Source organism: Arachis hypogaea, chromosome 17, assembly GCF_003086295.3.
Source record: "Arachis hypogaea cultivar Tifrunner chromosome 17, arahy.Tifrunner.gnm2.J5K5, whole genome shotgun sequence".
In the NCBI taxonomy this organism is placed as follows: domain Eukaryota; kingdom Viridiplantae; phylum Streptophyta; class Magnoliopsida; order Fabales; family Fabaceae; genus Arachis; species Arachis hypogaea.
In genome coordinates this window covers 126,290,988-126,362,191 of record NC_092052.1, presented here as the reverse complement: position 1 = coordinate 126,362,191, position 71,204 = coordinate 126,290,988, and the positions used below count along the sequence as shown (strand labels likewise).

Sequence of the window (71,204 nt, the reverse complement as noted above, 5' to 3'; positions counted from 1 at the left end):
GTTGGTGAAGGATCCAATTGGTGTTAGGATGAAAGGGACAGGACGTAGCAACGACCCAGTGGGCATGCGGGGGGTAAAGCGGCGGCGATGCAGCACGTGTGGCTGTGTAGGCTATAGGCGAACTCGATGCCCAAATCGGGACCTCCAACAGTGCCAGGTAACCTGGAGGCGTCAACTCAGCAAAAGCAAGCTTCACCTGCACAGGTAAGTAGGTTTGTTATTGTGGTTTATTTTAACTTCAAAATTCATGCTAGGACCATTCTGTATTATTTTTCGCACTTTGATTGTATGGTGTGTCAATTTCATTTTGTGTTCCTTTCGGTCCTCAACAAGTGATAATAGTTGATGCTATTTAATTTTATGGCGTATATGTTTGTTGATACATAAATGTGGTTATCAATTTGATGTGGTTTGTTAATTATAAACAGGATCAGGGAGGTGGTCCAATCGAATTTAATACCACCAAGACAGTTGACTTCCCACCCATGTTCGAAAGTATCATATGATGGCTGAGTCAAAGGAGCAAGGTTGTATACGGGAACCGTTCGTTGGAGACGTTGTTGTTGAAGTTGCTTGTGGTGTATATTGTTAGAAGTGGTTTGTTAGGGTCCAGTATACACTGTCTATATTGTTGCTGAATTTGCTTGTAGTAGGGTGTGGTTGTTGATTTTTAGAGTTACCTAGTTGTTGTGTATGATAGTTATTGATGAATTGTCACACATTATTCTATAATAATTAACGACTTATTATTTAATCTGGTACAACACACTGGGCTTCAAGAAATAGCTACTTATTAGTATACACCAAAATAAAGTACTGTATCTTATTAGCTTAGTTGAATTGTTATTTTGGTCGCGAAACCTGTCGCTAGTCAAGAACAAAAAAGCATGGACGCATGAATAAAAGTTATAATCGTAGTTTTGGGAAACGATGAGATACCTGGCAGAGAGAAGCTGCTAGAAACTTTGCAAGGAAGTGCTTCTGTTGATGAGAGTGCTTTCTTGGCTGCAGCTGAAGTTGTCAAAAGAGCAATGCGCAACCTATTGATTAAAAAGCAATACCCTGCAGATAATAGATAACCTAGGAAGAAAACTAGAAATGATAGAAAAATGAAAATGTGGCAGTATTTTTCCTTTTTCATTATTTGTTGTTTCTATTAATATAAATGTTGATTTCCTTGATTTGATTTTATCGCTACTTCTATTATTGGTTCCTTGTGACCCATTTCATCTATTTTCTCATCAGTGAGTCTGAAGATCTCAAACCAAACTGCCATCAATTTTCTATCTGCTCTTTTACTAGTAATTGTCGCAAGCATGTTAACTATATTAACTGTGGTATGATTAGACCTGATCCAGTTTAATTAATGTGATGAGTTACACATCAGTGATGCATTTTGGACCGTCATCATCATGGCAAATTGGTAATTAGAGTTGATAGACTATCACGTCAAGATAGAACTTCTTGTAATTTGATTTAAAAATAAGTTTACTTGAATCATAATCTGATGAGAAACTTGAATTTATTTTGCCAGATTAACCATGAAATGTAGACTGAATCGAAATAGAAACACGAGGAAATCTCATTCATTTGGTGTATGTACACCATGTGTAATTTTTCATTTATTAATTAGTAGTATATAAAGCTTATCCTGAATTTAACGTAACCATCACATTGACAATAACCATTATAGTCGTACACACATTGTGAGTTTCCACTAAATTCAACTTAGTGACTCACTCTAGCAAAAATTACCACTGTTTCAATCCGAGAAGGTCAGTAACCATGTTAGGGACAATAAAGTTAGTAATGCAGATGCCATTAGAGCAGCAGCCTCAAATATTTGAGTAAATATATATTTTGTAATATAAACACATCAACCGTCCATGTTGATGGATGATATACATTGTACCTGAAATGAAACAAGGCATATTACAAAAGTATTCCACCTAATTTACACAGATGACACATGCCAAAAGAAATTTGTGATGCTACACGCTAATAACCCCTGGAACCAAAATGTGACTTTACTACTACGTTGCTATCATATACCATTCAGACCCAGCCTTATATCAACTAGTCAAAAGGCATGCCATGATGGTCACCTAAATGACATCAGATAATCCACATGCACTAACAAATATTTCATAGCAGCAAATGGAGTATCTGAATGTAGTTCCATTACAGAATCCACATGTGTAGACAAATATTTCACAAAAGGACATGGATTTCCACACAAAAACTACAACGGTCAAAAAAAGTGGGAGGGTTCAAAAGGTTGGCAAGACATTTCTGATTTTGAAGGCACGAAACTTCTCGCCAGCAATGCCATGGCCGTCAGGGTACTGAGGTAGCAGGGCCAACCAATGAGCTCCAAAGACTTTCGGCCATGACGTCAATGTATCCCCCTACCTCATTCATCTCAAACCGTACTATGTTTGTAGCAATCTTCATCCTCACGGAGTCACTGTCTACCTGAAAGAAACAAGACGACATCAAAGTGAGACGAGTAAAACCCATGATGCGTAACTAACAATTTATGACTCTCAAGAAAGTCTACAGAGGTGGCGCCTACCATGGGTGAGTTTATCTTGCCCGATATAGTGCCTTCTTACTACAACCAATGTAACATCCAGACTCCGCTCTGGTGGCTGTAGAAAACAAATTAGGAGGTGTCGACACGAAATATACTTATCTGCAGATGCGACCTGCTGCTGCAGGTAATGCGAGTAAATGACAATAAATTTGAAAATGCATGAACACACCTGCTCAAGGAAGTTGGTATGGTATCAGGATAGATGAAGCTCCCCCATATTGTAGGATCTGGGTCTGCATGCATGAAGCTCATGACGTTCCTGTCCATCACAAAGAGCTTGCCCAGAAGGTGGCACTATATATTCATTCGGAATAAAGTATTATCAGATTGTGCATGCTTTAGAGGTAATGCAACGATTACAATAATCATAGAAAGGTAGTGGGGTTTATGCACTTACAATGCAGCGCATGTTGGCCTCCCTGCGCTCCATACTCTGAGGCTTTCTGTCAACATCTAAGGCATACAGTTTTGTGTCTTTGACGTCCAAGAACATCAAGTACCATGCATAGGGGGGTTCGTATACGGGAACGAATACCTGCAAAGTCACGGCACAAAAACAATGACTTACATGACACCAGCATACAAAATAAAAAACCACAACCACAATAAACCTTACATGCTCTAATCGATTGGTCTCATGCATCCAGTTGCGCTCATACTTCCTTCTGATTTCTGCTATAGGTTTATCCTGCAGTACATCTGCAGCAAAAAAGGACGGCAAGAACCATGCTCCTGGTGACATGCTCTTCACAGATTGCCAAGACCCCAAGAGACACATCGTGTTGACAACCTGCATGAAAAAGTATAGGTTGAATCAGATACTGAACAAACGACTCACAACCTAGACTACAAACCACTAAATGCACCGAATGAGGTTGTTGAGTTGTTGTACCGATGCCAAGCCTCATCAAAACTTACATCAATGTGTGGGGTGTACTTTGGACATAGGGAAATGAAGATTCCCCTTGGCATGTTGAATTTTGTAAACTGAAAAAGAACTTCCCTAAAAGGTGTTCACACTATCAGTTATTCCAAGCACACATGATAAATTAAAATTCACACAGAAGAGAGGCTACAAGGATAGAAGAAAGTACTCGTATTCTTCAGCTTTCTTGGGCTTCTTGAATATGTAAGTTGCTAGCTTACACTACTGCAGCGAAAGGCCCATCCCAGGTGTTGGTTTGAACAGTGTCTCGAACCACTGTAGTATATGGGAATATGAACGAAGATAGTTGAGGATTGTATATTCTATAAATGTGTTAACAGAACAATGCAGGAAAAGAAACGTACCTTAGGGATCTGGGCAGCAGCCGAAATCACCTTGTTGTTGTGTCGGCTTCCTCTTCCGCGAGTGGTTTGTCGGATGATGGGTCTCCTATATGGTGGCCTGTTGGTGACCTCCGGCATTAGCTCCTTCATTTTTTTCCACATGAATTCTAGTGTCCTATCCCCGGTCATCACGAAACTCCCAGGTTTTGGGTCTAATTCTGGCACTGTCACCGGTGTAGAGTTGAACAACCCACAAAGTTGTGTTGTAGATTCGAACTGGCTCCACGACTCTAGATTAACAAGGTCCTGTGCATGCAACATGAAGGAAGCTGTTGTCTCTAGGAAGGTTTCAACGATTGGAATTAAAAAGGCAGGGAAAACTTGTTAAGAAATCTTTACGTACCTTGTCCTCAGAGATCACTGATGGCATGTTAGTATAGGCCCTTGCCATATTTGACCCAGTGCTTGTTTTCTTGGCTATACCCGAAGGCCACTGTAGAGTATTACCTTCGGCAGACCTCTCCATACTCGACCCACCGGTGATCCTTGAGTTGATCTCGCCTCATCAATGAATAGATCGATATCATCAGTAGGTGAGTTTGGTGCCACCAAATTGAATGTCTTTACAAAATCAATATCACCTTGTCAGCCGAAAGCCATAATACCACCATTAATTACTCCTCTAAGGAGACACAATCCTATGTCCTCTTTAATGAGTGAGCGGCAACAACCTTACTGCTGTCCCCATGATCCTAAAGCAATGCCATTTCATACTTCAACAACTCCCTCCTAATCCTTACTACGACATTCTCAATTAATCATGCTGTAATTCAAAATCAGACCACGTCATAAACAACTTAACCCTTCCTCGTTCATGTGCAAGGCCCTCAAAAATTGAGTTTTAGGAAGTATTGTTTTAATTTAAAATAAATATAAAAATTAAAAATATAAATTTAAAATTTAAAAATTTAAATAAAAATATTTCTTCTAAAAAAATTATTAATTAAATTTTCAGTTCTCTAATCTCAATTCTAATCTCTAAACCCTAAACCCTAAACCTTCCAACCAATACTTCCTAAAACTCAATGCCCTTTAGTCTAATCATTCAACTGTTCCAACATGGCGATAGGGGAATCGGATTCCCCTGCAAAGCTGTACATGCCAGACTCAGTGTTGCACCCGTTTTAGTCCCCTATCAACTTTGGCACTTTGACCAACTCATTCATCCACTCCAAACGCATATATAAACCACATCACATTTGCCACTCCACACCACCCAAACCACCACAAGCTACTCAAACATGGAGGATAGAATTTCACCATATTATTACTGTGTCTACTAGGGATGGGTGCCTGGGATATACACCTCCCATGAAGACTTCCTTGAACAAATACATGAGTACCAGTACTGCAGCTGGCAGAGGCACGACACTCTAGAAGAGGCTTTGGACGCATGGCTAGTCTACTTCGGAGGAGGGAACATGGTTATTGAGAAAAAGCGCATTGCCAACGGCGAGGCGCCGGACCTCGTACAACCAGATGATCGGCATGAAAAAGAAAAGAACGCCTTGAGAGCCCTACAGGCTAGGTACAATCAAGAGGAGATGGTCAACCCACAACCTACGGAACATAAGTAGTGCATTGCTATTTTATCATCAACATACTCAAATCCAGACACATGTTATTTCTTGTTTTTCTCGTTAACGTATAACCTAGCGCCTCCTCCTCTACACATGTCATGCAGTTGTTCCGGACAAGCTGCTTAAGGATCCTCTAATACACACCGGGATCAGATCCTGGCTCGACAAAGCTTGCGAGAAACTTGACATACCGAACCCCATTTACAGGTGCCTAATGCAGACATACCATGATGGACGTAGATGCTACTGTCACATCGTCTCTATCGTTCCCCCACCATCCTATGAGCCGTTCGTCGTGGCTAGCCGGATCGCTTTTGATCCGACTATAAGTTGGGAGGATGCTGCCCGGCTTTGCATCAGACAACTCTGTTATATGTTGTATACCTACGTTCACGATTATAACTATGACATTGTCGACGAATGGAGGGCCAAATACATACACGTTGCAAGCCAAATTACCACTTTGGAAGCTAGGGTCAAGCATCTCACCGACTGCAATGACGCCCTTGAAGAGAGGTTTTACTCGCAAGGGCAGGGAAGCCGAGGTAGGGGTTCCCGTGCCGGATCGACTAGTCGACGTGGCCGCCAGCTGGTAACTTTGCATCCATCATCCATCACGTTCCAGCTTTCTTCTCACTACCATTTTAACCATACTCTCTCTTATTACTTATGCCTTCTTCATCAGTCTTTACTTTCATTTTCGACTAAACCATTGTACGAAAACATATGTGATCTGTAACCAAGTAAGCCCTAAAGGGCCCTAAACTATCCACTACTTCCCATCTTCCTGCTTGCTGGTAGAATCCAAAAGAAGAGTCAACGATTCGCTTACTCGTAAACTAATAAACAAAAAATCATTAGCATGGTGTCTAACTTATAAAATGAAACTTACTAAACCCGTATCATATCAATGTTACCTAAATTTTATCTTTCCTTTCTTAGCGAATAAAAGATCGAAACAAATTATAGTACATTATACCCCAAAACCATTACACATTATATTTTTTCAGGTGAAAACTCTCTTTTCACTATACTTTTTTCTTAAAAAAACTTAAACTTATGTCCTGAAATTTAATACTTTTAATCTTTTTTTTGTTCAGTACTCATTTTTTAGTACTTTACTTTTTATTTAATTTGGTATTTTTGAAGGATTCAATAATTCATATCATAAAAATTTAAGAACGATAAACAAATTAAAGTACACTTTAATTCAAGAACTCAAAATAAAATTTATACAAAATCCAATAAAAAATTATACATAATCAAATAAAAAATAACAGAAAAAAGTTTTCATAAAAAAATTTGTATTAGTAAAAATGATTGAAAATTTAATATAATATACGACTACTAAAAAGTCCATAACAAAAAGACAATATTATACATTGGCCATGGATTCCTTACTCCCACTTTTATGTGGGAGTATGATTAACCTACAGTAAAATAATTACAAAATGTACCCCGTTTTTTTTTTTTTTTTTTTTGAAAAATTTACTAATTAGATTTTGACCCCTCAAATTATTGGTTTTTAATTTTGACCCCTTTCCCTTCTTTGGTACGAGAAACTGAGAGATTACTGATTTTTGGAGAGCATCAACCAGGTTGAAGCCTTTCTCTCCTTCCCTAACTCTGCCCTCACTCTCCACCCTCCTTAGAGTTCTTGAAAAACCCTAATTTTGCCATCCCCGTTCTTTTTCTTATTTCAGATTCAGGGGTATTTCAGAGAAGAGAAGCAGTTAGGGTTTTCAGACAACTGCAATCCCTGCCATTCTCATACCCTTCCTCTGCTGCAAATTTCCACCACCTACTTCCGCCGCCGCGCCACGCCTCCGCCGCCGCCGCACCCTGCCTCCGCCTCCCCCCGCTTCCACCTCGCCCTGCTTCCGCCGCCGCGCCACGCCTCCCACGCTCAATAAGACAAGAGGTTTCTGCGGCCCTAAATCGCTCATCTGGTTCATCAGGTATACATTTTGATTTCATATTCCGAATCTTAAATGTGTTGTATATTAGGTATGTTTTCAACAATTTGTTAATATAAGAGATTTATTTTACTGTTTATAGACGGTTCAATACCCGGTGGAACATGCTGAGAAGTTTGAGAAATTTGGCATGTCGCCTTCCAAAGGTGTTCTTTTCTTTGGCCCTCCGGGCTGCGGCAAAACCTTGTTTACAAAAGAAATTACAAATGAATTCCAGGCCAACTTCATAAGCGTCAGGGACCTGCATTGCTTCTATAGTTGGCCTGGCATTCCAAAATCCACACGGTCCAAAATTCATAAATGGACCGAGTCATTTGTTGTCCTGGGAAAAAAGAAGTCTCAGCTAAAAAGGTTGAAGGATCTTAGAAATGGTGTTGCTTTGTTAATTAATGGTTGGAGATCATAGAAATGATATGAAAAAACCAACAAAAAATTTCAAACAGTCCAAAATTGAAGCATGGACTAAGTTTTTTGTTGAAAGGGAAAAAGAAAGATCATAGCCAGTCAATTGGATGGGAGATCATACATTGCTTTTTTAGTAAAATGAGTTGGATGGTCATACAAATTAGAAATTGTGCTCACAGTGGTTTACCTTAACCGGAATTTCTCCTTTTACTCTAAATCTAAATACATTGGCTTTAATTAGATATCATTATTGTTTGCAAGTACACTACTTAAATCTACTTAGAGTTTTTTTATAAGTTTATTATTATTATTATCTAATCAAGCTTTCTCATCATTTGCCTCCTGTGATGGGTGACAGATATCTGAGGTTGTCAATACTCAATTTCATGAAAGATCTGATAGATATCTGTCGGGAGCACAAAATTGGGGCAATTGGTAAATTTTAAATTGCTTTTGTTACTATATTACCCTATTGGGCTGCATGTCATTGTTTTCATGTCTTATCCTTAAAAAAAATGCTAGTCATTCCTCATTTGACAAGATGTTGATGTCTTTCCTGCTCAGTTCCTATGCTGATACTGAATTTTTGTTTATTATCCCTTTTTTCTGGTTCACATGTTCTAGTAATTGGTTAGTGAAAGCTGTTAATGCTATCTTATAATTGAAATTTCTTTGGTTTGTGAAAGTTGTCCTAAATTCCCCCATATTCTAACCACATTGAATTTGTTGGTCAATCAAATGGAATAGTTTCGACAGCTTTCTCTTCCATGAGTGTTTTAAATTTTAATATTATCACTTTTATCCCAGTTTAGACTTTAGTGTAAGATGTGAATGTGTGCGTGTGCGTGCATGCATGTTTTATTCTTTAATACCTTCTAAATGATGAATATTATTTTTCAAAATTTGTACTGATTTTTCATCTGTTCAAGTAATTCGTTTGTGGTTTCTTTGTCCAAGGTTAGGTTTGGTTAAGTTTGTAATGGGAATGGGTATTTTTCGTTACAGGAAGAAGAAAGTAATATATGGCTATTTAAAATTGTCAGACTCTTAATTCCATTTTCGAAAAAGTTTTTTTCTTTGATATATTTTAAGTCTCTTCTGCCTTATGAGTTTTCCATATTAGAAGAAATAGTGGGAGAAGAAAAACTGGTAAGAAAAAACAAATGAAGAATGGGTTATTTAACTGTAAATTTTTATAGTTATGTTTTCTGTGCTCCTATGAATGCACTTCATGCTCAATTTTATATTGGCAGCAGGGTCATTTTTATTGTTACATTTTAATCTCTCTTGTCTATTCTCTCATTTTTGGATTTTTTTTTCTTGTAATGTTTCATGTATTCAGTCTTAATTAGAGCTTGATCATTATTTGTATCCCGGATAAAGGTGATGAATCAGGGCCAATCATACTTCATCTGGATTCTTTGAGTCTTCACTCTAGCAGATCACTATTTGATAACATCAAAAGGTTAGGATGAAGTAGCACTTGATTTATTGTATACCATATATGTGACATATCTAGTTCATTTCTGCTCTGGTTATTAGTTCTTAAACATATCACAGCTTCCATATCTTGTGACTTCAATACCATCCTATGTTACAAGTAGGTGTTTTTCTTATGTTCTTGTAATTTGTAAGCATATATGTAGATTAATGTAAAATTGACCTCACCATTGTTTTGTATTATTCATTCAACTTGGCCCAATATTCTTAAAATGTATAGCTACAAACAAGCTATCTAAATCCATACGTATGCTTATAGAGGAAATCATGTGTCACAAAATGGTCCTCTGGCCTTCTATCTTAATGACATGATACAAGTTTGAAAACTTAAAACATATGCAGATTTTACAGTTTGAATGAAAGGACTGAAATAATGAATAGTTATTAATTATTATAAGGCTTGTACTGTTGTTGTATTTAATGGTGCCACTGAACATGGTTTGTCCAAAATAGTTGTCATGTTGTTCCAAGTCATTAGCAATTAAGAACCCTAAGATTCCAAACACAATACTTTTAATGAATAAATTTTCTCACATCCATGTTCTATGGATTTGAGTACCCCTCTCTCTTGTAAATTTGCCACCACTCTATACAAATTGCCAAAACCACTTCTGTGTGCTGATGCAGCAGCTGGCACAGGAAAGTGCCTAGAAAATTAAACACCTCATCAATTAACTCAAAGAAAGCAGTGTGTTTAAAATAAGGTCATTTCAGCAGGAATGGCATATGCATATCTAATCTTGCGAACAATCTGTTTCTATGGATTGAGGTGGCAGCCAAGCAAACTTTGCGGGGTTCTCAAAGGGGAAACGATGTGTTCTTCAGTGGCCGCGAGCGGCGGGAATTTTGTGACATGGGATCAGAAATATAGATAGATTATAGATAGAGGATATATACTCTTTAATATTTTGTTGTCCTTTGCACCCACCGCATGCATAGCTGGCATTGCCAATTGTTCTTGTCTTTCTGTTTTTACTCTTATAGTTTCACCATTAGATTTTGGATTCACGCTTCTTCATTTCTCCTTAATACAATAAATGAAACTCGTGTCCAATTCCATGATTCCTAAGATTGACACTATTGGATTGATTTCAATTTTAAAAGATTGTGATTTGTGATGGCTGGTACTCGGTGTTTGGCAATTTATTTACAAACTTAAGTTTCATTTTGAATTGTGTATTGGTGTTTAGGAAGTTATGGGTCAGGAATTTTCTCATGAAGGGGTTAATAGCGAGCATACATCATATGATCAGTATGAGCATGAGGAAGAAAAACATGAGGAAGTTGACGTGGATTATATGGATGAGGACGACATAAATGTGGAACCAATGTTCGATTATCACGGCTTCGATGAAGGGTATAACATTGACTCACTCGAAGACATTGGGATGATAGAATTTTGGAACATCAGGGATGAAGATGTATGTCATTTTCACTTTTCTGATGTCGACATTGCATTTGAGTTCTACAATAGATATGCAAGGACAAGAGGCTTTAGTGCTCGGAAGAACAGGACTAGGAAGAGTCGTGCGGGCGCACTTAAGTTGAAGAATTTTGTATGTCATCGTGAAGGATTTAGACCGCCAAATAATTACGGCATCGGAAACCTTAAGAGAAAACCTACACCCGAGACAAGGTGTGGCTGCAGTGCAATGATGGAGATTCGTGTAGATGCACCTAGCGGTCGTTGGTTTATTTCTTATTTTTCTGATGAACACAATCATCCGCTTCTGGATCCTCGGTTGACTGGATTGCTCCCTGGGCATAGATTCATGTCCGAGGCTGATATTGGCCACATGGTTAACATGAAAAAGGGTGGGATTAGTATTGGGCAGATATATCAGGCATTAGCAAATCAGGCAGGTGGCTACGAGTATCTCTCTTTCACGCAAAGGGACATGTACAATAAAATAGCAAAGCAGAGGCGCCAATTACCAGGTGATGCATATGCAGCTTTGAAGTATCTAGAAGATCAAGCAACAAATGACCCTTCTCTCTATTTTAATCATCACATGGATGCCGATGGTACTTTGCGCAATTTATTCTGGTGCGATGGTCTCAGCAGGGCCGACTACTCATTATTTGGCGATGTGCTGGCGTTTGATGCTACCTATAAGAGGAATAAATATATGTGTCCACTGGTGGTATTTTCTGGTGTCAATCATCACAATCAAACAATTATCTTTGCTGCTGCTTTAATTTGCGATGAGGAAAAAGACACATACAGGTGGTTGCTACAACAACTGAAGGTGGCAATGAATGGGAAAGCACCTGTTTCGGTGATCACGGATGGTGATCTATCAATGAAGTTCGCCATTGAGAAAGAGTTTCCTAATGCACATCATAGATTATGTGCATGGCATCTGATTCGCAACGCAACAAGTAACATTGGCAAGCCCCAGTTTACATCCATGTTTAGAAAGTGTATGCTAGGCGACTATGAAATTGATGTATTTCGTCAAAAGTGGTTTGAAATGGTTGAGGGATTTGGTGTCAAAAACAAGAATTGGGTCCTAGATATGTATAAAAAGAGACATTCATGGGCAACTGCACATATAAGAGGGAAGTTTTTTGCTGGTTTTCGGACTACTTCTCGGTGCGAGGGATTAAACTCGATCATTGCAAAGTATGTCAACTCAAGGTACAATCTGGTTGAGTTCATTCAACACTTTAATCGTTGTGTCGACCATATAAGGTGGAAAGAGGTCCAGGATGACCTCGCCTCTGTGAATGGGAGACCCAGTATGCAAACCTATTTTCAACAGTTAGAGAGGAGTGCTGCCAATGTTTACACCCTATCAATATTTCATATGTTCCAACCAATCCTTGTACGGGCTGCATCAATGAAGGTAATAAATATGAGGCAAACTGGCTCTTATGTGATTTACTCTGTCGGTTTGGACCAAACGCCAAATGAGATGTGGCGTGTATTCTGTTGTGACATTGAGATGGAATTCAATTGTTCATGTATGAGAATGGAATCGCTAGGCATACCTTGTGAACACATAGTTTGCGTCTTGGTGCATGAAGATATAGAGGAGTTGCCAAGGTCATTAGTGTTGCCTCGGTGGACCAAGACTGCCAAAGTGGGTTTGCAAAATGCGGTCGGGCTTCATTGGGATTCTTTGATGCTAAGTCAGTACGGTTGTTTGATGGATTGGTTTAGACAACTAGCCAACTTTGCTTGCCGAGATAACGAGAGATTTATCTTTACACAGGAAATGGCTATGAATTTGTTGAAACAATTTAAGGAGGAATATGCTGCACAAAAAGGGGGGGTCAATGATGCAGATAATGTAAGAGATGGTGTGCAAGTGGATGCTTCTGGAGCTGGGCTCGCAACCAATGATCTCGGACATAGCATGCCAAGGGACCCAAGAAAATGTAAGACAAAAAGGGGGGCTTCACAGTCCAATAAAAGAAAACATCGATGTGGACAGTGTGGCATGGAGGGCCACAATCGAACAACTTGTCGTGTTCGTCGTGGCATCTCACAGTCAGAAGGCCTTGGAAATGACACATTTGATAATGACTCGGATGACCACATGAACATTGAAGATGACTCATTGGTAAGTATCTTTACCAATGAGGTATGACAAAGTTTTATTTGCTGCTTATTAGCTAGTACTAATAATATTATATTGCTGATATTATAGGTATATGATGAGAGTGCTTCCTACAGTAGCAATGAGGTGCTGTAATAAGGTATGGTTAATGCTTTAATTTCTGGTATCCTCTAATTTTTAGTTGATTTGGGATTGGTGTAATTTTTAATTTATTTCTTAACTTCTTTGATGAATTCTGCAGGTTCAATGGGTAAGCCAGTATGTCATTTTGAAAATTTTCTTTATAGTTTGTTTTTGTTTGCAAATTAATGTTTATGTTTATATATGTTGCAGTTAGAGTATTCACAAGCCTCCAAGAAAATGCACCAAAAAGCGGTATCCTTGCTTCCTTTATTTTTTCCATCCCCACTAATCAATTTTTCTGTCATTATTATTGTTACTTCCATCAAAGCAATTTTTATACTGTTCGTGTTATTTTATCAAACGAACATATGAAGTTTTTACCGTGTTACATTAGAACAAATTCATTTCAATATTTATGTTTTTGGTGGTCTTTTAATTTAACTCTTTAGTAGTACTGCATTCGTATCTTAATTATGTATTTGTGACTGTTTCCTTAATTCTTTTGAAGTTGTAATGGGTTCCGCAATTAGTGTTGCTACAAATTTCACACTCCTAAGCCAGATATTGTTCTACCAAAAACCAAGGGTCACTGAGAAAGAGAAGAAAACAAAATAGAAGAACTATACAAAGTCATGTATACTGCTACTTCCGAGTTCCTCGTGTTCATCTTTCAACAGGTGCTACGTCCTTGAAGCCATACTCAAAATTTTATCACTGTTGAATTGACCCTTTTGAACATTTACCTTTTTTCAACTGCTGATTCTTAAGGTAGCCAACTTAGGATGGGTAACTGGGGGACTTAAATGGGTAATTTCGGAGAGTGATGTAATATTTTTTTTTTTGAGTATTTTAATTGATTTCATGTAATCTTTTGTTTTGGTATTAACTTAATGCAATTTTAACATTTCAAAAAGTTTTTATAAGGTATTGTATAATTAGGATCAAACAAGTGAACAACACTGATATAACTTTAAAATAATAGTTCATATAATATAATATTATATGAAATATACATCTAAGCAGCATTAAAGACCCAGAACCCCAAAATTTTAAATAATTCTTTTCAATTTAAATAAAGATGTTATGGGTGTATCATAAGCCACCATAATTGAAACCTCTCGTTAACATCTGACCGTATCTTATTCCAATCTCCGGTGACGAAATCCAATGCTAAATACATTCTACTCCTTTCCTCATGCAGCTGTAATTTATTTTACCAAACGTTAACACATGTATTAGTGTAATTAAAGAGGGAAATTGTCTATGTTAAAAGTTACCTTTGGAGGGACCACATGAGTGAATTCCTGTTGCAAATCCATCCACAGCATAACCCATACAGCTGAATCATTGCTGTGTGAAAATGTATCATGCAGAACAACATAAGGAAGTCGAAATAAGTATATATATAATATTAAATTAAATAACCAACAATTTGAATAATTACCTATTTGAGCACCTAGGAATACCTATTGCTTTACGAACTTCCCAACCCTCAAAACTCACTATTTCTTGTATACCACATTTTGCATACTTCTCTGAAAATATTATCTCAGAAAGAGCCACTCCCTGTAATAAGAATAGTGTGCTTTATTATTCGAGGTAATGTTATTATTAACTTTGTTTCTATAGTAGGAGAACTTATTATATTTCTAATATGATGCTTGCGTGGTTCATCATTTTCAACCTTACAGTGAGAGTCTAAATGATAAAGTATTTTGTCAGAGATGCTCATTACCATTAGATACCAGTGATCATTATCCTTGATTGGGACATATATCTGTATAACAAATACGATGTAATATGTATAAGTACAAGTTTGAGTACTTTTTATTATAATAAAAATATTCCAATAATTAATGAGAACTTACAAATTGAAGGTCACGGGTTAGTGGCATATAATGTGCATATTTTTCTAGTAGGTCATGATCTTCCATATGTAACGTAACGTCATCCTGGGAATGTTTGAGCACAATGGTTATTTATTTTACTTAGTTAATATCCAGAAAATCAAGATTTTGACTTACCGCAAATGATGGTGGAAGGGACCAAACATTTTTTAATTTGGTCATGCTAATATTTGATGTTATCTTCAATGCCATCAGCTTTATTACCAGTTCAGACACTTGCTTTCCAGGTACGAGACAGAACAGATCTTCTCTAGTTGCAGTTGTATCGTGAATATGAACCAAATCCTCTCTAACACAAAGCCAACACGTTATCAACAGAGAGAACTAAAATTAAAAATAAAAGATTAAAAAAAATGCTCACGCTATATCATTATCAGCAGCAAAGATGTACATAGCCATGTTGACCAAATCCTCACTCAACCTCATATCTTGTGGTGGTTTGAATGAACAGTTAAGATTCTGCACAAAACGTAAAAGTTATCCAAAATATACGTATTTGAATATTATGCCAATAATTTTTTTTAACTAAACCAAATACCTTTGGGATAGAAGTGTTCTTGAAAGCCATTTTTTTTTGTTTCGCAGCGGTCGTTAACCGTTCTTTGTCTATGGTGAAAGTTAAAGACCCTTTGCGTACTCTAGTTTCCGCCATCTTGCTTGATAGTTGACCTTTGTGCTCAATTTTTGGCATTTTAGCTAGTCGTGCAAACGCCATATTTTGGATAGATGGTGGATTATTAAATCTTGCCAATTTGTCCTTTTGCCTTAGAAACGTACTCGGAAGTTCTTGCACAGTTTTATTAGTTTTGCTATTTCTATGAATACCGAATCTTGACTTTGGCTTCGATTTTTCTTCTCCATCCAGGCATGTTTGCATGCCTTTGTAGAACGATGATGGCAGATTGTGCAAAATCTCAACGTCCTTATTCTTGTCGGATAAATCCGTGAACACACAATTTTCGGACTTTACTTGCAACGGGCTAGAGTTTTTCTTCGTTACATCATCACAGGGTTTATTCTTCATCTCATATAGGTCCGTATTGTCGAATTTCTCATGCGTCTCATCAGTTTTACATTGAGGGGCGGTTAATTTATCAAGTGACTTCTTCGCCATCCACATTGCCTTCTCCATCTCATCAACTCTCTTGGATAAAGACTACATTATAAAATAGAAAATTAGCATTGGTATATATAAATAACATTGCAATATTATCATGAGTTGGATATATTACCTCTATGGCATGTAGTATTTGTTTCAACGGAGAATTTTCAATAATTTTCATCGAAGAGGATCCAATGTGATCGTCTACTACTTTTTCTTCCATTGCTCTATTAGAATGTAATTTTAGTTTTACAAGAGATAGTTAATAGTGTTCTATGCTTGAGCGTTTACATATATGAATAAGATTATGTTTCACACAACTAATTCTCTTTTAAAATTTAAAATTAAATTTGATAACAAAAAATTGTCATTATACTTTAAATAAAAAAAAATATATACCCAAAATTAAAATAGTTTCCACGGCATACATTACCCAGCCTTTATCTTGTATTAAATTAATAATAAATTCTTGTTTTATAATTCTAATATTATCTTTTTGAAAAAGATAATATTAGATTTTTTTATGCAATCTTATTATTCTTAACTTCTTATCTTCTTACTCTAATTAGATAACTTTTAAAAAAAATGATAAAAATAAAATATCTTAAAATTTGTATTATTTTTATCTTATCTTATCTTTTATAACCGAATTTGCTATATATTCATCCTAAGGGGTTATATGATACCGTACAAGACAAAATACTACTATCTGAGTGAGTAGTAGAAGATGGCTCCACCGAAAAATATGCAGTTCAAGAGTATGTTTAACGATATAACAAAAAGGATAGAAAATTTAGAATCGGTCATTCATGTTCTACACCAAAAAATTGATTTGATCATGGGACAACAGAAAACTTCCACAAATAGTAGTTCCATGTTGGATCCTACTGTAGTTGTGCATTCTTGGGAAAGTACAAAAACTAGTGATCTTACTGGTATTATGCCAATTCAACCCAAGAAGTTATTCCACTTGGATATTACTTGTGAAGCTACAACTCCACCTAATGGACAATCACATGTTAGAGTAGGAGCTGTACTCCCAAAGGTAACTTTAATTTTTTTCTTCTTTCGTTTATTTATTCTTTTTTCTTTATTTTTTAGTGTAACCTTGAAACTATTTTTTTCATCTTCAGTGGTGGACACTTGTTGCATTTGAGCCTACTGCTTCGATGATGTTAAACGAATCTCAAGTAGTTGTTGCAGTCTATATTTTTTCGGATACGTTAGATCCGTACGTGTGGTTAATGATTATGTGTATAATGTAATGGTATAAAGATTCTATGCTTCTCCCAGCTAACCACTTTATGAATTTGGCAGTTCTGAAGAGTTGGTAATCTCAGATGAAAAGGGTTACAGAAGTACATTTAGATGTCTTGTCCCAGAGAGATGTGTCGAATCACGAGTAAATGCATATTATTCTTTTTCTTGTAATTATATTTTTAAGCCCCTATTTACCAATAAACATGTTTTACATATAATTGTAACATATTGTAGGTTATAAACCTAGTGGCACTTATGATGACACGTATATTTCGACGTAGGAATGAAGATCCAATTTGCTGGTTCATGCCTACACATTTTGCAGTAAAGTTATCCCTATAATATAAAGAAATTCTTAGTTAATATTTTGGTCTAATAGTTTGATTGGATATACTAATTTAAAAGAAGTTCTTTTTTCTAGACTAACCCATGCTATGTACTCACACGGTAAAGTGTATTATTAAATTAGCAGTTCAAAAATAGTTGTTAAATTGAAAGCATATTTTCATTTAACAATATTTATTTGTATGCAGCGATATGCTTTAAGCGACAAATATATACCGGCAGAGGTTATCTTTGATTTCCTTGGAGCATATATGTCACTGAAAATTAGCCACGTCATTAGGGTACGAGTGACCAATTTGTTTTCCATTAATGTACTATTATCTATTTTTAGTGTTTATAATGGTTTAAGGTTTATCGCAGGTGTTTATCCCTATCTGTGAGGAACTACATTGGTATTTGGTTATTGTTGACTTTACGAGTCGTCGCCTAATCATATTGGATTCACTGCCTTCTGTCGAAAAACATCAACAACGCAAAAGGAACGCAATTAAAGTGGTAATTATTTGTTCTAAATCAGTACTCAATGATTTAGAATCACTTAACAACTTAACAATTTAAATAACCATTTGCTGTAACTAGTACTCTTAGTCAATTTAACTCATTTACAATTCACTTTTTTTTGTGTCATGAATTTACTCTTGTACAGGCAACTTATTTAGAAGCGATGTTAGATGATCATATTTTTAATGATGATAAGTCTAAAGTTATAGATTGCTCCACCTTTTGGCCTATCACACCTTTTGGCCTACCCACTCAAAAAAATAGATCGTAAGTCTATTATATAATTTTTTCTTTTAAATATCATTACGTTCAATAGTTTATATCTTATATGGATATAATAACTATTTGTGGAATGCTTTATATCTTAAGAATGATAGCGGAATTTGGGTGACCAGTTGGATGAGAGAATGTACTTTACCAGATAACTTCAATATTCAGGTCATATTTATAACAAAATATTTTTAACATAATTTTTTCAACACACTTCTAATTAGAATTATATTGTTGGTGCTCTAAGCAGATTAACGACTCCACACGAATGAGACTTGCCGTGGATCTGGTTTTAGAGGAGTACAACGATTTGTGTCTCGTAATAGAAGAAAATGCTTGGCAATATAGGACCAAGGTGGAAGTAGAGCATGAAGACATTTAGAAATGAGGAATTATCTTTTTAGATATTTTTAATATTTTTTTTGAAAGACAAATTACTAAGCTATGTTTCATTAGTTTTTACACTAATTTATCTTTCTATATATTACAATTCTATATTACTAATTTCCTTTACTTTATTGGTTAATATAAATTATTCATAACCTATATATTTTATTTCTGTAAATAACGATGATATATATAGAGAAGAAAATGTGTTTCTATTTTCTTATTAAAAAATAGAGAAGGTGAGTGCAATATATATAAAAGTGAAATGAGAAGTGAGAACAGGTTTGATCTGTATATTAATAAGCAATTCGACCATTACAAGACAATGAAAGTGGCATCATCTGCATAAATATTATCCTTCCCAAGTTCAGAATCCTTGTCCCAAATAAGCTTTTGTTACTATATTACCCTATTGCATGACATCTAGTAGAAGAGTATAGTTTGATGGCCCGAGATTTTGAAAAGGCAGGCCTCTGCGTCACGCCACTGTGAAAGGCTGATGTATACATAAGAGAGATCATGCCATACTTCAACTTCCAAATTCCTAATCTGATCTCTTTTGTCCTGTCACCAATGGTATGGAAAAGGGTAAGGACCTTAAAGCAATATGACTATGAAAAAGTATTTTGGGATTGGAAAAATTAAGAAAACAAACCTTAAATAGCTTATTCCGAGAACCAAAACTTTTACTATGAACTTGAAGAACAGCAAGAAGCTGAGTGTATGTCTCAATGGCACTCTTTAACTGGCCCTGAGCGATCTGAAGTTTCGCCTTTGTTCGTAACAAATCACCTTGATCCCATTTCCCAGTCTGATCCAAAGCAGCATTGATAATAGATTCGGCATCTAAGAACCGCTTTTGTGCGGATAATACCCTAGATAACAGTAACCAACCTTTAACATTAGAGCCAACTTCAAGTTTTACAATGCACTTAGCATAATGAAGTGTAGCATCCAACTTCCGTTGCTCAGCGTATTCTAAACTCAGATGGTATAATACAACAGGGTCTTCCATTCTGCTCAATTTGCAGGCAGTTTCAAGGGTATGAAGTGCTTCAGATTGTCTCTTAACCCTCTCAGCATCAGAAATGGCCAATTTCGAGTATGCAGAAAGTGAAACACCAAGTAAGAAATTGGCCATATTTTCTAACTGATTACATCTTCCATCCAAGTTCTCAAGTGCCATCCGAGCAAAGCTTACCCCAGGGTCTTTTGTAACACTGAAGTTCTCGCAACAAATCTTAGAAGCCATTAACAAACTTGGAACATGTCTTGGGTCCTCTCTATTACTCAGCAGTTTTCTAAGAAGATCCAGCGCTTCCACGTTCTTCCCTGCTCCGTAATAACAAAGAGCTAAAGCATAGAACCTCTCCTTTCGATGGATAGTTCCAGGAAGCAATTCTTTCAATTGATTGGCTAAAATCATCAAATATCCAGAAACAGATAGAGCAAATGAAAGGTGGTCCAAAATTGAAGGATCCCACTCAATTCTATTTAGAGTGACTTTTCTTAGCAAAATCATTAAAAGAAGTATAGCCTCTTCAATGTTGTTTCTAGGCACAAACGATCCGTCCATTTGCAGCCCAATAGGGTAATATAGTAACAAAAGCAATTTAAAATTTACCAATTGCCCCAATTTTGTGCTCCCGACAGATATCTATCAGATCTTTCATGAAATTGAGTATTGACAACCTCAGATATCTGTCACCCATCACAGGAGGCAAATGATGAGAAAGCTTGATTAGATAATAATAATAATAAACTTATAAAAAAAACTCTAAGTAGATTTAAGTAGTGTACCTGCAAACAATAATGATATCTAATTAAAGCCAATGTATTTAGATTTAGAGTAAAAGGAGAAATTCCGGTTAAGGTAAACCACTGTGAGCACAATTTCTAATTTGTATGACCATCCAACCCATTTTACTAAAAAAGCAATGTATGATCTCCCATCCAATTGACTGGCTATGATCTTTCTTTTTCCCTTTCAACAAAAAACTTAGTCCATGCTTCAATTTTGGACTGTTTGAAATTTTTTGTTGGTTTTTTCAGATCATTTCTATGATCTCCAACCATTAATTAACAAAGCAACACCATTTCTAAGATCCTTCAACCCTTTTTAGCTGAGACTTCTTTTTTCCCAGGACAACAAATGACTCGGTCCATTTATGAATTTTGGACCGTGTGGATTTTGGAATGCCAGGCCAACTGCAGAAGTAATGCAGGTCCCTGACGCTTATGAAGTTGGCCTGGAATTCATTTGCAATTGCTTTTGTAAACAGGGTTTTGCCGCAGCCCGGAGGGCCAAAGAAAAGAACACCTTTGGAAGGCGACATGCCAAATTTCTCAAACTTCTCAGCATGTTCCACCGAGTATTGAACCGTCTATAAACATTAAAATAAATCTCTTATATTAACAAATTGTTGAAAACATACCTAATATACAACACATTTAAGATTCGGAATATGAAATCAAGATGTATACCTGATGAACCAGATGAGCGATTTAGGGCCGCAGAAACCTCTTGTCTTATTGAGCGTGGGAGGCGTGGCGCGGCGGCGGAAGCAGAGCGAGGTGGAAGCAGGGCGAGGCCGAGGCAGGGTGCGGCGGCGGCGGAGGCGTGGCGCGTCGGCGGAAGTAGGTGGTGGAAATTTGCAGCAGAGGAAGGGTATGAGAATGGCAGGGATTGCAGTTGTCTGAAAACCCTAACTACTTCTCTTCTCTGAAATGCCCCTGAATCTGAAATAAGAAAAAGAACGGGGATGGCAAAATTAGGGTTTTTCAAGAACTCTAAGGAGGGTGGAGAGTGAGGGCAGAGTTAGGGAAGGAGAGAAAGGCTTCAACCTGGTTGATGCTCTTCAAAAATCAGTAATCTCTCAGTTTTTCGTACCAAAGAAGGGAAAGGAGTCAAAATTAAAAACCAATAATTTGAGGGATCAAAATCTAATTAGTAAATTTTTCAAAAAAAAAAAAACGGGATATATTTTGTAATTATTTTACTGTAGGTTAATCATACTCCCACACAAAAGTGGGAGTAAAGAATCCATGGCCTTATACATTACATAGGGATGGATGACAAAATTCGCAAAAATAAAATAAATTTTTTATTTCACTTTTTCTACTATTACTATCGAACGCGCCACAATTTTCGGCTTCGATTAAGCGAGACTATAAGGCATACAACCACGTTTGTGTTTACAAATAAAAAAATAAGGCAAACAACCGACTCTCCCTGCCTGGTCCATCCTCCACTGGCCCAATCAACCCAACTGCCTATACCCAATTAGGGCCCTACAACAGCATTGGCTCGGCTGGCCTCGACCTCAACTGTGGCTAACCTTGCCTCTTGCCGCCTAACACCAATGGAGAAAGAAGACATTTACACTCCTCCAGCAGAGCTCAATTGTTGGGCCTGTTGACTGCCTTCCATACTCCTTACTTCAATGTGCTGCACAATAACTATAACTCCTTACATGTTGGCCCTTCCAATACTTTAAATTAAATTTCTACGATAAAAAGGCTTGACACACTGCAGTTTAAAAGTACAACGGAACATCAGATCCGTTTCCTATCTTTTAATATGATCCACATAAATTCAAACCTTAATAGTAGTAGTCAAATAGCTGATAAAACTGTTAAATATGTATATGAGTAAATAGTGTACACGAATTTATAATATCTTAGATTGGAGAAAAAAATTAATTAAGAGATATTTAAACCTCTAAACTTGACAATTTGTTATTTTCCCTCATATTTGAGAAATTAAAAATTTTAGTTTCTTCCAAAAAGTTATAATATGTGCAAATGAGACTAAATGAGTTCATATCTTATTGCATAAAAAAAGTACAATAATTTCATTTCATTCGATTTCAATTCACATCCTCTTATTTATTTTAGTTTTTATAATTAGTGTATATAGCACTACTGTAAAACATAGTATTGTCAATAATAAAAAATTAATTATTTGAATAATATTTTAAATAATTTTAGTTAAATCCAAATAATATTTATTTTTTATTATATTATATTGGACAAAAATATCTAACCACAATTTATATTAATACTAATGTAATTTTAATTAAAATTGATTTACAAAAACACATTGATTTAACCAATGTATATAATTCTAGATACAACAATGTATATATCAAAATCAGTTATCAAAATTAATTACTAATATAAAATAGGATAAAACACATAGATAAAAGAAATAGCATCTAATATTACATAAATATCTTAAAACTAAAACGTTATATGCATGTCTTATTTTTTCAATGTTTATATGTAAGTCGAAACCACCTAATTCGATTTACTATGAATTGGGACCTCACTTTTCTCTCTTCAAAGAATATTGGAAGAAAATGGAAAGAATGTGTGAAAATGTAATTTAAAACAACAAAATTTTGAATTGTATATATAGGTATAGAAGTAATAAATTGAAGCCACCCAATTTGATTTATTATGGACTGGAATTCAAAGTCTCCTGTTTCGATTTAGTAACGTTTTTTCCTACTCATTCGAAATTGTATATCTCTATTTACCTTTTTGCATACTAATTTGAATCTTACCGATTCAATTCACCATGAAAAGTCCTAAATTGAATTTTCCTGGTTTAATTTACATAGAAACACTAATAAGACATGCAAGTAACATTTTCGATTTCAAGACATTCGTGTAATATTAGATGTCATTTCTTTTATTTATGTGTTTTACTTTTATCTTACAAAATATATGTTAACAGAATATAAAATACATATTAATAATGAGTTAAACATATATATATATATATATATATATATATATATATATATATATATATATATATATATATATATACACAAATATACTAATTAATTTTAATATATAAATAATATTTTTATTTTAAATATAATACGTAATAAAATTTCAAAATGTTGGAAAAGAAATTCATCAGATAAAAAATTGAAAAAGGGTAGAAGATTGTATGCTCATCGTGGATGGGTTACGTTGAAGTTAATTAGATGAAATGAACGCGGTAATTTAATTCTACAACTACGGTTAGTAGTCAAATCCCATCCCAAATCAAATGTGATCTGTAAGTTGACCCCACAAAAAAATCTGAGCTGTATGTTTTAAACACCGGGAAAAGTATTTAATAAAACAAGAAAAATTAAATAAAGTCTTTGCTTTGCTAATAACAGATGGAAGTAGCTAATAAAAGCCTCTATATATATATAAACAGGCACCACCAATATTTGGGTTTCCATGCATTCGTTCACCTCTCTTTGTGGACGTTGTTACTCTTACCCGTATTCTCTTCTACCTCCCTCTCTTTCTTTCTTTCTTTTTCTCCTTCTTCTCATGGTGGAAGCTTCCTGCGTCGTTGGCTTAGATTCCCTTCGTAAATTATGCAAAGCCTACAAATCAATCTTCAAAAGATGGTTACGTCGTAAGAAGCAACGATTTTCATCCTCAACGAGAAAATACAACCAACAATCTCACAACCATCTTCATCATCAGGTAATCACACAAATAGGGTTATCAAATATGTGATGATATATTAATACTAATACATAAAGATTTAGTTTAGCAATATGTTACCAAAACGTCTTCATAATAATCTAGGTTTTCCATGATTAATTAGCTTCATTTTGCAGCTGATTTAATATGAAAATTCATGTGCAGTTATTTTTGTCTGAAATTGATAGTTAAAAATTATTAGATTATAATTTAGTCAAATATCAAATTATTTAACGACTCTCGATAATTAATTTTATACGAAGCCAATTGCACCTGAATTTCTACTTAAATGGATTTAGAAATAGACACGTCAATGAAAAATCTATTTTGATCCTTGCAACAGAAACATTTTGATGAAGCTAGCGAAGCGGGTGCCTGCTTCAATGGAAACAATGACAATTTCAGATCGAATAACGACGATGGTTCTAGAAACAACAATAATGGTCCATCAACGAGTTCAAGAAGATTATCAAGCTTGCATTCACAAAGACATAGGGCTAGCAGAAGCTGTGAATCCATACCCGCATCACTGTTATGGAGCAAAAATGGCAGCGGTTGCAACAGTTTCAACCTACCGCCGCCGCAACTCTCGAGAAGCTCGAGTGCTCGGAAGAGCTTCTCTTCTACAATCATGTATTCCAGTTCATCGTCTGCGATGCTAAAACCGCAACCCATCGAGATGACGGTTGAGTGCACCCTTGAGGAGTTGTGCCATGGATGCATTAAGAAGTTCAAGATCAAAAGAGATGTCATCACTCCTAATGGGTTAGTATTTGTATTTCTTCTTTCCAATCTTTCCTCCTCTTTCTAAGTTTTACAATACTAAGTATTGCATTTTGTTAAAAACTATTAGAATATAACAAGAAATTCATATATTTATTTTCTCAGTTTAATTTTTCAAAAAAGTATTATGACATAGTATTACTGTATGAGAGCTTTATAACCTTTTTGTGATGGGATATTAAAATATGGTAGACATTCACATGTAATTGTCTCTTTATGTGAAGTTAATTTTAATAATTATTAAATAATTTGATAAATTTAACTAAATTATTATCTGATATTCTTAATAATCAATCAATTTTACATGAAAATAACGGTACTTAAATAGTTAACTTAAATTTGTTGGGACGTAACTTCATGATAAAAGCTATATAATTTATTAAGAAAATTTCTTTAGTTTAATGAAAGCAACAAAATGTTAGTTCTATTAAAATAAAAAAATAATTATTTAAACAACCAAAAAATAAATAAATAAATAATTATAATGTGAATTTCACTTGTTTATTTTTCCTTTGCAGAATCTATATATCATATGTAACAATTGTAACATTCAATGGTTTTAACTACTTAACACTTGAAGAACTTCTAAAATGCAGTTAAAATAATAACTACAGTGGAACTATAAAGTATGTAACGAGTTTTACCACTTTGATAATTTATCGAATAAATCCTATCCCTCATAAATGATAAATCCTCTTGATTTTGATGGTGTATAGGGAAATGTCTCAAGAAGAAGAGATCGTAACGTTAAATGTGGAGCCAGGATGGAGGACTGGTACAAAAATTACATTTGAAAGTTCCGGAAATGTTAGAGCTGGTTTATACCGAGAAGACGTAATATTTTCTATATGGGAGAAAAAGCACCAATTATTCCGAAGAGAAGGTGATGATTTGGAATTGGTGCTTGAAATTCCTTTAGTAAAAGCACTCAGTGGAGGCATAATACCGATCCCATTATTGGGTGGAGAAGAGATGAACGTGAGTTTTGAAGAAGATATCATATTCCCTGGTTTTGAGAAAGTAATCTCTGGCCAGGGCATGCCAATTTTCAATGATCCAGACAAGAGAGGAGACTTGAGAATTAAGTTTCTTGTTGAGTTTCCAACATATCTCACTGATCAACAACGGGCTGAGGTTGTTAGCATATTACAAGAGTAGTCTTCATTCTCAATAGCAGTTGGAGTTTTTTTTTTTTTTAATTCATTTTCATTCATTCATTTTATTTATTTATTTGTTTGTTTATCCGTATTATTGAATAGATTAAGTTTTCATTCATCAGGTAGGTTAAGATTTGAGAATGAGAAAGATGTACATTTGTAACGTTGCAGATTAATTGTTAATTAAAGTTGTAGAAAAGAAACCAATTTAATTTATCTGCTTGCATTGTTTACAATTTCAATTTTGATTATGGTCAAGTTCATGCAGGAGTTCAGAAAAACACAAAAAAAAAATATTTGCTATCTCAAGCACAAGCCTTGCTTATTGATTTTCTCATTAAACAAAACAAAGAAAAGAATATCACACATTCTTAATACACAAGGAGGCGAATTAGAAATAAAGTAAAAAAAAAAAAAAACGTTAATATGACAAACCAAATTAAGCCTTGGAGGACCATCCCAAAAGAGCAGCAATTATGCTAAGAATACCACCACTAACGAGTGCCTTCATCACCCTCTGTTTTGTTTCTGTGTATGGAGGATACCTTAGTGATGCATCTCCACCAAAACCACGATAAAGAACTGCTTTCTTGTGAGTAAACGCTTCAAAGGAGAACCTTCCATGGTATGAACCTGTTCCACTGTCTCCTACTCCCCCAAATGGCAACGTGGGAACAATAAGCTGCACCAGGAAAAGAGAACAAAACAGAGATGAACAATATTCTCACTTCATATTAATATTTGCATATTTTAGGAATACATAGAAAATGAGTGATTATAAATATTCTTCATATATGGATGCATCCTCAATCTTCTTAGCTGAGATGCTTAAATATTTTGGTGGAGTGAAACATAAACATTTTATGAGAGTGATCTTTAGAAACATTATTAGAAGGTTATATTATATCATGATTCTTCTTCATTTAAAATCGAAATAAGGGTAACCCTCCAACTCTGAATGGTTATTTAGTTCTTAGCACACACACACATGCATTGATTGAAGAGATTATAAAAAAAAGGGACAAATGAACATTACATGTAAGGCAATGTCATTGACAAGCATGCCCCCTGCAGAAACATTCTTCACAAACTGCTCCTTCAGCTTCTTGTTGTTTGTAAATATATATGCAGCCAGAGGCTTTGTTCTTGAATTGATCAGATCAAAACTTTCTTCCAATTTATTCACCTGTTACACAAAAATCATCTATCATCATTATTGATCTTCCAAAGAAGCACATATCAATTACTATTGCAGATTGATAACAAATTGCAAAAACAATGTCATATAAAACAGTTATTTAGGTGCCTTGATTAAATTATTCCTACCGTGATGATGGGAAGCAATGGACCAAATATCTCCTCACCCATGATCAGAGAATCATGTGGAACATCCAATAGTAAAGTGGGAGAAATCCTCCTGAAATTAAAGTGATACAAGAGAATGATGGTGTCAATATATAGTACAATTTCACAGATGCTATGAAGTTAAAGTAAAAAATGCAAAATGGGTACTTACAATTTGCTTTCATCCTTTTCGCCTCCATGAATAATCTTGTCGGAAACCTTCTCATCGTCCAAAAGCTTCGCTACGCGAGCAAAGTGGTTGTGATTCACAATTCTGGATATATCTTTTGATTCCAACGGATTCTTTCCAAAGAAGTTCTCCAACTCAGTCTTAAGAGAATCCACCTAGAAATAAGAAGCACAAAACACAATAAGCTATGACAATATCATCTTAAATCATCATTCTAAACCTCCATCTAAGTTTTAAACAATGAATATTTTGGCTTCTCTTTTATTATTTCAAGATAATAAAAGCATTCAAATAATACTTTATTTCGAAGAATAAATCATACCAACTTGGGAGCAAAGTCTTTTGTTGTAATAACATAATCTGGAGAAACACAAGCTTGTCCATTGTTGAGTCCCCACTTGCCAGAAATTAAGCGTCTAGCTGCTACCTAGTAAGATACAAATTAAGTTTGAATCAAGAATGAGATTCAAGAAGGCCTAAATGATAGAATGTTACTGAAGAAAGATCAAAATCATGGCCAATGGTCAATACCTGTAAATTGACATCTGAATCAACAACTGCTGGACATTTTCCTCCAAGCTCCAGAACAACAGGTGTAAGGTGTTTTGCAGCAGCAGCCATGACTATGCGTCCCACTCTTCCATTACCTACAAATTCAATAATTGATTATGACTTTTTATCCATGCAGAAACTCGGATACTGCAACATTCTTACTTCATCCAAGGAAATTGGAATAATGACGGGAGAAATGAAGAACCTGTGTAGAAAATCTTGTCCCACTTTTGATCCAAGAGTGCAGTTGTTTCATCAACTGCTCCTTCAACAACTCTAACACATGAGTTATCCATGTACTCTGCTAACAGTTTAGCCATCAGTGATGAAGTTGCTGGAGCAATCTCTGATGGTTTTAGAACCACAGCATTACCAGCTGCAATGGCTCCAACCACTGGATCAAGAGACAGCACTGGAAAAAAGAAGATAAAATATATAACTAATATGTAATCGTCATATAGGTTGTTAGGATCAAACATATCAAACAAGTTCAACTGAATAATAACTTACAAATTGGATAGTTCCATGCAGAAATGACCAACACAACCCCAAGTGGTTCAGGTACTATTTCAGCTGAAGAAGGAAATGTTGATATTGAAGTTTTGACCTGAATTAAAAAGGAGAAAGGAAATTCATGTCATAAATTAAATAAACTCTGTAACCAATAAGGCATATTAATAATCAGTATCCATGTCAATTCTGATGTGCTAATGAGGTAAAATACCTTCTCTGGCTTCATCCATTGTTTCAATTCCTTCAATATGACTTCACATGAGTTTTTAAACATTCCAATCTGAAAAAATAAGCAGGGAAATTAGGATTTTCCTCCACATTTGTTTCTGTCAAGAGTTTCAAAATATGTTTGCTTTAGTAGCAACTGTCGCAAGTTGAAGCTAACATTTAACAAAGATTTTAGCATCTTGATTACAATAGATTAGTGTCCTTTTCCAATTACTGCAAAATCACACGTGTAATTTGTGTAAAAACTAAAACTCACACGACATATTCGTGTGAATATTATAGAAAAATCCATCCTCTCGTTTGTCATGGTTTTACCTTTATATTAAAATAAAAATAACATTTTAAAATTAAAAAAAAAAAAACCCTTATCGTGAAAGGTTGACCGAAGTGCTAAAACTCGATCAGGCCACACGCTTACAAATACTCAAATAAGAATCAAGCAACATACAATTTAACAAAAATCCAAAAAATTATTACAGGCTGGGCTTTAGAATTATTAATTCGCTCAAATTACTTTGTTTGCAACTTGATTGGGTTGAGAAATTAACCCAATTTATTATTAAACTGATGGACTAGTTAGTCACTGTTGGACTTGAACCAGAGAACAGACTTCAAATTTTGGACCTTTAGCTTTCAAGTGTATATTGGATTTAGCTAATTGGATTTTTAAGTTTGAATTTTTTTTTTTCACATAAAATAGTGTAATACGTTATACGTTTGAATCTAATACGAGTCCTACCAGCTGCAACGAGAAGAAAAAATTGGTAAATATGTGAGGAATGTGTAGGTGTGTATTGTGTACCTAGAATTGGGGGTTGTCCAATCCACCGACAAAAAAAAAACCAAAAATGTAGAAAGAATTAAAATATTTTTGAATTAACGAAGGTAAGATAGAATTAATGAAATTCACGTCATGCACCGATTTGATTTCTGATGTTTCAACTGTATTGCTGTCATCTTCAGATTGAACTCCAGACACTTAGGCTATGTTTGGTTGGAAGGAAATAAATAAAAAAGAAGAAAATAAAAAGGAAAGAAAAAAAATTGAGTAGATTTTTATTTTTTTAGTTGTGTTTGGATGAAAGAAAAATAAGAAAAGAAGAAATGTTATAAAAAAATAATTTTACTCTTATATTATAAAATATATTGAAAAAAGTGAATGAATAGTATTGAAAGTAGAGAAAGAAAAATTAGTAGTTTTCAATCAAACAAATGAACAATGAAAAATAATCATTTTTTTTTTCTATTTTTCCTTCAAACAAACATTGATTTTATAGGTGGGATTAAGAATAAATATGAAAAAGAAATTATTCAAAAGTAGAAGAATCACACTTTACTCTCTAAAGTAAAATTCAAACTTTAGAGAATCCAAATCCTTAAAGATTTAGTATAGAATTAATATGAACGTATATGAATTAAAAAATTTTGCCTTAACACAGTCTTATACTTGATGAAATCATCAACCCTCAAAAGAAAAGCTATTGAAATAATGCTTTAATAATGTTGAACATTTATTAATTTTGTCAATTCTTAATTTTATATATTCTGAAGAGTAATCATGGTTATACTTTACCTTTAAGAAAACAAACCAGCATATTTTAAAAAAAAAGTATACGTATATTTATAATTTTGTCAATTCTTAATTTTATATATTTGCCAAGATTTTTTCCTTGTAATTTCAGTTTCTAAAAATACATACATCGTGCTTGAAATTCATAGTAATATATTTAAAATAGTTATAACTAACATGAATTAAGCCGGTAAAAATGATTTTATTTATTTATTTATTTATTTATTTTTGAGTAGAATATACAAGATATATTAAGTGGAAGAGTCATTTATTGCAAATCTAACATTCATGCATCGACAATGGAATATTTTAACTAAATAATACACACGCAGACAAATATCATTCAAGAACTGAGAGTTCATCTTCTACCAACCAGAGACCAATGATTATTTAATTTATTCTCTCCCCTATCTCAATTCAGAAAGCAAGAACAACACTTCCCAAATTTTAATTAAGGGGGAGGAGGGGGACTAGAATGCAAAAGATAGAAGTTTCAGAAGTAACTATGAAAAAAAATTAATTTTAATATATTAATTGTATAAAATATTTTATATATTCGTGTGAAAAATTATATTTATTTTTATAAATAATTATTTTAATAATTAATATAAAATTAATTATTTTTATTAATATATTTTTACTAATTAAATACACGTATAAAATTATTTTATTAATATAGAGAGAGAATGCGTAAAGAAAATTGAGGAGAAGGGAGAGAGAGGAAAGTGAAAAGATTGACCTCGTAGACGACGGTTTCGAGCGGTGGCTTGGCGAGGTCGGAGAGAAGAGCATCGATGATCTGTTTCTCGTTGTCAGTCACCATCTTCAGCAGTGCCTTCACCTGCGACACTCTCCACTCGTAGCTTCTAGTCTTTCCAGAACCGAAGCTCCCTCTCAGCTCCTTCATCATCATCGACGCCGCTTCTCCGTCAAACACAACCTTCTTCTGCAACGACTCCATATTCAACGGTCGATCTCTTTTCTTCAATTGGTCCTCGCTCTTTTCTTTTGTTTTCAATTTGATTTAATTTCGCTGACGTCAGAAATAGAGTTGTTTCTTAAATCTGTTGGGAGAGAAGTGGCGTGGTAAGGACTCGAATTTATAGGGTGAAGACGTGAACGTTATGTCTTATAGTTTTGGCGGTGGCCGGTGATGATGGTCAGAACGGGTGGCCTTACACACGCAAAATCTTTTTTGGCCTCTTCGCCGTATTTTAAAATGCTTTTATATATTTAAAGATAATAAGATATAAATAAATTTGATTTGCGTGATTTGAACACTTGCATCATGTTAACGTAAGAGTGCGCTAATCAAAACATTATTATGCCATGTAAGTCAAATTATCTCTAATTGACAAGGTGTTATGTGAGGATTTGTACAAATATATAGTAATGTATTGACATGTTAGTGAATATAATGCATTTAGTTTGACCTATTTTCATTAAGTATCTCAAAAACGTCAAAATTTAATTGGACGTTAGTATAAATTTTTATTATAATGTTATATTTTTTTTTTAACCAAAGATAGGAAATTCGAACCTACAACCTCTTAATTGAGTACGAGAAGATTATGCTATTTGAACTATAACTCATTGGCTATTATAATGTTATATATTAGTGAATAATAAATATTTTATTATTAGAAAAAATAGTTTATATTATGTCTTCCATTTAGATACTTTTTCAATCATCGATTAAATTGTAAACTCTACCTAATTTATTTATTTCATGTTTTTCATCCTTAAATTTAAATTGATATTTTAAAATATGGCTTAACTATCTTGTAATTTTGTATTTTTATTCTATACAACGTAACATTAAAGAAAAAAAGGGTCCTTTTTCCCAAAAATCGCTACAGTTATTTTCACTCAACTTATACGATTATCTGAAAAAGACATTCAATAATGAACACTAATTTTCCTGGAGAAAAAGACTACTTTATACAAATTTGTCAATTTCCTCTAAGGAAAAAGGTTTTTTTTTCCTATATAACATTCAATGCCTAATCAATTATAATTTGAAAATTAGAGCTTTCAAAATCAAATTATTCATATACATACTATCTTGTATGTATCTATCTTATAGTCTATTCTAATCTATCTGAAGAGATAATAAAATATGGTCGAAAAATAGTGTTTATAAAATATTTTATGCATATTTTTTATTGTATAAAAGATAAATATTTTTTATTTTAAATTAATTTAAATACTAAAAAGGAAAAATATACAAATATATAATATTTCTCAAATTAGTAAAAACAAAGAAAGGTATATAGGTGCAGTTGAAGTTGAGTTAAAAGTCGTTAGATGATAATATCATTAAACGGCTCTTAACTATCAATTTTATATACGAAGACATCTATATATAAATTTTTATTTACACATAATCTCGAAGAAAAAATAAAAATCTTTTATCCTTTGTCGTTTTGTGAGGTTTTTCACAACTATCTACCTGGGGGGGTCAAGGATTGTTTGCCAACCACGACGGTGGCCCATTCTGTTTGGCTTCCCATTTTTGGTTTTCATTAAAAATTAAAGTAAATAACGATGTTTTCCTAGTCTGAACCTCTTTGAAGAAACTTGGCGCATTCCGAGTGGGGATCACCAATTCACCATCCATCCCTCTCAATAATTCAGAGTTTGGAATCTTGCACAACTAGATCACTAATCACATGTGTGTGTTTTTAAACAGAGTACGAGATAAGGAGCTGTCTTCTCCAGAAAACTTCATTTGAACTTCAAGAAACCAAGATATATAGATACTTCGTTATCACTTATTGGGAATTTTTAAAACCAATCCAAGTACAATTATTGGCTCCATTTTTATTATCTCTATTAAAAATAAAAAATACAAGAACTTTGTTCTTTATGTCATATCTTTGTGTCTGATGGATAGTTTACTAATCTATTTATGTAATAACTATAGATTAACAATAAATTCTTAAATAGAGTTTAGATCTAAGAAAAATTAGTCTTTAATTTGTTAGATTGATAAATACGGTAAAAAGAAAATATGAATATGAATTGTTAGATAGATTTATGTACTAACCGTTTAATACTTTCATTGTTGAGTAAATATGTAGCTTTTATATTCGATTCTCTACCCATTTTTGTTATTTTAAAAAATAATTTGTCAGACGACTGCTCTCTCGGTTGTTTAGAAAGTGATTAACTCTTTTATAATAATATTTTAAAAATAAAAAGTGAAATTATATTTAATTTAATTTTTAATTAAATTTATGCCTATGAAAGTTGCTTATGATATGATGGCATACTCGCTACAACCAACAGAACTTGTCCTTTTAACTGTGTTGGCTTTATCATATCATCATGTTTAAGACTTTTCTGAATCACTCCCAAATTTGAAAGGAAAGTAGTGATAAGAGGCGTTTTCATATATATATATATATAATAATAATAATTTTTTGTCTTTGGAAAAATAGACTAAATGTTTTAAGTATTTTATTTTTGTAAGTCACAAAGTGATAAGTAATTGATTTTGGATTTTAGATTTTAGATATTATTATGTATTATTGGATCTCAGATTTTATGATTAGTATATATGATAAAATATTTTTTTGTATTTAAATATTTAATGATTAAGACCTGATTAAATTATATATGCATCTTATAAAAAAGATTTACATATTCATCTAATTTATTTGTTGACTAATAAATTCATCATGAGCTATTTTTAAGTACTAAATTCTTTATATAAATATTATCTCTTCTAATTACTAGACTCATACGATAACTATAAACTCAAAATAAGTATATATTTATCTTCTATTTAGTATTTCAAATCTCTGGTATTAAATCCCTAATATCTAACACATGGTGCCCACTCCTTATTAAGGATGGCCATATTCACATTGCACATACAACACAGCAGCCATTCAATAATAATTAAGTTCAACTTCTTTAGTCTTTTCATTCATGCATCTTCATTCCCTATACTGCCAATTAATCACTATTGTTTCTTATTTCAATAGTTAGAAATTTTTCTTCTTCTTATTTTTTTGTTTCTTCAACCACCATTATTGACTCTTAATAGCTAAAGAGTTTCCCTGATGTTTTTCTTCTTTTTCTTAACACACATTACTATATACATAAATTACAAATATAATTCAGAATTTTGTTAATTTCAACACATATGAAAAATTTACTTATCTTATAATAAAATTTATTAAAAAATTAGTTGTTTACATATTAAATTTTTTTATTAGAAATAGCAAAAGAATTAATTTGTCTCATAATTCTCAAAAACTTTAAAAATAATAAATATTTGTTTAGTATCAACATGTCCAATAATCTAAAATGCATTAAGAACTAATTTAAATATGAATTTAGTTTAAGGTATATTTTAAAAATATAATAATAGAATTTTTAAGTTTTTGATATATTTATTGTATTGAAATATAAAAAAAAATCTCTTTTCAATAATTTTTGGTAAATTTCTTTTTAGAATTTAATTTTAATGAATTAATTTTTTACAAAGAGAAGAAAGCATGGAACTAAAATAAAGACAAATAAAATTAATTTATATATATTCTAAATAATACAAAAGGTCTTTTTAAATTGTCTTATCCCTTAAAAATAAAAATTTTATTAAGTAATAGATTTATTCTTCAATAAAAAATATTTTAAAATTATCTTTATAATTCTCCGCCCATTATTTTAGGTTACCAAAAAGATTTACATATTTTTTTTAATTTATTAAAAAAATCTCCCTCCAAAAAAAAAAGAGAGAGAAATTGATAGGGTTATATTTTTGTTCCTATTAGTCTTTTTTTTTTGTGCAAATCAAAAGGAGATATATACTTACAAAAAAAATTAATAGATTATTTCGTTCTTAATAATCATTTATTTAATCAATAGATACGAGCATACTTTAAATTAGAATTGGGGAGAACTGTCTTCTCTTTTCTACCAACTTTAAGTTCCAATTAATATTTTTTATTTAGATTATGTAAAAATGTTTCTTTTGACAATTTACATATAATTCGTAGCACAAATAGATATCTTAAAGAAAAATTATTTTTTTATGATTACCAACGAAATTATAACATAAAATAAGAATTCATAAAAAAAAACTCCGAAAAGATAGTAGAGTAAAAATTTGTATGATAAAATAGAATTCATATCATAAAATCATTAAAATGAACAAAGCATGGTTCAATAAAAAAAAGATTAATTCTTTGCTATAAATTAATTTTTTTTTTACAAGACAACAATCAAAATTTGATTGTCATAACTTTTGTTTTCGAACAAAACATCAATTTACATTTGATTTATGTTTCAATTTCAATTTGACTTCACTTAAACAATAACTCTAATTTTTTTAGTATAAAACATTTTACATATTCATTCAATCGCATCTAAAACGTTTTGGATAATTATTCATGCATCTCAATATAAACCGTAGTTATTTTTATTACGTGAGATTATATAATTAAATACAAAAATAAAATTGTTTTACACTCACCGTATATCAAAATTAAATATATTATTTATTGTGTGTTTAAAATATATGTTTTAGGAAGACCTTTTAAATATTTACTCTTAATTTTTTTGTCCCAATTTTCAAACACTACTCTAAAGTCTAAACCTATAATTAAGGCTCGCTTTATCCCCTTATCGTGCTTTTTTATCTACTACAGACTACAGCCTGTAGGCTCATTAATTTGTCTTAAAGAATGCATAATCATATCACATTAAAATCTTATTTTGTTAATAGGATTATGATGTATAATTTAATTTTGATGCACCCATTGTTAGTATAAAATAGTTTTATATATGTATCTAATTACATAATGTCACATTATAAAAAATAATTATTATTTTTATTGACCGTATGAATACAGACGAATGTGATTGCACGATAATATAAAACAATTGTATAAAATATTTTACACTATCAGTACATCAAAAATAAACACTATTATGTATGTGAAAGTTTATTTTATATGCCACCAAGTTGCATTTGTTTAATTTGCTGTGATAAAAGTGTATGTGTATGTAGATATTTGTGGCAAAACTTGAGGAGCGTTTCTGGTCAAGATTAGATGAGTGCATGTATGTTTGGGTACGGTTGGTAGCGTTTGGGAAACTGAATCTATCACTAGTGTTATAGTTTGGTTTTTGTTTTGATGATAATTATTTTTTTGCAACTTCCTCTCTTCTTTTCTTTTCCTAGCTTCAATAATGGTAACACCAGTAGTAGCAGTATGTATTGTACCGAACTCTACTACCTGCATGTGAGCTTGTGTTTGTCTTTTTGCTTTTTAATGATAAGATAGAAGTTTAAGAATGGGTGTAAACGGAACGGATCTATTCAGATTTGGGCAAATATATATAGGATCCGATTTGTGTTTAGCATGTTGGATCAACTTGGATTGAATTTTAGCTCTTTTTTATGGGTGATTTTGATGATTTGTTTTATTTTTTGAAACTTAATACTAAATTGTTAATTTTTTTTTTATATTATTATAAACGGTTGGTACAAAAACATGAATATTTTTTGACAAGAGAGCGTTTTGATTGTCAATGAGTAATAGTTCAAATGGCATAGTTTCTCCATACTCAATTAAGAGGTTGCGGGTTCGAGTCTCATATCTTTGGTAAAAAAAAAAAGAAAAAAGAAGAGAGCGTTTCGATTACCAATAATTTCGACTACAAAAAGTAAATACAGATAAATTGAAGTTAAAGAAAAATGGTACAAGGATAGTCGAAATCGAAAGACAGTTACTTCCTTTTTTTAAGCATCAAGGCTTGCTATTTGACCTTTAGGATAAATATAATGGAGAATATAGGTACTAAATTTAAGGAGTAAGCTAAAGAAAACGTGGAATTTGAAGACCAAAGAAGACGTGGGTGTCAAAATTTAGGAGACAAGATTCTTCATGGTCAAAAGTAAGGTTATGGCTGAGAAAAAAAAGGAGTAAGATAGTGGACAAACATGTTTCATGACAAGCCTATGGTTTATAAATAGTAGAAATTTAGAAGAAGTGAGGGACTTCAACTAATAATACTAGATCATCACGTAAACTCACAAAATTTCCAATTCCAGCGACGCAACGGAAAAATGGAGTATAAGTGTATGTGAGTACATTTTCTTTTAGAGTAAAGTGTTGTTTTTGTCCCCAACGTTTGGGGTAAATCCTAAAACTGTCCCTAACGTTTCATCCGTCCTATTTTTGTCCCCAACGTTCCTAAATTGATTCAATGTTACCCCACCGTTAATTCCACTCACGGAACAGTAACGGAGATGCCTACGTGGACGCGAGGCGTTAGTAACCCCAAACGTGTGTATTGACTGGGGGTTCACTTCGCGCGTAATGTTTTCTTTGACCATACGAAACGCTTGCAGTTTAAGGAAAACGAAACACTTCACATTCCACCCACACCTCCTGAACCCTACTGATTATTGCTCCTCTGTTCTTCGCGCTCGATTAGGAAGGAAGAAGACATATTGAAGCGAGTTGGTGGTTGTGTGCTACCTACACACGAGAGCGTTGCCTCGTGTTGGTAGTTCTGAAAACTTCGAAACGGCACAGAGCGAAAAGGTATGTGCAATGTATGTATGATTTTCGTTTGGCCTGAATAGTTCATGCAAGTGAAAATGTTAATGCATAGGGTTTCTGAGATTGCAATGTTATTGCTCTTAGGGTTTGGGGTTGTTGATGTTAGTAGAGTCTTTTGAACCTGTGTTTCTGTACATTGATTACCGTTGTTTTATGGTTTGTGTCATAGGAACAGAAGCGGAAGAGATGAGTCATTTTAGTGTTAAAATTTATCACCAGGGGATGTTTCGGCTTCAAGGAGGTACTGTTAGGTATTTGGGTGGGGAGACGTCCATCGTAGACTACTGTGATGAGGATGAATGGAGTTTGATTGAGGTGTATGAAATAGTGAGTAGACAGGGGTATTTGAAGAAGGATATTGCTGCGATGTGGTATAAAGCTGAGAATGCTGTGTTAGAGGACGGTTTGACCATGCTTAAAACCGACAAAGATGCAATGGATATGGCAAGAATTGGAGTAAAGGATGACATGGTTGAGGTGTATGTTGTGCACAAGACAAGTGAGGTGGGAGAAGTTGTGCAACCTGGGCAACTTACTGCTCCTGCTGAAGAAGGTGATCAAGCTGGGCCTGGCCCAATTGTTGTGTATGATGGCCCTGGTGTTGGGTCAAAGGCAGCTACTGATGGGCCAACTGATGGGCCTACTGATGGGCCTAATGATGGGCCTACTGAAGTGGAAGAGGTTGGGTCTATGAGTGAGGGATCCTGTGAGGTTGTTAAGAGTGATGATGCTGTTGAAGAAGATGAGGAGTGGAGTGAGACATCTGAAGATAATGACTATGAACCCAGGGGGAGTGAAAGCTCATGGACTTCTGATTCGATTGCTGGGAATGCATCAACTCACAGCCTTGGTAGTCTTGATTTTGGTGACAGTGATGATGAGAGGGAGGGAGCTGAAGGCTTAGTTGATGTGAACATCACAGAAGAGGGAGAAAAAGAGTCTGCACCCAATCAGTCTCATGGTCAATCATCACAACCAGCTGCACAAAATCTTGGTAAGGAAAAAGTTGTAGGGGGTTTTGGTGATGAGGATACAGGTTATAACAGTGAGGAGTTTCTGGATACTCCATTCAGTGATGATGAGGATGGCCCGGGAAAGAGGTATCCCATACACAGGCCGTTGAAGAACATGAGTGAATACACTTGGGAGGTGGGAACTTTGTATGTGTCAAGGGAGGAGTTCAAAGACTGTGCCACTGCATATGCTGTCAGCAGTGGCAGGGGTTTAAGATTCACAAAGGTGGATCTGAAGAGGGTTAAGGTGGAATGTGTGGAGGGATGTGATTGGTATGCATACTGTGGAAAGATGAAGCATGAGCGTAGTTGGCAGTTGAAGAGCTGCAACAACAAGCACAATTGCTCTAGGGAGCTGAAGATTGGAATCATGCATGCAAGGTGGTTGAGTAAGGTTTTCTTGAACAAAATTGCTGAGAACCCAAAGATTAAGTTAACCACACTAATGAGAAAAGCATACACAAAATGGAATGTGGAGTTGACCAAATCTAAGGCCTCCAAAGTTAGACATTTTGCTCTAGATGAGTTGCAGGGGACATATGTGGAGCAGTACAGAAGATTGTATGACTACTGTCATGAGTTGCTGAGGACCAACCCTGGGTCATCAGCGCATCTGAAGGTTCAGAGGCCTCCTGAATTTGCTTCTGAAAGACCAGTGTCAGGGGTAGATTTAAGGCCCAGGTTTGAGAGGATATATGTGATGTTGGATGCTTGTAGGAGGAGTTTTATGGCTTGTAGGCCAATAATTGGGTTGGACGGCTGTTTTCTGAAAACACCTTATGGAGGTTGGTTACTGACTGCTATGGGTTGGGATCCAAACGATCAAATCTTGCCAATAGCATATGCAGTTGTGGAAGCTGAAACAAAGGACTCGTGGACATGGTTCCTCCAGCACCTGTGTGATGACCTAGGAGTAGACAAAATCAGGACCTGCACCTTCATGTCTGACCAACAGAAGGTACATGTATTTTATTTTGTTTGATACTTAATTACAAGTGTTCTAGTTAATTACATGTGTTTTATGTTATTTGATACTTAATTACAAGTGTTCTAGTTAGCATGTAACATTCATAAGTTTTGTCACAACTTTTCTTATACTCAAAACAGGGGTTGGTGCCAACTTTTGAGGAGCTTCTGCCTGGAGTTGACCACAGATTTTGTGTCAGACATCTGTATGCAAATTTCAAGAAGAGATATCCAGGACTCCAGTTGAAGCTAATGATGTGGAATGCTGCCAAGGCAACTTATCTTCAATAATGGAAAAGGAGGATGAGTGAGATACAGAAGGTGGATCAGGGAGCATACAACTATCTTATGGAGATTCCAACAAAATACTGGTGTCGTCACAGGTTTGAGTGTAGACCTAGGTGTGACACTTTAGTTAACAATATGTGTGAAGTTTTTAATTCTGTTCTGGTTGAGGCTAGGGAGAAGCCAATAGTGACTATGCTAGAGGATATCCGGGTTTACATCATGAAACGTTGTGCTGACAACAGGGACAGAATAGTGCCTTATAATAGAGATGTGTTGCCCAGAATTAGGATTAAGGTAGAAAAACAAGCCGAACTAAGTGGTCAATGGGTGAGTGTGTATGCTGGACGTGATAGATATGAGGTGGTTAGCATTCAGGGGGGTAAGGAAAAATTTGTGGTTGATCTTAGGCATCATGAATGCTCATGTAGAAAGTTTCAACTGTCCGGAATTCCTTGTGCACATGCCATGACATGCATAAGAAAAATGTGTTTCAATGTGGATTCATATGTTGCTGACTACTACAAAAAGACTGCATACATCTCTTGCTACCAGCATGTTATCTACCCAGTCAATGGGCCAAATCTTTGGGACAGAACTCAGTTCGAGGATGTGTTGCCTCCAACTTATAGAAAACCTATTGGGAGGCCAAAGAAGAAGAGAGCAAGAGGTGCTGATGAGCAGGCTACTAGGACTGGACTGTCTCGTGAAGGGCAACAGCAAAAGTGCTCTTACTGTTTGTGCTCTGGCCATAACAAAAGAAGTTGTCCAAAGAAGCGCAAAGTCACACCAAATCCAACTGTAACAAATTTTAATTATGTGTTTATTATGTTTCCTAATTGTGTATTTGGTTATTTATTCTGTTTCTATTTTGTCACCAGGTTAACAATGTTGCTACTTCTACTTCAAAGGGTAGAAACAGGTAAGGAGTCAGAAAAAGTTCCAGATTATCTGCCAAGACAGATTCTGGTAAGGCTGCTGATAGTGGAAGTAGGAAGCAAAGGGGCAGCAACAACAAACCACCCTCACACCCAAAGAGGAAGCCACCTGTGAGCTCCCAACAATCACAAGCTGCTTTGAAAAGGGCCAAAGTGAATTAATCACAGACTGCATCTGCACCAGCCCCAACAACTACAAGGGTACTGCCAAGCCCAGTGAAGAGGGTCACCCAGTCTCAGCTAAGGTTCATGGCCAGGACACCACCAAGAGCATGGAAGAAAGTGGAATGACTTTGTTTCACTTGTTACAATTTTTGTATTTTGCCTTTTGTATCAGCTTAGGAACTATGGTTGTTGGTCTAACTGTTTTCAATTTGGTTTTGCTACTGCTACTATAGTAAAACTGTTTAGCATCTATATTGACTTATATTTCCAGTTCTAAGACATCTACTTAGGAATGTATGTATCTTAAGTTGCTGACTATTGCCTATCTATGCCATATGGTTGATTTTAATGCTTTATGTTTGCTCTATTTTCCTGTTTCATTTAATCATTTCTGCTGACAGTTACCTCCATATTTGTACCATGAGAATGTAAACTAAACACATAAAAGTGGATAACAACAAATTTTCATTCAAAAAATTTCAATCAACAGGTTACATTACACACCAAATTACAGACAACACATTGCCAACACATTACACTAGCCACTATGTTTCTGCAGCCTAACTGCAAAAAGAACCTCCCATTTCTTGTTGATGAAAATTTTTCACACAGCAAAATTATAGCGCATGTCCATCCAATCAGACCAACTGCTACTGCCATTCTCAACATCCTCTCAACTGTTGTCACTTTACCCTTCAAGCATGTGATTCTTCTTTTCAATCGAGGAACTTGTGGCTCTTGCTCCGACTCTGCCCACACAAAGTACTCACACTCTTCTCCAATCTAGGCAAAAACCAAAAGAAAATTCCAATCAAAAAACCAAATAACAGCCATACCCAGATGCAAAGTTTCCTACTTACCCCATAGTTAACACAGCCCCAGAACCTCCGTCCCGGATTTTCTGCCGTTGACGAAGTCGCAAGCACTGGCCTCTCCCCACAGTAACAAGTTCTTCTCCGTCGACGACCTTGGCTGCTGTTTCGACCTGAAACAAAGCTACTACTCGGCGCCTGGGAGCCCTGCGAAGCCATGGACTCAGCAATCAACTTCAACAGAGACGGCGATGGTGAGAAGGAGAAGCTATAGGAGACGCACGATGAAATTAGGGTTTCAACATCCTTTTAAATTAAATTTCCAATTTTTTTTCTCAAATGCTCAGTAACGGTCACCAGGGACAAAGTTTGCCAGAGTGGACAAAGGGATCCACGTAGGCATCTCCGTTAGTGTTCTGTGACTGGAATTAACGGTGGGGTAACATTGCATCATTTTTGGAACGTTGGGGACAAAAATAGGACGAATTAAACGTTAGGGACAATTATAGGACTTACCCCAAACGTTGGGGACAAAAACAACACTTTACTCTTTTCTTTTATTTTCTTTGAGTTTTGTTGTTATTTTGCTTTGATCAATTTTTTTATACTTTCATTGTCTTCTTTGTTTAATTATTTATTTCTTATAATGTTGTTTGTATTTTTTTTTTATAAATTTATCATTAGTAATTTCGACATAAATTATTTTGAAATCATAATTAAGTAATTTTTGAGTCGAACTCATTCTTTTTCAAAAAAGTTGTATCTACTCTCTAATATTAAGATCTTGATAAATCTCAGTTTGACATATTGTGAAAATATACTAAAAATCGAGTGAAACATAAACAATCTTAATTAAAAATAAAATACTAAATCAATTACGGTTTGGTTTAACTTATAAAACCGCTAATTTAAAAACCGCTTAAAAACCGTTGAACCGGCTGAGAATCGACCGGTCAGACCGAACCGAAACCCAGCCGGTTTTGCTGAAACGGTGCCGTTTTGGGTTTCAAATAAAAACAACAAAGGAAAGCGTTCGGCGTTCAGTCTCCTCCTCCTCTCAAACTCACTCTCAAACAAAAAACAAAAGCAGTAGCCTCCACCGCCGCTGCTAGGAAGGAGACACTGCCGCCGTTCGTCGCGCCATCGTCGTTCTTGAGCTCTCCAACCTCTGTTCACTCCAACTCCTCTCAACTCTCACTCTCTTAAACAAAGCTATCTTCCCCCAAAAAGAAACCCTAGCTCACAATAGCTTCCGCCGCCGTCCGTTGCGCTCAGGAGCTTTGTCCTTGTCTGGTCGTCGTCGTCGTGATCCAAGTCTCCAACTCCTCTCCTCATTCACCAATCACAGCTTCTTCCTTGTTCTCCGCGTCTGTCGTCCGGTCTACCTCTGCTCAGCCACGCTTCTGCCGCCGTCCGTCATCGTGCTTGTCGCCTGGTCACCGTCGTCCGTCGCGCTCAACCACTTTTCTTCATACTCTGCCCAGACTGCTCAGATCGAAGAAGGCAATGGCTTCTCTACTCACTGCTAATGCTTTTTTTCTTTTTGTTTTTATTTTTCGTTCAGATATTATATTGATTATTGAATTATTGATTAATTATTGAATGTTTAATTCATTATTGATTAGCTTTGCTCAATGCTGTTGTGATATACTCTGCTGTATTTTGTGCTCTGTTATGTTGTGATTCTGTGTTCAATTAAAATTTTGTTTGAGAACTTAGCTTTGCCATGCTTGATAAATTATGCATTTCTTGAAATCTGATTTTGACAATTTGAGTTGTTTATGAAGCATAGTTCACTGTTATTGAGGAGTGTATGTGTATGAAGCAGATTACTTGCTGTGTTTGGAGCTGTGTATTAACTAAATTAGTTAATTTATACTTGACAAAGGGTACAAAAGATAGTGAAATCACTTAGTAAAATTAAGTTCTGTTAGTTATCGGAAATATATATCTGGTATATCAATTGAGATTAGTTTTGTTAAAAAGGAGTCTTGGGATGAGTCTTGAACATATATGTGTAAACTCAATAACATTGTTACTATATTGATTTTCTAAATAGCAATTACAGTGTTCTAGCATTCCAACTTCTAAGTTTTCCTTTCTTTTTGGTTTTTCATCCTGTTTTTTAGTAGAGTTTGTTCATGATCATCCACTAAAATCACTTCAGGCCATGTTAAAATTGTGAAACTATTACTTGTTCATTATAATCAGTCTTATGTTTATCTTTATTAATCTTTATTAATTTTTGTGCTAACAATTTTGTTATTCAGAACCTTGCTTTGTCCCTGTTAATTAACATACTTACATACATGATGAAAGACCAAAAACAACTAATTGGTTTTTGACTTTGTTATTAGAAAATCACTGCTAATTGGTAGATGAATTGAAACTTGAAAGTGCTATTGGCTAAGCTCAATAAACAGTAGCGGGAAAGAATGCAGTGTGTGATAATTAATGCTTCTAATACTTGGTCCAAAAAATAAAAAATAAACCCATATATAGTATATGTATACGGAATTTAATATCATCTGTAAAGATGAAAAAATAAATGTTATTAGTCTGAAATCCATTAAATTTCTGGTACTTTATCACAAAGTTAATCTGGCTAATCTGAAATCCTTTTTGGTTGATGATTTTTTGTGTAGTGTTTTAAATTTGGAAGATATTTTAGGATGTTTATTTATAATTTATATATTATTTTATTCTAAAATGATTTTTTCGGTTGAACTACCGATTAAACCGATTAGACCAATAAACCAATAAACCAGTAACTAGAGTGGTTTGATGACCGGTCCGATTTTCAGAACCTTGATAATTACTCCATGGACTAAACTATGTTGCTTTTGCTTTTGCTATGTTACCCTCATTTTTTTTTTGGACTTGGCCGTGTTACCGTCATTTAACTTATTAGGGATGGGTGGACTTTTTTGTTTTATATGTTTTTGTTTATGTTCTTTTTTTTTTTAACCAAAGATAGGAGACTCGAACCCGCAACTTCTTAATTGAGTATGAGGAGACTATGCCATTTGAGCTATAACTCATTGGCGTTTTTGTTTATGTTCTTGTTTTTTTTTTTTGTGACTAAATAGAAAAGAAAGAAAAAAAAGAGACAAAACCAAATTAATTGGCTAGGGTCATATCTAAATCTATTAGATGTTGAAGCTCACTCCATGGTTGGCTCCAATTCGAGTAAATATCCGCGACAGAAGCAGCTGCTTTAGCCATACAATCTGCAACACTATTTGCAGTCCTCTGAATTAAAAGAATAGAGACTCTCCAATTCCAATTCATAACCTCCTGTATATACTTTGCCAAATCCCATTCCGGAATATCCTTACCAAGCATTCTTTGGTTTACCAAGAAAAGAGCTTCTAAACAGTCTGTTTCACAAATAACCTCACGAAATTTACTCTCCCAAGCAAGAAGTAAACCTCTCCAAATTGCATACAATTCAGCAAAAAGAACACTGCATACTTCGACTTTCCCAGTGCAACCTTTCAACCAACATCCATCAGGATTGCGAATGATACAACCAAAACCAGCATAGCTAGAAGGAGCAAACCAACTAGCATCACAATTCAATTTAACAGAATAAACTGGAGGTGGAACCCAATGCAAACAAAGTGAAGGAGGAGACAGAGATTGATGCATAGCAAAAATAGTGTGAAACTCCCTTACTGAACTACGAATCAAACTCACCACTTTACTAGCACTCCATGAATCATCTATATTAAATAAGTCATGATTCCTGCTTCTCCAAATCCACCAGATGGTCGAAAAGAAAAGAAAAAAATTTTCACTCCTTGCACCTTTGTAGAGCCAATCATGTAAATTTGAGTTATCTGAATACAGGCCTAAAAGGTTCCAGACCTCCTTGGCACTAGGGCACTCCCGAAGACAATGAAGAATTGATTCAGAACCATTCTGACACCGATGACAGGTGCTAGATAAAGCTAAACCACGACCCAAATGAAACTCTGCCGTAGGAATAGCATTATGAAGACTGAGCCAAATCAAGAACTTGTACTTCTCAGGAATATGCAGTCGCCATACCCACAACCAATTATCATGCTCATTCCAGTCAAACTTTCTTTTGGCTAGCCAACTGTACCCACTCCTAGCTGAGTAAAGTCTAGAAGATGCCACACCCCACGACCAACCCGAACTCTCTCCAGCATTCAAATCCGGATTATAAGCATTCAAACGCTGTTTGACATCTTCTGGAATGATAGAGAAAATATCATGGAGATTCCATTGACCATCTTTCCAAACGTCTCTAATAGTTAAATCAGAGTCAGATATATGTACAAAAGGGATATCTTGAGCAATTGGGCCCTCAATACTCCAATTGTCAAACCAAAAAGATTGATCAAGTGACCCAACGCACCAAGAGAAGGCATCCTTAAGAGCACCAAAAGCCTTTGAGATACTCTTCCAAATATGAGAAGCATTGCAAGGGACAGGGCCATCTAAAACTCCCTCATTCCTCAGATACTTCGCCCTCAATAGAGCAACCCAAGGCTTGTCCTGACAATGAAAAAGTTGCCACACCAATTTACCAAGTAAAGATATATTAACACACGCAGGATCTCTAACACCCAGGCCACCAAATTTTTTTGGAGTGATCACGGTCCTCCAATTAACAAGAGAAAGACCTTTACCATCAACTTGACCCTTCCAAAGGAACTGTCTCATCATAGAAGATAATTTATCGCAAACCCAATTTGGAAAAAAAGATACCTGCATATGATAGACAGGAATGGATGCTGCAACAGAATTGATCAGGCAAAGTCTCCCTGCCTTATTTAAAAGCCTTCCTTTCCAATTAGCTAATCTTCCCCTCACCTTTTCAATCACCGAATGAAAAGAAGCCCTACTGGTACGGGAATGATTAAGGTTAACTCCAAGATATCTTCCTAAGTCCAAAGCAAAACGTATTGAAGAAACACTAGTAAAAATATCTCTTCTATGAGCAGTCACATTTTTAGAACAAAAAGCTTTAGACTTTTCAAGATTCACTTTCATGCCAGATGCCTTGCAAAAAATGTTAAGAGAATGCATGACCATTTGGACCTGACTCTTTGTAGCCTGACAGAAGAGTAAGAGATCATCTGCAAACATCAAATGAGAAAATTTTGGGCCACCCCTAGTGACAGAAACTGGTTTCCACACACCCTCGACCACCTTATGAGATATATAGCAAGCAAGTCTTTCCATACAAAGCACAAATAAGTAAGGAGACATTGGATCGCCCTGTCTAAGCCCCCTTCTAGGAGCAAAACTATCCAATCTATTCCCATTCCAAATAATAGAAAGAGATGATGCACGGACACAAGTCATAATCAAATTAACAGTGATGATAGGAAAACCAAAAGCAATGAGAGTACTCTCCAAAAACCTCCAATCCACCCTATCATAAGCTTTTTCAAGATCAATTTTAAAAGCAAGAGTACCTTTCTTGGATTTTGTGTGCTTCATGAAATTCAGAATTTTTTGGGCCACAATAATATTATCAGGAGCACCACGACCCGGAATAAAACCTCCTTGTAAAGGACTAACAATATCTGGAAGAAAAGGCCGAAGTCGGTTAGTCAATACTTTGGTGATAATTTTATAAATAACATTACACAAGCTAATAGGCCTGAAATCCCTCATAAAGGTAGGGTTATCAATTTTAGGAATAAGCACAATCAGAGTTTCCATGATGCTAGGATTTAAGAACTCTCCCAAAAAAGCGCTCCGGACAATATTCCAAATCTCAGTGCCTACTATCTCCCAATATTCTTTAAAAAAATAAGCTTGAAAGCCATCTGGACCAGGAGCCTTAAAAGGGCTCATACTGAATACTGCTGACTTGACTTCCGCAAAAGAGACAGGGTCAATTAACCTAGCACAAACCTCAGTGCTTAGAGTGGGCATCGGAACATCCTCTAAACAATCAACCTCAACCTCTTCCGTTGTACCAAAGAGATTCTTGTAAAAAGAGAGGGCTTCTTCCTGAAGAATATCTGGATCAGTAGACCAAGATCCATCTCTAACATATAATCCATGTACTCTATTATGGTTTCTATGCACCAAAGTCTGAAGATGAAAGAATTTAGTGTTTCTATCCCCATACTTGACCCACTGCTCTCTAGATTTCTGGTACCAAAAAAGTTCCTCTTGCAACAAAAGTCTATTGTAATCTTCCCTCAGTTCAGCTTCTTTAATTCTCAGAGATAACACATCGGTAACCTCCAAACGCCGTTGAATCTGATCAAGCTGATATTCCAGCTTCTTTTTTCGCACAAAAATATTTTCAAAAATCTTTGAGTTGAAGTCCAAAGAAGCCTGTTGAACCATCTTAAGCCTTTCGGTAACGCCTCCAAACTCTTGATTCCAAGCCTTACTAATAACATGTTTATAAGAAGGATGTGTTGCCCACGCAGCTTGGAACCTAAAAGAACGTGAACCTTTCACTCTGGGGCTACCATGACAATGAACTAAAATAGGACAATGATCAGAATGAAGCCTGCTAAGAATTTCAGAATAACCCTCAGGAAACATTGTCATCCATGCCTCATTAACTATAGCTCTATCCAACCTTTTAGCCAAGTCTCTGCCAGCCTGAACTGCTCTATACCAAGTATATCTCCTACCAGTCACTTTAAGATCAAAGAGCTCACAGTCATCTAGAGTAGTAGCTAATAGACTAGCTCTGTGAGAAGAAAAATAAGCACCTGTACTCTCATCTGGTGCCACAATCTCATTAAAATCACCAACGGCCATCCATGGTCTATTATGGCCTGAATTAATAGAACGCAAATGATCCCAAAGCATACATCTTTTTTCGAATTGAGGACTCCCATATACTGCACTACAAAGCCAAACTAAGTTACCCACACTCACTTTCACTGTGATACATTGGTCAATTTGATCAATAACCACACAAGAAGCATTAGCAATAGAAGATAGAAACCAAATGCCACCCCTGTGTCCTACTGCTTCCTCAATACCAACACAATAAAAACCCAACTTATCCCAAAAATTTTTCAAATTATTAAACATGGTATGAGTCTCAAAGAGAAAGAAGAAAGATGGTTTATATATTCTCACCAAATTTTTGCAATGCACACGGGCCATCTTGTTAGACGCACCCCTCACATTCCAGGCTATGATATTGAAACTATCCATAAAAACAGCAAAAAGAGAGCTCCAATATCAAACCTGAGACTCAACATGATGTCCCTGTCTTCGACGATCCTGCCTTTAATGGACTCTCAAGTTGCAGCCCAATTTTTTCCGTCGAAACTTGCACCATACCCGCCGTCGATGCTCCATCCTTATCTACTGGTGAATTCTGCAAAGAGTTTGGGCGAGGACGCTTTCGCACAGTGCCATTTGTTGTCTCACCTTGCTGCTGATGATGAACATTATGTCGGGTCCCTGAAGAAGCCACACTAACCGGTTTTCCAATATTGATGCCCCTGCTTAATTTTACTTTGGATCCAGTTGCATGTGTTGTACGTTGGTGATTAGGCCTTGTCCAAGTATTGGTAGCCTTGTCAGGAGTCTTCTTTACTTTTGGTTGGACCTGATGGGTGCTAAGAGAAGGCTTTTGACCCATTTTATACTTTCCTTTCCTAATCACTTGAGTCCAACCTTCCAAATCCTCATGTTGTGCATGGTCTACATGAACAGCATGCAAATCACTCTCCACCAAATCCGGGACAGTAACATTTACAGTCTCATCTCCAAGATTCTTGCCAAAATGAAAACTTGCCTTTTCCACATGTACTAGATTTTTTGAATTTGAACTTTCTGGCTGCTTTGCTACATCGCTGATCACCTTGGCATTAGTTCCTCCTCCTGCATTGCTGTCAGTCTTGCACACCTTCATATCATGACCAAACTTGAGACAGGAGCCACAAATAAGGTGAAGACTTTCATATTCAACCTCATATTCAACACCTTCAACAAGAATCTTCTTAGTCACTGGCAATCCTAAATCTATCTGAACACATGCTCGAGCATATCGTCCTCTTTCAGCTAATTTTGTTGCCAAATCAACCTTAACGGGAATGCCAACTGCAGCCGCAACACGGAGCATTGCATCTTCTTGGTAGCACCAAATTGGTAATTCGGAAATTCTAATCCACACTAAAGTTGCTCCAAAACAGTTTTCACTTGATCTAAACTCTTGATCCCAAGGCTTCACAGCCACATAATGTCCCTCGATCATCCACGGACCTCCTAAGAGAACCTTTTCTCGCTCCTCAGCTACATCAAACTTCACAAGAAAGTAGTCAAATCCCACGTCCAATAAATCAAAACCTCCCTTAATCCTCCATACCGTTCGGAGTTTATGAGACAATGCAGTGTAGCTATAATGTTTACATAGCACCTTAATCACTATAGCATCCTTATAAGGTTCTGCCAAGCAATTCTTAGTTTCTTGGGTAAACGTGACACTCGGTGGCAAAGGATCTCCTTGCTTCCCAGAAACTACCGCAATGTTATCTCCCGATAAAATTTCAACAAGTGAAAAAGCTTTAGCAATCTTGGAACCCACAATTTTGTCCCTGAAAGAAACCTTCAAAGGTTTAGAAATCCCTCCCAAAATATGATTCTCCTTTTCCTCTGATGCAATTTTTTGAGGTATAATTTTTGTTTTTATATTTTTGGACTTGAGGTATAATTTTTGTTTGAATATGGTTTTTGTATTGAAAAATCATATTTGTTATATCCAATCCCAAACTTTACCAAAACAAAAAATATGCAGACACAAAAAATGGTGTATTAATTAATCAAAACAATCGTTTGATAAGTCCCAAAAAGTCGTGTAGTAACTAGAAAACAAAAAATCATTCGATGGCCGTTAGGGGTGGCAATATGTACCCTACCCGCGGGTATCCAATCAGACCCCACCCGGTCGGGTAGAGTTGCCAACCCGATCCGCAGTGGGTAGGGTAGGGTGCGGGTAGGGTTTTCGTGCGGGTCGGGTAGGGTGCGGGTTGAGCCTCAACCCTACCCGACCAACCCGCACCCTATATATGTATATGTTATATACTTATATAAAAATATATTTTAAGTGGATATTGAACTAAAGACTTCCCACTAAATACAAAAGATCCTTAGTCATTAAAAGAAGATCATTAATTGATAATTTAATAAACTTTTTTTACATAAATGTCAGTCCTATTTTAAATTATCATCAAATTATATAATAACGTTGCATTTTTTTTTGTAACCCGCGGGTAGGGTCGGGTACCCGCGGATTAAGAGCGGGTAGGGTTAGGGTTGAGATATTCTCAATCCGCGGGTAGGATAGGATTGAATTTATATAAAAATCTCAACCTGCGGGTAGGATTAGGGTTGACTCCAAACCCTACCCTACCTACCTATTGTCACCCCCTAATGGCCGTCACCTCTCACAGTCTCAATGAAGCCTTCCGGGGTAAGACTCAAAAAAAAAAAAAAAAAAAACGCACACACAAATGAAGCACACCGTCATCAGTGATGCATTTTCAATTTTCCATGGATGGCAGCCGTTGGTCAAAATTCAAAAGAGAAGAAGACAATACTTCAAAGTTTGACGTTTTAACAAAGTCCTTGGATTTTCTTAAAATAATTTATCCTATTTTCATTTTTCAACTTCCTTTACATTTTAAAATGGGGGCATGTGGCCTTGACAAGATTCCTTTCTCACTGCTAAATAAAGTGAAAAAAAAAAAGACGATAGCATTTAAATTTGTAATTTTTATGTGTAGTTCAGGTTAAATTTTTATTTTTTATTTTACTAACTTTTTAATTTAGAGAAATTTAATCTTCCTATTAACTAAAATGTTATGTCTTTTATTAATTAGACAATTTTAATTATCTATTATTATTATATTTTATATAAATATTTTAAACTTAAATAAATCTATTAATCAGATTATTTTTTTTAATTCAAATCGACCATATATTTTTTCACAAAAAAATTATAATTCATAATTTATTGTTTTATTTATTACATAATAACAAATTATTTTATAATAAGTATCCACCCTTTCTCACTGCTCTCTCGTCTCTCCTCTTATGTGCCTTGGCCCTTGGGACACAATTTGCTTCAACAAGTATGAATGGGATGGATTTACACGGCATTTCCAGAAAATTCCAACGGTATTGCATGCATATAAATTCTTTAATAATATGTAATTGTATAAATATTAAATCTTAATCTAAAAAAATTGTGATAATTTTGGTTTAACAAATTCAAATTATTATTTTAAAATATTTAAATCAAATTCTTATAATTTGCATGAGCTTAAAATAAATATATTGTGTTTTATAAAAGTCAAATAATACGTTAAAAAAATATTCCATCATAACATAACATTTAAACCCTAATACGGAATAGACGAATAGTGGTGACTAGGAGTATTAATAATACTGATTAAGCATAAGGTGCGCTACTAACCAAACACAAGGAAAAATCGAGAGCGTTGCAGTGAGTAGGTGTGCGTGGCATCGCGCTTTTGGCAGAGAACATAATCAATTCATCATCCGAAACGCAAGGAGGGAATAAAAAGTGTTATAAACCCAAACAGTACCCAAACACATGGCAGAGCGTGTGTTCCTCACTCATCCTTCGCTCACTTTACCATCCCAACCGTCTCCAACAACCAGAATGGCCTCCACCGCCACAGCCGCCATCGCTGCCTCACGCATTATTCCCTCCGCCACCGCACTCTCCTCTTCATCTTACCGCTCCTTCTTCTCCTCCTCTTCAACTTCTCGTTCCTCGCTCAAATGCCTCCACCTTCACTCCTCTTCTCGTTTCTCTCACCTCTTCGTCAATCAGGTATTGTCTCCTCCATTTTGAGCTGTTAACTCTTAAACTTGAGCTCGCGATCGATTCATGTGTTCACTTGCTTGTGCTTTTCTTTTTGTGTTTTCAGCGAAGAGCTGAGGTTCGTGTTTCGAGTGGAGGCTATGCAACGGTTTCTTCTCCAAAGTCGTTGGCGTCTGATCCTGACCAGCTGAAGAGTGCTCGAGAAGATATCAAGGAGCTTCTCAGGACAAAGTTCTGCCATCCGATTCTGGTAAACCTTCATTTCTTGAGATCTCACTGTACGAGTTCACTATCACGAAGTCACGAGCTTCAGTTAGGTCTCCAAATACTCTAGAATTTTTGCACCTATTGTTCTTTTCGTTAGTAGAGACTAGAGCGTTTGAACTCGGATTCCAAGTGTTCACTCATTTTTTTTATGTTTTTATTATTTGTTTTCTTTTCCCGAACGCTTTGGGAAGTAGTGTATAGGCGGCGATGTTGTTCGTGTTCGAAATAAGTTGCATAATCAAGTTCCATGACTAGTTGACTATAAGCGTTGTTAGAGGGGTTCGAATAAGTTACATGATTAAGTTCCATGACTAGTTTACGCTGAATCCATGATCTAATTCACTTTTGCGGGGAGACTTGCATTATCGTTTGGATTAATTTCTCTTTTATTTGAATTTCTTTTTCAAATTGAATTTGATTAAAATTAACGATTATAAGTTTTGTTGTCATGGAGCATAATGAACACTCACATGTAATATGGAGATGGACCTTGTACCTTGTGATTGATGCCTTATGCCTTTGATAAGCTGGCCATGTCCTAGTTTTTCTCTATTATTTGTCTGCTGGATGGATAATTCTTTCTGATACACTGACTAGTATTCCAGTGGTCCAATATCTACAAAGAATGCTGGAAAGGTCCACACAGCACTTTATGCAGAATTTATCTCTGGTTTTAAAGGATCAGCTAATTGGTCATGATGTTATGATGTTGTGTAATACTCTTTGGTCTTCACATCACATTGACCACCAGAGATAGATAGATTAACCATTCAACTAATAAGATGATTGGAATGAGGCTACTGATTACATGTGAATTCTTACTTATGAACCTGACTTCCAAGGGTGGTGAGTAAAATTTAACAGTTGCCAAAATGACTAAAGCAAGATGTCAAACTCTTATGCATATATACTACATTGGATTTTGGATGATATAGACCTGCCCCATAGACTTGGATCTTTGTTACAGAATTTAATTTATGTAGCTATTTGGCATTTTCAGTGGGGTGTGTCCTAGTTCTCTTTACCACTTTTTGAGGGTTAGGTCCCATTGCTATGGGAGAAGTAAAATTTCTATGGAAATGTTCAACCTTGGCTACAGTATGGTTACTTACTCTGGGATAATACTTATTGGTTACTGTTTAATTTGTGCAAAGTTCATGACCTCTCTTTTGGGGTTTCTTCAGTGACATTTCAAGGATCTAAAAGCTTCTCTAATGACCTTGCATGTGCCTGCACACGTGGTTGTGTAGGAGATTCCTTATCATTCTCATTCTTTGTAATTTTCCATTCAATTATTTTTCTTCTAAAACAAATAAATATAAATATAATTTTAGTCACCAAAAAATCACAAGTCACCAAAATATATATATATAATTTTTTTGTACAATTTTATGTTACGTTCTTAAGTATCTACAGTTCACATAGAATTTTACGTGATAGATTCGCTTGGGATGGCATGATGCTGGTACCTACAATAAGAATATTGAGGAATGGCCACAGAGAGGTGGTGCTAATGGTAGTTTAAAATTTGAAGTTGAGCTGAAACATGCAGCCAATGCTGGTAATGATATACTAAACGTCGCGATTGTTTGAATTTTGCTTATTGTTTCCCCTGATGAGTTGCCATTCCAGGACTTGTGAATGCATTGAAGCTTCTTCAGCCAATCAAAGACAAATACGCTCGTGTGACGTATGCAGACTTATTTCAGTTGGCTGGTGCTACTGCTGTTGAGGTTACCTGACTCCTTGCTCTGCTTCAGGACTAACTTTTGGCTACATAACTTAATTAAAAGATATATTGATTACTTTCTTGAAATTGTCAGGAAGCTGGAGGCCCAAAAATCCCTATGAAATATGGAAGAGTGGATGTCTCATCACCTGAACAATGTCCTGAAGAAGGCAGACTTCCAGGTTAGTAGGCCATATATCCAGTGTGCTAAGAAAAAAGCATGTGACCTAATGTATCTAGCCACGTTAATTAGGATTCCATTGGAAATCATAGAAGTCAAGGCATTGGAATAAATTAATCATAGTAAAGAGCTTTAGTCTTTTATTGCTGTTCTTGAAAAGTTAAAATATGTTTATTCTTCTTATTGAACCTAAGAATTAGATCGAAGCGTAATTTTTTCACCTGTACTGCACCTTCTCTATTGTTTGTAGACTTGGACTGGCTAATGACTAAGCTATCAGCATTATAGAGTAACTAAATTGATTTACATTACTAGTTTTAATTTATCAATTTTGAACCAATTTGCAAGTTTGCCACTTTGCCAAGCACTTCCAAATGGAAACTGAAAAGCTTAATACCTTAAATTATTTATATTACGCTTTTATAAACAATGATGAATATCTATGATGGCTTAAGAAGTAAATAAATTTGTCTGGTTCAATCTTCATTTTATCTTCAAAACTTCAATTAGCCCAATTCATTCTAGCCAAAAACAAAAATTATCAAGAAAATTTGAACCCAAACAAAAATAAAACGAAAACAGACAAACAATTTGGTTTTTCAGACTTGCATGGATTGCAGTTATAGGACTTGATTCATGTTCGACTGGAAATTTAGTTATGGTAATCGGGTGAGACACAAGTCTACAACTATTAAAATTTTAAATCATGCATTTTTAGAATATAGTTAATATATACACTTTAAAATTGTGTTGATATAGCTAACTGACAAACATTGCTGTACTCAGATGCTGGTCCTCCCTCACCGGCTGATCATTTGCGTCAAGTTTTCTACAGAATGGGTTTGAATGACAAGGTGATTTCCGTTGTTTCCAACAAGGATCAAGGTTTTAAGTTGGATCCTGGAAATATTATACGTGATTTTGATCAAGTTACTGAACCTGCAGGAAATTGTTGCATTATCTGGTGCGCACACACTGGGAAGGTCCAGACCTGAACGAAGTGGCTGGGGCAAGCCTGAGACTAAATATACAGTATATTATCTTCCCTTTCTCCCCCTACTTGTTTGATGATTTTGTACTAGTAAATTTATTTCAATTCTTCTAAGTCGTATTCTAATTCTAAATATGATATTTGATATTTTGCATTACCAGCAAGCACTAAAAGTCCGTTCTTCTTCGGGCATGTTATGTTTTATGTTAATCTTCTCTATACACTGCATATTATATGCCCTTTTGCCTATTCCTTATCAGAATATTTTATAATTGTAATTTTCTTTCGATCTACAGAAAGATGGACCAGGAGCACCTGGAGGACAATCCTGGACAGTACAATGGTTGAAGTTTGATAACTCATACTTCAAGGTCTTTACCACTACTTCTATTATCACCTTTTTTCAAAAAAAAAAAATGTTTAAAAAAGTAATGGACATTGATAGCGTAGGGGAGTATACAGGGGTTATGATTTCCTTATTCCCTTTTGTAAGCAGGACATCAAGGAAAAAAAGGATGAAGATTTATTGGTATTGCCAACAGATGCTGTTCTTTTTGAGGATCCATCCTTCAAGGTAAGTAACTGGAGTTTTATTTTCCATGGCTATTTTACAAATGCACATAAAATTAAACTTCTGTCTAACTTGCAGGTTTATGCTGAGAAGTACGCTGAGGATCAGGTAGCATTCTTCAACGATTATGCTGAAGCCCATGCCAAGCTAAGCAACCTTGGTGCAAAATTTGATCCTCCAGAGGTTTGTTGATTTTAAGTTACCCTTACATTTATTTAAATTATATATCATGGACTTGCTTATGTGACCCACACCTGGAGATTTTGTTCTTGTTTATATAAAGCTTCCTGAGCATTTCTCTTCATTTCCTGCACATACGTGGGTCCATATAATGAGTTCTTGACCAAGTTACCCAGTAAAAGTTCCCCTTGGTATGTGTTTGTCAGGGCATAGTATTAGATCCTTCTCCAAAGCCACAAGCAGAGAAGTTTGAAGCAGCAAAGTACTCAACTGGAAAGGTTCTTTTCTTGCACCGTTTATACTCATATCTTACTATTCGTTTAGCTGACAGTTGTAGAAATTTGTTAGGCATCTCGTGAAAGACTAACACAAGAAAATTTCATATATATGTGCGTATTGTTCATTGTTTCAATTTTTCTGGTTTGGTGCAGGATTAAAAACAAGTGTCATGTTTTCTTGTCCCAGTATCTTCTTTTAGTAAAACAGGAAGAAGTATTTTCAAATCATGTGATATCCTTGTAAAATTTGGAAGTCTTAAATGAAGAAGAAAGGGAATAAAAAATTCAATAGTGTGCCTATTTGAATTGCAGAGAGAGCTATCTGATGCTATGAAGCAGAAGATTCGATCTGAGTATGAGGCAATTGGTGGAAGCCCAGATAAGCCCCTACAGTCAAACTATTTTCTTAATATCATGATTATCATTGCTGTTTTGGCACTTTTGACATCACTGCTTGGAAACTAGTTTTTGTCCCCCCCCCCCCCCCTCCCTCTTTTTTTTCTCTTCTCTGGGCTTCCCTATAATTGCATTGTCATTTACATATACTTATTCTAACTTATTCTGGTGGCTATCAAATCTCTTAATGCATTGATGAAACGAGCGCTTGACTGTTGCTTATTAATGACATTAGTTGGTCTATTTATTATATTATGAAAGCTACATACTTGGGATTAAGAAGGTTAAACAAAACTTTGGGTGCTTTCCTTTAAAAAAGCTTCTCACTTCCAAAGATCATAGGGGAGGGAGTCCTTGTATTTCTTTGAAGGTTGAATTCAACCTTCTTCGAATGCAAAAACGAAATTCCAAGTGCTGCTAGCTACTTGTTTTGTCGTTTCTTTTCTGAGCTTATATTAGACGTTGAATTCGTATTCGTTGAACGGGTGAACTGACGTTTATTCTCCATTTTCATGATTTTGCAGTTTGTAAGTTGAGGTTGGTACTTGGTAACATCTTTGTTATTTATTATTTTAGTCTGCATAATCTGACATCTAAGTTTAGTTGGTTTAGTTTAAGAAATATAATAAATAATTTCGATAATCTAAAAGTGACAATGCAAATTGGTCATTATTCACAATTTTAAATTCATTTATTAATCTTCTACCAAAAATATTGTAATTCTACTCAAACAATAATTCACATACTAATTATAGACCACGATGTTCTGCAAGTTGGAGATAATTTGTGAAATGCAAGTGGTAGCGCATATGCATCTCTGGAGAGTCTAACTAGTAACTACTAGATTACTTATGACTAGGTATTTTTTGGCTGAAAATAATAATGAATGATTATAAATATTATTATTCATGCTTCCCAATTTCCGGAAATCTATGTGCAAATTAAATGTCAACGGCATGTTTGTCTTGTTTTATTTGGTATTGACTCCATTGTCGTTACATATTATATAAAAGTAGCAAACTGTAACATCTTTTTTAGTGCGTGATGTCAAAACAGTAAGCTCTTTCGATTATTATTATATTTTTGTTGTTCGATGGAAGCTCTTTCGATTATTGTAATGGTAGATGAGCAGAATTTCTAGAAAGGGGGTCGTCATTGTTAGACTTTTGCTTTTTGTTTTTTGTTTTTAATATGTTGGTCAAAGCTTGTTAAATTTCATAAATTATAATGATTTATGTATTATCTATGGTTAAAGATAACAAAAACACTAGTATTAGGAACTATTTTATGTCAGCAAAATGCTTGGTCAAAGTTAAAAGTTGTCCATGTAAAACGAGGTCATTTGAAAGTTGCTTTTTAACATCCAAAAGTGCAAAGTTGCAAAAAAATAATATAAAGTCTGTTACCATGTTGGAAGCATATGGGATCTAGAGTAAATTATAACTTGCATAGATGCATGATGCATCGTGTTCAATATGCTTTTCTCCTTCACCCTATTTTGTGGCACTAGGCCCTTCGAGTCTTTACCATGCCATCAAAGTGGGATTGTGGGAAAACGAGTTTCGCTTGCTCACAATTTGTTTTCCTGATCAGTTTGAGGTTGAAATTTAGAGAACTTAGGTCAAAATTAGGGGGAAACGAGTTTATCTTGCTGAGAATTGCCCCAAGTTGAGGTTTAAATAATGGTTTTGTTGAGCAAGATTATGGAATTATCTGCAAGTTGTTCTTCACATCTAATTTGTTCCGAAAATGTGATTTCCTTAAACTGATTTACTTATCAGTTTGAAATTTAGATTACATATGTAAGTGAAGAAGGAAATTTTTTTTTTTTTGTTTCCCACGGTATCCTCGAATCCGCCAGGTCAAGGACTAATCCGTCGCGGTATTGAACTCCATTTAAGGGTTTGCTGCTGGCTAATGGGTGTTTACAAGTTTAGAGAGCGAAAATTTGACTAACAATTGACTGATAATAAATGATAGCTACAAAATTAAAGCACCTTAGAAAATCAAGGATAAAGTTAAATATTTAAATTATTAAAGTAAAAATAAAATTTTAGACAAATGTTAAGAGCATCCAATAAGCTTTTCCTGAATTATACAAACTTAAAAAAGCTAATGAGCCATAATAGTTTGGACAGCCATAATTTTACAGACAAAAAGGTCACTTCTGTTCTTGCATATTACTACTAGATTAATCGTCACTGGACTATTAAAGGATGGGAACTTTACTACACAGATTAAAATTGTATAGGGACAGTATAAATTTTTTTTATAGTTATTTTTTATTATATTATTGCTGTTCAAAATGTGGGTCCTAATTTTTTCAAGTACTATTTCATCCATTAAAAAAAAATCTATAAACTTATATTTTTATCATATAATTTACCTTAAAGAATTTATAACTTCTTCGTTTATGAACTTCAAGGACTAAGCAACACTTATGCCATTCATGATTACGAAGATTGTTTAAACAGAAGAGGACTGAAAGATAGCAAATATAGAACTCATGGAAGGGTAAATATTTTTTTATTTTTTGGTCGTGGTGGAAGGGTAAATATAAAGTGAGTAAATAGCTTGATTAGCTTCCCTTTTTTGTCCCGCTTAAAAGATGATGACCACTATCTTGATTTGATTCATATGCATTGCATATTACCGCAAAAGAGTAGCGACACACTCTGATTCTCTCATGGTGGAGCAGTTCAATGCAATGTAAGAATGATGATTGATTAAATAATAAGTCTTAATACATTGTTATTACGTATCTGATTTTTCATTATTATCCTCTATAATTTTCATCATTTCTATCATACAATGCGTAACCATCAGTAAGTACGAGAGAGAGAAAACCAAATTAGTCACTTTAGAGCCTTCAGTCGAAATTCGAAGGGAAAATATCAAGAAAAACAAAGCCATTTTAATTGACAAAAAAAATTCAAAAAATGACAAATCAAATAGTGACAATGCACGCTTTCTATAGTATGGGGCCCCTCAAATGCTTCATTTTGTCCGAGCTGCTCGAGAATCGGATTCTGTTTATTACGCGTTTGTTGTTGACAAATAAGGGAACCAGTACAATCTCAAACCGTGAATAATTTGAATTCTACGTCCATATCTTAAACCAAAGAAAAAGAGGGGAAAATAGAGGAAAAAATAATTTAGAAGACGATGGTTTGAGACTTTGAAATTTGAACGGTTGGAACTTGAAATTTTGGACTTCGAAGACGAATAGAAAAGCCTACCCTTGATCTCGCCAGTGCAAGAACCCTATGGTCTAATACCCAATGAAATTTCATTTGATTTTTACAAACTGCTCTTAATTTGCTTGTTTATCACTCTAACATTCATAGGAATAACCAACTTATGTTGTAATTTGTAAACATAAATATAGATGGAAGTAAATTACATAATTTGTCATTGGTCTTTGGTCTAAGGTAGTAAATAAATTGAAAAAATGTTTCAAGTCATTTTAATTTTTTTTAAGGTAAAAAGTCATTTAATTAAAATAACACACTACAAAATTTTGAGAAAAAATCTTGTTAGACCTAACAACAGACGCTAGCTTCTCTGAAAAATATTTGTTTTTGGACATATTTAAGGTGTATATTAAAATTAGTTATTAATATAAAATATATATTAAAATATAAAAAAGTATATGAAATAATCTTTATAATAAACAATGTAAATATCAGGTTAAAAAAGCAATGTTTAATTAATTTTAAAAGTCAAATTTTTAATAATCATAATTTAAACTTAACTTAATTTTATTTTCACTCCCACTCACCTTACAAATTTTAATTTCTCTCAGCGCCGTTAGTTGCGCCTCCACTCTAATTTTCTTCTTCTTTTTCTTCCCTCCACAACGTCGGTGTCAGTTTAAAATCAAAGAAACATCCATCTAAAAATAAAGTAACATCTCCTAAAATAAAAGAAACATCAAATCCATCATTAAAGAAACATTCAAAAATATGAAAAAAACATCCATTATTACCCACGGGACAGACGAGCAGCTGCGTTGATTCTTCAAAAGGCGTGACGCAGGGAGCGGTCGGGACCATTGGCGGCGTTGCTTCCAGGAAGCACAGACGCGACCAAGCACAGGGGAGAAGAGGACCGGCATCTTAGTCTAGAACGTGTGGCGAGGCACGACGTAGGGAGAAGAGGACGAACGACGGTATTACTTGCGGGGAGCACGGTCGCGGTGCGACTGAGGGGAGAAGAAGGCACGCAGCGGCAGCGTCGCTTGCAGGGAGAACAGGGACGGCGTGACACATGGGAGAAGAAGGTGCAGTGGCGACATCTAGAGCAGGGGCGACGCGACGCACGCAAGAAGAAGGTTCAGTGACGACATTGGTTGCAGGGAGCACAGAGGTGGCGCGACGCATGGGAGAAGAAGGTACAGCGGTTGCGGCACGTTGCTTCTTCAGACAGTGGTGGCGGCGACAGTGAGGTGCATTGGTGACAGCGCGAGAGAGAAAGGGGAGTAAAGCGGCTGCGCTAAAAGGAGAGAAAAGTGGAACCGTGGAAGGTGAAAGGCTAAGGTTGTGGTGGGTGTAAATGGGGTGGGATGTTTTTTGTTTTAGTGGACCTAAGGTGTAGCCCGTTATTTACGTTGTTTACATCTCCCACGTTGTCTACCTAGCAAAATTCTTAAAATATAAAATATATATTAAAATTAAATTAAATATAAATACAAAGTGATTAATTTTAATAACTGATTTTAAGGTGCATATAGTATTTTAAATTTAGAAAGGATATCTTTTGAACTATTTAGCTAAGAACAGATCTAATTATTCAAATTAATCACATTAATTGTATCTGTGTGCCCTTATGATTCCCGTAACTTCTCTTTGTTGTAGTGTATAATGAAGGATAAACTACCATTTTTATTCATGAATATTTAGAATATTGACAAATCTACCCACAAAAACAATTGACTTTCTACCTATGAAAGATAAATTTTAATTAACAAAACTACCTGAACCTTAAAAAAATTATTCAAAATTTCTAAACTATCCTTAACCTAGCTTACTTCACCCCCCAATCCCCATCTCTTCACAACCATCCTAATCCCCAATTTTTTTGCCACCATCACCCAAATCCTTCCTCTTCCAACTCTCATCCCTAACTCTTTACCATTGTCGTCGCCGCCAATTTTACCACCACCACATACATTGTTCTTGCCTGTGATTTTTTTCCCAAAGTCTACCCATTTTTTTCCCCAAATTCTATTCTATTCGATCATGTAGCATGCTAAAACAGAGAATTAATTGAATAATTACTATGCAAATGGGGTAAGAGAGCTTGTTGACAAATCTGGAATTGTTGGGGCCGCCGTAGAGGTGGTCGATGCCGATTTAATTGGCAAAGAGGGAGGTGACGCTTGTTGACGAATCTGGAAGCGTTGGTGCCACTATGGCGGTCGTCAACGTTGATTAGGCGGCGAAGTGGAATGAATGATTGATTTGTTGTGATTATTTGCAATAAAATTTGAGAACAGATATGTAGATTCTATGTTCTATATGCTGATTTTTTCCGTGTTAAACTTAATTATGTTTCTGTAAATTCCTATACAAGGAATATTGGGAACTTGCCGCTTGTCTTATTGCTAGTTTTTTTTTTTTTTTTTGCATGGTCAGAGTGTGCAGTGATATAATAATGCAATAAATTTGGGGATAATTTGAGTGCTTACAGTATTATGTGAAAATCCAAGAGAGAAAGAGAGGGTGGTGATGGCGATAAAGAGATAGAGGTTGGGGGTGGGATGGCAGTGGTGAAAGGATGAAAATTAAAGATGGAGTAGGTTAGGTTAAGAAGGATAGTTTAAAAAATTTGAATAATTTTTTAGGATTCAGGTAGTTCTGTCAATGGAAACTTATCTTTTACGGGTAGAAAGTCAATTTTTTTTTCGTGAGTAGATTTATCAGCGTTCTAAACATTCATAAGTAGAAATAATAGTTTATCCATATAATGAACATGCATGATAACGCTTCATGTTTATATGCTATTATGCTAATATAATAGTATTGACTTATGGTATGCTAATATAATAGTGTTAAATATTGATGTTCATATATTTGTTGGATAACGAAAGACTTTTATATCAGTTCTGCTATAAATACAAGTCTTTTTGACAAATAAATCCGACCAAGTTGGTCCAAACCCAATAAAAACCAACCTTAGATTAGAGTGCGTGTAACCCAACTATTGAATAGCGCGAACGTCATTATGAAAAACAGTTCTTATCCCTTGATCAGAACCGCAACGCTCATAATTCAAACCATGCTCAAAATCTCTTAAAAATCTCTCAAAATTGTTGCGAAAAGTCAAGAAAATTTCAAAACTAGTTTCGAAATCTTCACCAAGAAACACAGAAAGAGAACACAAAAGATTATTGAAGGTAATGTTGACTAATCATCGTATTTTCTCACTTTTCTTTCTCATTTCGATTGTAAAATACTACATAGTGATAATTCTGTTTATTTAGTAGATTAATTTTGTGTTCTTACGTTGAAGTATATATTACTGTTCTCATTATACGCTTCATTTAGTGATAACTGGGTTAGGTCGGTGTAAATATTACGTATAGTTTAAGCTATATTTACATGTGTTTGAGGGATTTGCATATGTTTTTGTCCATTTTTTAGAAATTTTTTTCATCGATTTGTTGTAACAATCCATAGAATTTTGTTGTTGTGCTTCTGGTATCATTTTATGCATGTTTGATTGAGTTGCATATTTTTGTGACCTCATATTGTATGATGTAATCAAAAAATAATAGTGGTGTATTTAGTTTGCCTTTCGATGTATTTGGTTTGTCTTTTGGTGTATTTCATATGAATTGAGGTGTACCAGTGCTTTTGTCCTCTTTATGCTATAACTAGACAACAGAATATTATTCTTGTGGTTTTGATATTATTTTTACATATTTGAGTGATTTGCATCCGTCCATTTTTCAGGAATTTTGTTCATGGATTTGTTGTAACTACCTATAGAATTTTTTTGTAGTATTTCTGGTATCATTTTATGCATGTTTCATTGAATTACATGTCTTTTTGACCTCACATTGTATGATGTAATAAAAAAATAATAGTGGTATATTTGGTTTGTGTTTCGATATATTTGGTTTGTGTTTCAGTGTATTTCATGTGAATTGGGGTGCACATGGTGCTCTTGTTACCTATTAACCCCTTTTTTTATTCCTTACAGAAAAAATGACAAAAAAACCAAGCGTCAAAATATAATGTAAGCATGTATATATTTGAACAACTCATTTTTTTGTATAAATATAGTTTATTTACATGATTCTTATTTATTTACAGAAAATTATTATTTGAGATGCTCCACAAGATCCATTCATGATAAATACTACAACATGAGCGATGACAAGAAAGTCATTGTTCAAGAAATCGGATTCGGTGGTATGATGCATGTCCCTCCCATGAATGTATCACATATAAGCTCTTGAAAGAATTGGCATATTCATTTGATCTATACCATAACACACTAGATATACGGTATGGTATAATCAAGATCATCCAAGAAAATATAGCAGCTGCCCTTGACTTGACTGTATCTGGTAAAAATCTATTTTATAATATATTCTGTAAATTAATTTTCGGTGTAGTATCAAATTATTTTTTTGCTATTGAAATATTTTTGCTGCTTTTGCAGGGCCAGGTATCCAGCCAAAGTTAATTTTCAAGAACTTAGTGAGGAGAATAAGGAAGTTATTAAAAACTTCCAAGGCAAGACTTTGTCGAAATTCACAACCTTTATGATGGAGATGAGTGTTGATGGAGAGGAAAATCGGCTGAAATTAAAGAGCACATTCATCCTCTATATTCAGATGTTCTTCTTGTTGCCGAGAACGATAAACAAAGTTTATCTCGTTCACTTGCTACCCATTCTTCACGTGGACACAATACGTCAATGGAATTGGGGTGGTCATGTGCTCAACTTCCTCATCAAGGGTATCAGAGAGCACACATTGCACAAGAAATATGCTGTTAATGGCTGCCTCTATGCTCTGATAATTGTATATTTTCATGAATCCACACACAAAAATAGGCCGGTGATGAAATTTCTGAACCACCATGGGTGCAACATTGGACCAAAAAGTTGCTGGTTAAAAGAATACAAGCTGAGATTAAGGATGATATGGTAATTCAACAGAATTCTTTCTTTAAATTTCGGTGTATTAATTATAAATATATTGTGTAAACAAATATATTTTTTTTGTTTTAGGACATCATGAAAAGAGCACAACTGAAAAAACAACCAAAAGACAAACAAAATGGAGAAAGGAAGGAAGAAAAAAAGGAACAAAAGAAGCCACAAAAGAAGAAGACTATTTCTTTGGAAAGGAAAAGTGTTGCTAAGTCTGAGTCTGATTATGAACATGACTCTGAGGAGACACAAAAAGAAGAAAACTACCTACAAGAATGAAAAAGAAGTAAGTATTATTATTTGGTGTATTTTGTCAATTTTATTGTGTTTATTTTCCTGATGATTATCTGCTTTTTCAGGATAGAATCCAAAAAAAAGAAGCATGTTATTGTGGATTTATCTTCAGAGAAAGAAACTGAATTTGATGATGAGTAAGATTCAGAATCTATCATTGTAATGCGATGTTTTTCATTTTCGTCAAAATTTTATTTATTAACAGAATTTTTTGTATGTATTGTCAAAAGTGAAAAAAGCAAGGAAATTAGAAAGAGAAGATTGACCAAAAAAATTCACAAGCCTGCAGAGAAGTAAGTATTATTTTTTGGTATATTTTATCAATTTTATTGTGTTTATTTGCCTGATGATTATTTGCTTTTCCAGGATGAAATTCAAAAAAAGGAAGCACGTTATTGTGGATTAATCTTTCGAAAAAGAAAGTGAATCTAATGATAAGTAAGATTCAAAACCTATCATTATAATGCTATATTTTTTATTTTTGTCAAAATTTTATTTATTAACAGAATTTTTTGTATGTATTATCAGAAGTGAAGAAAGCGAGGAAATAAGGAAAAGAAGATTAAAGAAAAAAAAAATCAAAAGCCTGCAAAAAAAGTAAGTGTTTCTTTTCGGCGTATTTTGTCAATTTTATTGTGTTCATTTGCCTGATGATTATTTGCTTTTCCAGGATTGAATCTAAAAAAATGAAATATGTTACTGAGGACTCATCCTCCAAAAAAGAAACTAAATCTGATAATGAGTAAGATTCAGAAACTATTATTGTAATGCTATGTTTTTTCATTAAAATTTTATTTAAAGCGATGAAATAAGGAAAAGAAGATTAAAGAAAAAAAATAAAAATCCTGCAAAAAAAAAAAGTGTTTCTTTTTGGCATATTTTGTCAATTTTATTGTGTTCATTTGCCTGAGGATTATTTTCTTTTCCAAGATTGAATCTAAAAAATTGAAATATGTTACTGAGGACTCATCCTCCAAAAAAGAAACTGAATCTGATAATGAGTAAGATTCAGAAACTATTATTGTGATGCTATGTTTTTTCATTAAAATTTTATTTATTATCAGAATCTTTTGCATGTATCGTCAGAAGTGAACAAATGCAAGATATAAGAAAAGCAAGATTGAAAAAAATAAATGATAAGCCTGCACAAAAGTATGTGCTATTTTTTGGTGTATTTTTCTAATTTTATTGTGTTTTTTTTTCCTGATGATTGTTTGCTTTTTCAGGATGCAAGAAAAAACCACTGATATTCCAAAAATTGAGCTCCACTCCACATAAGCTCACTATGATTCTTCGCAAACGTAAGATTCAATGTCTAAAATTCTTTTTTTGCTAAATTTTTTTAAAATCTGATGTAATTATTCTAGTTTTACTGAATAATGTTTATTTTGTCCTTAGAGTGTCACATGTAAATTTGGCAAATGAAAATACTACTGTGTTTATAACACAGACAAGCTACCAGAGCACTGTAAATCAACCAAATGATAACATGTAATTTTTGTTTCTCTTACCATTTCTTTAATTCTTGTGCTACCATATTCTGTTTCTGATTTCATATTTTTTTATAGAAAACAAGTCCTTTAAGATTTTATACAAGAAAAAAAAGGTAAGAAAAAAAAAGAAAAACTGCAACTATGTAAATTCTCATACAAAAGAAGTTGTGTTTTTATTGAATGCTTGAGGTGTAGTTGTGAGATGATTTCAGTGTATTTCAGGTTCAAGGAATAAGAAGAATCATTGAATGAACTAGCTCTTAATCAGAAAGGAATAATAAATGATAATCCTAAAGGACAAATGATTATTCTTTGGAAACAGAACCACTGGACATGTGAGTTTTTTAATTCACTTTAAATGTTCTATTCATTGAGTTAATTATTTGCACCTGAATGTTTCCTTCATATTAACTTTTTCATTTTTGTTTTCCTTAGAGTTTCACTTTAAGTATGTGCTCCTCCTTCGGAAATATCCGCCTCAAACCCTCTCCAAAATCAACAAACTGCCTAAAAGTCTTCCAAAGAGGAAGATATAGAAGAAGAAACTATTAATGCGTAAGTATTACTTAAATTCCTTTTCTAATTTCGCTATATTTAGTTTGTCATTTCAGTGTGTTGCTTCTGTTTTGAAGTGCACTTCTTTTTGTTGTAACTAGGTAATAGAATATTGATTTTGTCCATTTTGAGAGACTTTGTTGATGCATTTGTTGTAACTAGCCCATAGAAATTTGTTGTAGTGCTTCTGGGGTCATTTTGTGGATGTTTTATTGAGTTGCATATCTCTTTAAATACGGTGTATTCGGTTCTTATTTCAGTGTATTTCATGTGAATTGAAGTGCACTTGATTTTCTTGTATTAATTAAAATCCTTTTCTATAATCCTGCAATCCTCCACAACCTCAACACCCTGATGCGAAGTTTCTAACAGAGGAATATACCGAAGAACAACCTCAACAAAAATCTCATGAGAAAGTATCTCCTACTAATGTGTAAGTTCTACTTAATAAAATTATTTTTCAATATTTTCTTTGTATTCTTAAATTATTTTATGTGTCACCATGCAGTCATCTACCCGCTTAAGCCGTGAATGATGGAATAATAATGGTTTCCAATGCTGCATTAAAGAATGACTTTTCTGCGCTATCATTTAGCCTTGGCTTCTCTCAATCAAGTGAGGAAGCTACACTTACTCAAGAAGGTAAACCACCAGCTAATAAAGAAAATCTCAAGACAGTCTAATATTGGTGGAAGAGTTAGAAGAGTTGGTTGAGGTCATAAATACTCAGATTGCAACTGCATCAAATTATGATAAGAAAAAAAGTCCCTCACCAAAAAAGGTGCAACCTACACTGAGCTTCCTTAAATTCAAAACTCTCGTGAGGCAAAAGGAAATAACAGACGATCTTAAGGAAAAATGCTTTCATTGGGTCATAAATATCAAAACTTATGATGATGGAAGCTCTAATGAGTGGAAGGTGATTTTTAAGCTGTAGCATGAATCTCACCTGGAAATAATCAGAATGCATTTTGATTCCTTAAAAGCCAAATTAGATATTAAAAATATAATAATACTAGAATAACATTAATGATTTCTTATGAGTGGTGCCATATATGTATTAAGTTTGGGTTTTTGTTTTCGTAGGTTGTGTCGACAATGTGTCAAATTCTGAATAACAAAAAATTAAAAAATCTGAAAAAACTCATATACTGTCTCCCCCTGATATTGTGATAAGCTGTAGTACATTGAAATTTCGGTGTATTTTTAAAATCAATCCCGCTAGGAAACCAACAGGGGTCTAGCCAACAACAAGCTAACAAGCGTTTTTAAACTACACTCTATACTAATTAATTGTCATTAATTAGTGATTATTTAAATTTTATTTTTAAAAGATACAAAATTAATTATTATTAATTACATCTTCTTACTCTAATTCACTTTTTACTATTTATTACGCAAACCCTAATTTCTCTTTCCAAAAAAAATTCGAAACTCCAAAAAAAAAATACCAAAACATAAGATATAGAATCATCAAAATCCTAAGAAAATACAAAACATAGAAAAAAGAATCATCCAAAACTAATAAAAAGAATCATCCGAAATTTAGAAAAAAGAAACATAAAAAACTAGTTAAAAGAATTATTCAAAACCAAATAGGAGGAGAAGAAGAAGAAGAGTCGCAGGGTGACAGATGACAATGTCTTGGACGGCGTTGCATGGATGGTGGGGGACTCACGGTGGCGCGTTGCAAGGGGAAGCCACGGAGGCCGCGCATCGCGAGTGAAGGAGTCACTATGGATCAGAGTAGTTGATCACGCGTCCCGAATGGGGACTTGGCATTGGCTGCGTTGCGACGGATGGAGGCCGCGATGGTGTTTGATGGTGCAGATGCGTTGGGATTATGATCCCGCGGTGGTGGAGGCGGCTATGTCCAACGAAGAAGGACGGCGGCGGGACGCGAGGAAGAGGCCGCGCAGTGCAACGAAAGACGCGGTGGTGGTCGGTGGGCGGCGGCACCGAAAACTACGTGGAGACAGCAAGTTTGTGCAGGGAGAGATTTGACTGTTTCCAAGTGAATGGAAAGGGTTATGTATTGTTTTTATTGTGTACTATAAATGTAATTAGGATAAATGTAGATAGAATCTTTTTTGAATTTTGAATTTTGATTTTTAAATTTTAATTTATTTATAAAATTTAAATTATAATAGAGTTGGCTTATGTTGGTTTGTAGGGGAGTTGTTTCTCTATACTTTTTCTTTTAAAATATATTGTTTATTTCTGTGTATTATACAAATTTTGCAGAATACCGCGTTGGCAAATCATCAGGGCAAGTTCATTCATCCAAAAACTAACAAGGTCTTTAATTTCAGATTAAAGACTATCAAGACTACATCCTATTTTTAGACAAGAAAAAGCTTGCATCTCATTCATTTGTAAGCTTTCATTTATAAAGCTTCTTAAATAATTCTTACGTTAGGTGCGAATTAAACTAAAAAATTATTCTCTCTGGCCAAACTTCTGATATTTGCTCCAGTTTGCTGTGCGCGGTATTGGAGGATATGGATGGCGGATGTTGAAAAGAAGAAAGTTCATGTCCTTGACCTATTAAACAAAAAATCTCCTTCAGAAAACAGAACAGAAATTAATAAATTTGTTGTAAATTATTTACTTGATACAAATTTTTGTTTTCTCTATAAATTATCTTGTTTCTGTCTGTTTAAAATATAGTACATTGGTAGTTCTTTGGAAAAGAAGAATAAATTCTATAATATACCAAATTGCTTCCTACATACACCGAAAACTATTCAAATAAACACCGAATTTTGTAGGTTGAAATTATTCATTTCGGTGTAATTTGATGTTAAATATAGAGTTTCTTATACTTGACTTATTTTAATTT

At 34.7% G+C, this 71,204-nt stretch overlaps 6 protein-coding genes and 2 long non-coding RNA genes across 9 annotated transcripts; 6 read left to right on the top strand and 2 right to left on the bottom strand.

Annotated features, from left to right (window-relative positions):
* Window positions 1–10,582: 10,582 nt before the first annotated feature.
* On the top strand, window positions 10,583–12,552 carry LOC112766543 (protein FAR1-RELATED SEQUENCE 5-like). Its single transcript, XM_072222038.1, has 2 exons — window positions 10,583–12,249; window positions 12,417–12,552. Exons 1-2 carry the CDS (start codon window positions 10,583–10,585, stop codon window positions 12,550–12,552), a joined length of 1,803 nt encoding a protein of 600 aa, XP_072078139.1.
* Window positions 12,553–13,165: 613 nt separating this feature from the next.
* Window positions 13,166–14,044, top strand: LOC112766307 (uncharacterized). Its single transcript, XR_003184252.2, has 3 exons — window positions 13,166–13,202; window positions 13,286–13,327; window positions 13,584–14,044. It is a non-coding gene; the product is annotated as an uncharacterized lncRNA (long non-coding RNA).
* A 5,015-nt stretch (window positions 14,045–19,059) lies between these two features.
* Window positions 19,060–22,517, bottom strand: LOC112766952 (protein NPGR2-like). The gene is made up of 4 exons (XM_072223565.1): window positions 21,332–22,517; window positions 21,168–21,231; window positions 19,503–20,548; window positions 19,060–19,411 (listed from the first exon to the last, which is right to left on the bottom strand). Exons 3-4 carry the CDS (start codon window positions 20,421–20,423, stop codon window positions 19,271–19,273), a joined length of 1,062 nt encoding a protein of 353 aa, XP_072079666.1. The 5' UTR covers window positions 20,424–20,548; window positions 21,168–21,231; window positions 21,332–22,517; the 3' UTR covers window positions 19,060–19,270.
* A 1,572-nt stretch (window positions 22,518–24,089) lies between these two features.
* LOC112763899 (uncharacterized) lies at window positions 24,090–26,502 on the top strand. Its single transcript, XM_025809445.3, has 3 exons — window positions 24,090–24,346; window positions 24,690–25,111; window positions 25,846–26,502. Exons 1-3 carry the CDS (start codon window positions 24,092–24,094, stop codon window positions 26,285–26,287), a joined length of 1,119 nt encoding a protein of 372 aa, XP_025665230.1. The 5' UTR covers window positions 24,090–24,091; the 3' UTR covers window positions 26,288–26,502.
* Window positions 26,503–26,582: 80 nt separating this feature from the next.
* On the bottom strand, window positions 26,583–32,099 carry LOC112764215 (aldehyde dehydrogenase family 3 member H1). The gene is made up of 10 exons (XM_025809767.3): window positions 31,423–32,099; window positions 29,097–29,165; window positions 28,883–28,979; window positions 28,578–28,784; window positions 28,352–28,467; window positions 28,143–28,247; window positions 27,803–27,975; window positions 27,613–27,703; window positions 27,323–27,472; window positions 26,583–26,968 (listed from the first exon to the last, which is right to left on the bottom strand). The coding sequence occupies exons 1-10, from the start codon at window positions 31,642–31,644 to the stop codon at window positions 26,726–26,728; spliced, it is 1,473 nt and encodes a 490-aa protein (XP_025665552.1). The 5' UTR covers window positions 31,645–32,099; the 3' UTR covers window positions 26,583–26,725.
* An 8,569-nt stretch (window positions 32,100–40,668) lies between these two features.
* Window positions 40,669–41,866, top strand: LOC114925665 (uncharacterized). Its single transcript, XM_029294317.1, has 3 exons — window positions 40,669–41,331; window positions 41,412–41,452; window positions 41,806–41,866. Exons 1-3 carry the CDS (start codon window positions 40,669–40,671, stop codon window positions 41,864–41,866), a joined length of 765 nt encoding a protein of 254 aa, XP_029150150.1.
* Window positions 41,867–52,835: 10,969 nt separating this feature from the next.
* On the top strand, window positions 52,836–58,055 carry LOC112764605 (probable L-ascorbate peroxidase 6, chloroplastic/mitochondrial). 2 transcript variants are annotated; one of them, XM_025810286.3, is made up of 12 exons: window positions 52,836–53,270; window positions 53,368–53,511; window positions 54,969–55,089; window positions 55,161–55,261; window positions 55,352–55,439; window positions 56,225–56,292; window positions 56,384–56,470; window positions 56,726–56,800; window positions 56,926–57,003; window positions 57,079–57,183; window positions 57,387–57,458; window positions 57,771–58,055. In XM_025810286.3, the coding sequence occupies exons 1-12, from the start codon at window positions 53,028–53,030 to the stop codon at window positions 57,921–57,923; spliced, it is 1,335 nt and encodes a 444-aa protein (XP_025666071.1). In that variant the 5' UTR covers window positions 52,836–53,027; the 3' UTR covers window positions 57,924–58,055. The 2 variants fall into 2 exon arrangements, with proteins under 2 accessions (XP_025666071.1, XP_025666072.1); XM_025810287.3 differs by having other exon boundaries at window positions 57,612–58,055.
* Window positions 58,056–66,544: 8,489 nt separating this feature from the next.
* On the top strand, window positions 66,545–66,912 carry LOC140180944 (uncharacterized). The gene is made up of 3 exons (XR_011875190.1): window positions 66,545–66,607; window positions 66,681–66,752; window positions 66,843–66,912. It is a non-coding gene; the product is annotated as an uncharacterized lncRNA (long non-coding RNA).
* Window positions 66,913–71,204: the final 4,292 nt, after the last annotated feature.

What these genes read in the sequence shown, in the direction of transcription:
- LOC114925665 (XM_029294317.1), top strand. Translation starts at nt 40,669, where the DNA reads ATGTGTGAAGTTTTTAATTCTGTTCTGGTTGAGGCTAGGGAGAAGCCA. An exon ending in AAGTCACACCAAATCCAACT is followed by an intron (nt 41,332 to 41,411) that starts GTAACAAATTTT and finishes TTTTGTCACCAG; the next exon opens with GTTAACAATGTTGCTACTTC. An exon ending in ACTTCAAAGGGTAGAAACAG is followed by an intron (nt 41,453 to 41,805) that starts GTAAGGAGTCAG and finishes CTTTTGTATCAG; the next exon opens with CTTAGGAACTATGGTTGTTG.
- LOC112763899 (XM_025809445.3), top strand. Translation starts at nt 24,092, where the DNA reads ATGCATTCGTTCACCTCTCTTTGTGGACGTTGTTACTCTTACCCGTAT. An exon ending in ACAACCATCTTCATCATCAG is followed by an intron (nt 24,347 to 24,689) that starts GTAATCACACAA and finishes TCCTTGCAACAG; the next exon opens with AAACATTTTGATGAAGCTAG. An exon ending in GATGTCATCACTCCTAATGG is followed by an intron (nt 25,112 to 25,845) that starts GTTAGTATTTGT and finishes GATGGTGTATAG; the next exon opens with GGAAATGTCTCAAGAAGAAG.
- LOC112766952 (XM_072223565.1), bottom strand. Translation starts at nt 20,423, where the DNA reads ATGGACGGATCGTTTGTGCCTAGAAACAACATTGAAGAGGCTATACTT. An exon ending in CTCGGAATAAGCTATTTAAG is followed by an intron (nt 19,412 to 19,502) that starts GTTTGTTTTCTT and finishes CATTGGTGACAG; the next exon opens with GACAAAAGAGATCAGATTAG.
- LOC112764215 (XM_025809767.3), bottom strand. Translation starts at nt 31,644, where the DNA reads ATGGAGTCGTTGCAGAAGAAGGTTGTGTTTGACGGAGAAGCGGCGTCG. An exon ending in ATTCAGATGTCAATTTACAG is followed by an intron (nt 28,248 to 28,351) that starts GTATTGACCATT and finishes GTATCTTACTAG; the next exon opens with GTAGCAGCTAGACGCTTAAT. An exon ending in CATTGCTTCCCATCATCACG is followed by an intron (nt 27,473 to 27,612) that starts GTAGGAATAATT and finishes TTTGTGTAACAG; the next exon opens with GTGAATAAATTGGAAGAAAG.
- LOC112764605 (XM_025810286.3), top strand. Translation starts at nt 53,028, where the DNA reads ATGGCAGAGCGTGTGTTCCTCACTCATCCTTCGCTCACTTTACCATCC. An exon ending in AGTTCTGCCATCCGATTCTG is followed by an intron (nt 53,512 to 54,968) that starts GTAAACCTTCAT and finishes TTTACGTGATAG; the next exon opens with ATTCGCTTGGGATGGCATGA. An exon ending in CAAAATTTGATCCTCCAGAG is followed by an intron (nt 57,184 to 57,386) that starts GTTTGTTGATTT and finishes TGTGTTTGTCAG; the next exon opens with GGCATAGTATTAGATCCTTC.
- LOC112766543 (XM_072222038.1), top strand. Translation starts at nt 10,583, where the DNA reads ATGGGTCAGGAATTTTCTCATGAAGGGGTTAATAGCGAGCATACATCA. An exon ending in ATGAAGGTAATAAATATGAG is followed by an intron (nt 12,250 to 12,416) that starts GCAAACTGGCTC and finishes TGGTGCATGAAG; the next exon opens with ATATAGAGGAGTTGCCAAGG.